Genomic DNA, 61,131 nt, shown 5'->3' with positions numbered 1-61,131 from the left:
GCGACCCTGGAAGACGACACCCGTGAGTTTGTGAACGCTTGTCCCGTCTGCAACCAGCACAAGTCTTCCCACCAAGCTCCTGCTGGTCTCCTGCTAACACTGCCGGTACCCCATCGGCTGTGGTCGCATATCTCCCTGGACTTTGTTACCAGTCTGCCACCGTCCAAGGGACACACCACCATCTTGACGGTGGTAGACCGGTTCAGCAAGATGGCCCACTTCATGCCCCTGCCCAAGCTCCCGTCGGCGAAGGAAACAGCTGAGCTCATGCTCCTTCACGTCTTCCGCCTTCATGGTCTCCCCACCAATGTGGTTTCCGACAGGGGACCCCAGTTTACCTCTGTGTTTTGGAGGGAGTTCTGCACGCTTATTGGGGCCACCATCAGCCTGTCATCCGGGTTCCACCCCCAGTCCAACGGCCAGACCGAGCGCAAAAACCAGGAGATGGAGACGGCTCTGCGCTGCAGGGTGTCCAAACACCCCTCGTCCTGGTCCCAGCAGCTACTGTGGGTGGAGTATGCCCATAACACCTTGACCAGTTCCACCACTGGACTTTCCCCCTTCCAGTGCGCCTATGGGTTCCAGAGTCCCCTGTTTCCGGCCCTGGAAAAGGAGGTGTCCTGCCCGTCGGTCCCGCTGCCGCAGGACCTGGATCCAAGCTCGGGCCACTCTTCTTCGCTCTGCTGACCGCTACGCCACTGCTGCCAACCGTCGCCGCACCCAGGCCCCCACCCACCATGTCGGCCAGAAGGTGTGGTTGTCCACCCATGATTTACCCTTGCAGGTAGAGTCGAAGAAGTTGGCACCCAGGTTTATCGGCCCCTTCCAGATTCAGAAAGTCATCGACCCTGCGGCGGTGAGACTCAAGCTGCCCTGGTCTATGTGGATCCACCCCACGTTCCACGTCTCCAAGGTCAAGCCGGTCCGAAATAGCCCCCTGGTCCCCGCAGACCCTCCTCTGCCCTGCGTTATTGCTGCCGCCATGGGAGGGGTCTCCAATACCTGGTCAACTGGGAGGGGTACGGCCCTGAGGAGAGGTCCTGGGTTCCGGCACAGCACATCCTGGACCCCTGGCTCATCAGGGAGTTCCACCGGCGTCACCTGGACCAGCCGGCCAAATCCACCACGCACTCTGGTCACATCGCCCTTGAACCACCTTCCTCCCTGTCGTCCAAGGCGTCAGATGACTCTGAGGTTCAGACACCCTCTGATGCTGAGGAGGAGGATCCCGCCATGGACGTCTCTGACGAATATTATATTATATAAATATATATTGTAGTTGGAGGAAAGTAGATGGCCTGGGAGAAGTTCACAGGGGCTGGAAACAGGGACCGATAGAGAGGGTGTGACTGCAGGAAGGGACTGAGAAGCAAGTTGTGACAGTACCTCCTGTTTGAGTCTGGTATCTTCTGAATCTGGTCATCATGAATCATGTGGTCTGTAACTGTCCGTCTTTCACCATCCATTGGAATACATATGCCTGTGTGAGGGGGGACAGTATGTATGTGTGACTAGGAGGGATAAGCGAAAAGACATATTTCAATTGTCTTGTGTACATTGACAATAAAGTATAACTTAACTTAATATAATTACCTACAGGTATGTATCTGTACGTACTGGTACACCCTCACTGTAAATTGGAAAGAATTAGGCTGTACTTTGTGGTCCGTGTAGCAGAAAAACCTTTGCGTGTATTGAATTGAGCAAGGTGTGCGAGGTAATATAGTGTATGAGTATAGTTGGAAACATTATCACATACGAATGTATCTGTTAAATGATAAACATAGATATATAAATACATACAGTAGTGTGTTTTGTGTATCCTTGTCTATTTTATTTGGCTTTTTAATTCACAGAGCTCACAGGGTTATGTGTCAATGCAAGCCGGGCACAACTTCACCATAGAAGATACAGCACCATGTGTCTGCTAATGTCTGTGGGTCACAAACTTCAGTATGAAACAGTATAAAACAGGGTACAATTCCCCTCACTGTTGTTCTAATGTAAATGTGACACTTTCAACTTACAGCTAGAATTTGGTACTTTAATAGTTTCTTTTCAAATCACCTGTGCTTGAGTACATAGACAGCACACAAAAAAATGTCACCTTTCAGATACTAGATGTGGTGCTTTCTCCGAAATGAATGAAAATGAACAAACAAAGGGTACCTTCCCTGTTACAATCAAAATTTAGCATACACAATGTAAAGACACATATATGATCTGCATTGTTCTAATTTCAGAAACCATGCAAAGACTCTCTACAGTATGTTGGCCTCACAGGAGTCAGGCTGCAGTATCTTACATGTAACAATGAGCTTAACTGATTTTCTAAACCAGGGGTAGAAAAAGGCATAAATCACAGGGTTTAGACAGGAGTTAAAATAAAACAGACATATTACAAAGGCAGCAGATGAAGCATTGAGCAAGTTATCTTGGCCTGTAAGAGCGACACAATAATATGGGCAGAGACATATTAGAAACAAAACTACAACAACACCAAGAGTCCTGGCTGCTTTCATTTCAGATTTCTTAGCAGTTACTTTTACTGATTGTTGGATTGTGACAGCTGCAATATGAGACCGCATGGCACGAGCCTGAGACACAGCCACCACAAATACTCTCATATACAGAACAACAATAAGAGTAATGGGAACAATGAAAGAAAAAATAAGATCTGCAATTCCAGAAATATAGTTAATGAAAAATATACACTCTCCAATGCAGGAGTTGTACCTGCCTGGTTGTTTCAAGATATCCTTCAGAATCAGACTTTGAAAGATTACAGAACATATCCAACACAGAGAAACACAGACTTGAGCTCTTTTTAGTGTGATTTGGGTGGAGTAATGCAGAGGATGACAAATAGCCACATAGCGGTCAACAGATATAATCACCATGGTTCCTACTGAGGCAGAGGTAATAATATATGCCAGATACTGATACAGAGTACACATGAGGTCACCGAGGAACCAGCAGCCATCGATAAGCACAATTTGAAAGAACATGAGGAGGCCCACGAGGAAATCTGAGACAGCCAGAGAGAGGAGGAGGAGGTTAGTGGGGGTCTGAAGCTGCCTGGGGAGGAAGACCAGCAATAAATGTATCAATATTTATAGTATTGATAGAGCAAAGATTTAAATACAATATTTAGAAAATTACTCTTTTCCTCACAGTTTAAGATCAGGTCATACGTAATATTACTATCTACCAGTTTCGTAAATTAATGAAGTATTTGGCTACTTGAAGTGGGAGATAGAGATGATGACCAGCAGGTTAAGGGCTGCAGTGAGCACAGAGATGGAGGACAGCAGAATGTAAATCAGCATGGCCTCAAAGTGAGGACGCTTTGGCTTCCTGCAGGAGGTGTTGAGGAATTGTGGAAAGCAGAGTTCAGTTCCCTCCAAGGTCTCCATCATCAGAGAGAGGAGAAGCTGCTGAGCTCTAGCAGCTGTTTGGCCAAAGCTCTCTCTGTTACAACTGATTTATCTCTTTCCTCCCTGCCCACCCCTCCTTCCTCCTCACCCCTGCTGCTGTTCTTCTCTCCGTAGAGACTTAAGCACTATGACTTCTGTGCTCATCTTCCTCTTTACAGCACATAACTTATCCATTCAAGTTTCAGTGAGTGGAAAAAAGTTTAGGTGCCATTTAGAGTTAGTTGTCCATTTAAATTGAGTCGAGTTGAGTTCTGCTCAGCTGACACACCAGCGGGAGACATTGCAAGGGTGTTGTAGAGTTCACCGATCTTCTTCGCTGCCTATATCCCTGTTTCAAGTATGCGATCTTCTGTAGCAATTTATGGCAGTCTGTGCACTTTATTGATGCAGATGAGCACAGAGACATAGTAGTTCAGACATAGAGGAAGGTTTCGGACAAATAGTCTCTTTTGCTTAGGAAGGTTCCTAACTGACTGAAATGACACGGAAGTATCCAAATGTCTGCAGTGATAAAAGAGCTGGACGAATATCCTTCAGCATAGGGTACAAAAGGAAAGGAGTTAATGCCGTCCCACAATTCCATGCTGCAGCAACATTTGAAATGACTTTCATCAAGATCAAGGAAAAGTGTTCAGGAAAAAATACAGGAAGTAATTTCTATTCAATGGAAGCCATAGTTGTTCAAGGCACTGCTGTCAGTGGTCCAGTAAGTTGAAATGGACCATTTTGGAGAAACGGTCCACCACAGTTAGGATGGTGGTGTTACCTTCAGAGGAGGGCAGACAAGAGACAAATTTCAGGGAGATGTCAGACCAATTCAATTTTTTTCAACAAAAAGCTAATGGTCAAGGAGCCAAGACAGTGCCTGGTGGACATGTTGGACATGGGTGGCTTTGTCAGGGGAGAAGATGAGGATATTGTCAAGGTAAGCGAAGACGACTTTGTCCAACGTGTTCCGGAGAACGTCGTTCACCAGAGCCTGAAACACAGCTGGAGCATTAGTCAATCCAAAAGGCATCACTAAATAGTCATAATGTCCAGTGGGTGTGTTAAATGCCGTTTTCCACTTGTCCGCCTCCCTAATTCTTACCAAGTGATAGGCATTGTGTAAATCCAATTTGGTGAACACCATGGCACCTTGGAGCAGTTCAAAGGTGAAAGAGATGTGAGGGAGGGGGTAACTGCTTTTTATAGTGATGTCATTGAGTCCACCATAGTGGATGCAGGGTCGTAATGACTTGTCCTTCTTGCCCACAAAGAAGAAACCCGCTCCTGCGAAAGAGGAAGATGGTCGAATAATGCCGGCAGCGAGAGATGACGTGATATAATTCTCCATAGCCTCCTTTTTAGGGAACGCCAGAGAGTAAAATGGCATCTGGGAGGTCTGTACCGGGGAGCAGCTTGATGGCCCAGTCGTAGGGGCTATGTGGAGGCAGGGAAGTTGCCCGGGCTTTGTTGAAAACCTCTTTAAGATCCAGGAAACAGGAGCGAACCCCAGAGAGGTCAGGAAAGTCAGAGTCTGGAGAGCCGCCTTCCCCCTCCTGAGAGCCCCGAACCGGCACCAGATGGATTCAACAGAGTAGGGGGACACTGGAGAACTACCTTGGAGGGAGAGACAGAGTAAAAACAAGTGAGTCAACATCCGTTTCCCCACCCCAAAATCTCACCTAAGGACCAGTTGATGTGTGCGTTATATTGGTTCAACCATGGCAGTCCCAGGAGGGGAGGATGATGAGGTGAATCGAAGAGGTGGAGCAAAAGGAGTTCACTATGTTCAAAAGCTATTGATATCCGGACAGTCTGACTTTGACAAAGCAAACAACCATCCAGGGCATTGGCCTCCAGGGGTTTAGGCAGAGAAAACAGTCTCAAGCCCAGCTTCCAGTCCATGAAGCTCTCATCAGCCCCAGAATCCACGAATACCTGGTGATTGAGAGTTCTGTGGGGTGTGAATTGTGGGCGTACTCAACCCACAGGTGCTGCCGGGACCAGGATGCAGTGTGCTGGGAGGCCTTGCAGTCTCCATCTCCTGGTTCATCCTCTCCCACTAACCGTTGGACTGGGGATGAAACCCAGATGACAGACTGACGGTGGCCCCTACAAGTGTGTAAAATTCTTTCCAGAAAATAGCGGTGAACTGAGGTCCCCGGTCGGAGACCACGTCAGAAGGGAGACCATGCAGGCGAAAGACGTGCAGCAACACCAGCTCAGTGTTCCAGTGGTCTCCCTCAGCTGACGAGGTCTTTCAGTCCCTCAAAGCCGAGTTCACGTCGGCCCCTATCCTCCAAATGCCTGACCCTGAGAGACAGGGTCAGGCATAAACAGGTAGAGAGTCTTTCTGGGCTTGAGAGGAGCCCGGGGGCTTAAGCTGGAGAAGCCGGACCAAGGAACAGGTGAGTGGAGCGAGGAGGGAGAGCTCACACTCACAGACAACAGTTCAGTCGGGGTGGCGGTACCGTGAGGGATAAGGCAGGAGACAAGGTCGGCAAGGCAGCGGGTGCGGAACCAGATGAACAGGCAGCAAGGCAGACAAAACAGGAGGGAGCGGGCAGAAAGCGAGTCGGAGGTAGAGTGGAGGGTGAGTGGAAAACTACTGAGAAGCAGGTAAGGGAAACAGCAGACTTTGGCAAAAGTGGAATTGAAAGAAGTGGTTCGGCTCACCAGTACCCTTCTCGATACTGGGGAGCCCTGCCTTTTACTGGACACGAAGATAGGAAGTGACTGATCTGAGAGCAGTAGATGCATCTGCCCTCTCGCTCCTCCGCCGTCAGCTTGGCCCTTCCAAGCTGCATGGGTCCCTCCAGACCAACTGAAGAGGGAGCGCGAGCAGGAGATCAGTGAGACGAGAAGGAGGCAGATGACCAGTGCCCCTCCTGGGTGGGAGGAGGAACTGCCGGTCTCACTCTCTCTTTCTCCCCTTCATGAAGGCGATTGTCAATGTTAATGGTCACGGCACTGAAGGAGTCAAGGTCTGAGGGGATCTTGAGAGGAGCCAACAGGTCCTTGATAGAGTCCTTTAACTCTCGACGGAATGCGTCGATCAGCGAAGGGGTGTTCCAACCACTTTTAGCCCCCAAGGTGCAAAACTCTATAGCATAATCTGCCACGCTGCGCTTACCCTGCTGCAGATCCAGGAGCGCTCTCAATGCCTCCCCGGCCGGCTTTTATCCAAGGGTTTGCTGAGAGCACTCGCTAAGTTCACTAGGGACTTGGAAATGGGCGACAACTTCAATTCAATTCAATTCAATTCAATTTTATTTATATAGCGCCAAATCACAACAAAAGTCATCTCATTACACTTTACAAAATAGAGCAGGTCTAGACAGACTCTTTATAATGTTATTACAGAGACCCAACGGTTCCCACCATGAGCAAGCACTTTGGCGACAGTGACAAGGAAAAATTTCCTTTTAAGAGGCAGAAAACTCGAGCAGAACCAGAGTCTAGGTGGGCGGTCATCTGCTTTGACTGGTTGGGTTACAACCTACTCCCCTCCGCTGTAGCCCATGCTTCAGCCCTCTCAGTCAGGTGGAAAATTATGTAAGCCACCTTGGCTCAGTCAGTGGGGAAGGCTACAGCTTGTAATTTGAAGTGGAGACTACACTGAACCAGGAACAGCCTACTGTTCCCAGAAACCCCAGAGAAGCGTTTCAGCCGGGAAAGGTGTAGAGCTGGAGTTGAAACCTGGACTGGAAGAGGAGCAAGACTAGGCGCTGGAGCCGCTTTAGGAACCAGAGTTATCAAAGGGTTCCGAGGCTGAATCAACAAAGTCTTGGTATGAGTGGTGAGTTATTGGACTTGCTCTGGGAGACGACTAACCTGGCCACCGATGAGAGTTTGGAAACCATTGTGACAATTGGCAAGCTCACAAACTCCGGTGCACATGGAAGAGAGTTGCTCCTCGTGGTGACGGATCCGTGTTCCATGCTGAGCACGGATAGCAGCAACCCAAGGATCAGAGTCAATTGAGTCCACTGTGGCCTGTTTGTGCTGTAACGACCAGGTTCACAAGGTGGAGGACTCAAATGCACAGCACAGACTCAGATAGGTTGAAAGCAAGCAGTCTTTACACAGGCAGAGTTCGGTACACAGGTAAGCAGTAAGACAAGGTAGATAAATCCAGTAGGGAGTAGGCAGAGGTGTAGTCAAACCAATCAAAATCCAATAATCAGAATCAGAATCAGAATCAGAAACTGTTTATTGCCAAGTAACATACATTACAAGGAATTTGCTGTGGTCTGAAGGTGCTATTGTTTTGATAACAAATAAGTAGAATATAAAAGCTAAAATAAGAATAAGAATAAAAATAAAAATAAAGAAAATAAAAAAATAAGATAAGATAAATAACAACAGTGCAGTGACCAGAATAAAGTAAAGTGTCCAGATAAAGTGTCCAGTGGGGGGGTGAGTGCGTTAATGTAACGCAGTGGGGACAGGGGTGATGTACGTTAATATAACGTATAGCTTGTGTTTGTGTTCTGGGGGGGGGTCAGTGAGAGTTTGTCAGGTTGACTGCAGAGGGGAAGAAACTGTTTTTGTGGCGGGAGGTTTTGGTCCTGATGGACCGCAGCCTCCTGCCAGAGGGGAGGGGGTCGAACAGATGGTGTCCGGGGTGGGAGGGGTCGGCAGCGATCTTCCCTGCTCTCCTCAGGGTCCTGGAGGAGTACAGGTCCTGAAGAGATGGAAGGTTGCAGCCGATCACCCTCTCTGCAGAGCGGATGATACGCTGCAGTCTGCGTCTGTCCTTGGTGGAGGCAGCAGCGTACCAGACGGTGATGGAGGAGGTGAGGATGGACTCTATGATGGCAGTGTAGAAGTGAACCAGCATTTTTTGTGGCAGGTTAAACTTCCTCAGCTGCCTCAGGAAGTACATCCTCTGTTGGGCTTTCTTGATGACGGAGCTGATGTTCAGCTCCCACCGGAGGTCCTGGCTGATGATGGAGCCCAGGAAACGGAAGGACTCCACAGTGTCCACTGCAGAGTCACACAGGGTGATGGGGGCGGGTGGGGCTGCGCTCTTCCTGAAGTCAACAACCATCTCCACTGTCTTTGAAGCGTTAAGCTCCAGGTTGTTGCTGTTACACCAGGTCACCAGATGGTCAATCTCCCACCTGTAGGCAGACTCATCCTCTCCAGAGATGAGTCCGATGAGGGTGGTGTCGTCCGCGAACTTCAGGAGCTTGACAGACTGGTGACTGGAGGTGCAGCTGTTGGTGTAGAGGGAGAAGAGTAGAGGAGAAAGAACGCAGCCTTGAGGGGAGCCGGTGCTGATCGTCCGCGAGTCAGAGACGTGTTTCCCCAGCTTCACGTGCTGCTTCCTGTCAGACAGGAAATCTGTGATCCACCTGCAGGTGGGGTCAGGCACGTTGAGCTGGGAGAGCTTGTCCTGAAGAAGAGCCGGGACGATCGTGTTGAAGGCAGAGCTCAAGTCCACAAACAGGATCCTGGCATAGGATCCTGCGGAGTCCAGGTGCTGGAGGATGTAGTGTAGAGCCAGGTTGACGGCGTCGTCTACAGACCTGTTGGCTCTGTAGGCGAACTGCAGGGGGTCCAGCAGAGAGTCTGTGATGGATTTGAGGTGGGACAAAACCAGGCGTTCAAATGATTTCATGACCACAGAGGTCAGGGCGACGGGTCTGTAGTCATTTAATCCAGTGGGCCCTGGTTTTTTGGGGACAGGGATGATGGTGGAGGCCTTGAAGCAGGCTGGCACGTGGCATGTCTCCAGTGAGGTGTTGAAGATGTCCGTGAACACCGGAGACAGCTGATCGGCGCAGCGCTTCAGGCAGGATGGGGAGATGGAGTCTGGTCCAGCAGCTTTACGCGGGTTTTGTCTCTTGAAGAGCCTGTTCACATCTCTTTCAAGGACAGACAGAGGTGTTGATGCTGGAGGAGTGGGGGGCGCTGTGGGGGGCAGCTGTGGTGGTAGGAGGTGTGAGAGTTCAGCCCCAGGTGTGATGAGGGGGTTGGGGCTGTTGGGCTGGAGCTGGTGGGTGATGGTGTGGGGGATGGTGTTAGGACTGTCCCATTGTCTTTCAAAGCGACAGTAGAAGTCGTTGAGGCTGTTGGCGAGGCGTCGGTCGTTAGCAGAGTTGGGGGCTCTTGGCTTGTAGTTGGTGATCTGCCTGAGCCCCCTCCACACAGAAGCAGAGTCGTTGGAGGAGAACTGGTTTTGTAGTCTCTCTGAGTACAGTCGTTTAGCTTCCCTCACCGCCTTGCTAAACTTGTACTTGGCTTCCTTAAACTCCGCTCTGTTGCCACTCTTAAACGCCTCTTCCTTTTCCAACCTCAGCTGTCGCAGTCTTGCTGTGAACCAGGGTTTGTCGTTGTTATAACTCACCCTGGTCCGAGTTGGTACGCAGCAGTCCTCACAGAAGCTGATATATGAAGTCACAGCCTCTGTGTACTCATCCAGACTGTTGGTAGCAGTCCTGAAAACATCCCAGTCAGTACAGTCCAAACACGCCTTCAGGTCCTCTGCAGCTTCACTAGTCCACTTCTTCGAAGTTCTCACAACAGGCTTAGAAAGTTTTAATTTCTGCCTGTATGCAGGAATCAGGTGGACCATGTCGTGGTCAGAGTGTCCCAGTGCAGCGCGGGTGACGGCGTGAAAAGCGTTACTGACTGTGGTGTAACAGTGATCCAGAGTGTTCCCCTCCCTGGTGGGGCATTTAATAAACTGTTTGTATTTTGGGAGTTCGTGTCTGAGATTACCTTTGTTAAAGTCACCGAGGACAATAACTAAGGAGTCCGGGTTGGTCCACTCCGTTTCCAGTATCTGATCGGCGAGTGCGCGCTGTGCGTCCTGCACGTTGGCCTCCGGTGGAATGTAAACACCGACCAGAATGAATGAAGCGAACTCACGGGGGGAGTAGTAAGGTTTACAGTTTATGAAAAAGGTTTCCAGGGAAGGAGAGCAATGCCGTCGGATCACTGTCACGTCGTTACACCAGCTGCTGTTGATGTAGAAACAAATACCTCCACCCTTTGTTTTGCCGGAGAGGTGCGCGTCGCGGTCCGCTCGGAGTAGCTGGAATCCGTCCAGCTGCAGCGCCGCGTCGGGAGTTCTTTCCCCCAGCCATGTCTCCGTGAAGCACAAAACAGCAGATGAATAAAAGTCCTTGTTTCTCCTCATCAGCAGCTGGAGTTCGTCCATCTTATTCCCCAGTGAGCGCACGTTAGAGAGAAATATTCCGGGCAGCGGTGTCCGTTGTCCTCGCCGGCGAAGACGCACGAGCGCACCGGCACGTTTCCCTCTACGTCGGCGTTGAGCTGCAAAGGTGAGAGCACCTTTGACCAGAATGTCCCATAAAGCAGTTAAAGGTGCCAGAAATTCGGGAAACAAATCCACTGGAGATGTTCCCCTGATGTTCATGAGCTCTTCTCTGGTGAAAGAGCTCCGTGAACCAAAACAAAAAACACTGTTTACAAACAAAACAAGGCAAAACAATGCGCTCCAACAGACCGAGGCAGCCATCCGCGGCGCCATCTTGTCAAACAATAAACCAAACACATGAGACACTAGAATAACGCTGGAACGCTTATCAAAAACAAACTGACACAGAAGGAGGGGAGAACACAGACGAAATACACCCAAGTGAGTAACTAATGAGGGACAGGTGAAACTGATCAGGGCTACACAATCAAAACACATCTTTATACAGAAAGTAATGGATTACAGATATCAGCTGACGATTAAACTTCGGGAAATAAGGAAATAGAGTGAAATGTTATTTCAAATGCACTTTCTAAAAACATTAAGGAAGTGAATTAAAGTGCATTTTTAACCTTTGTGCCCTCCTCGGGCATTTTTGTACATTTTTCTCAACTTTTTTTTTTATTTGGTGATCATGTTGGCTGTGTTATAGCTTTTGGCATGAATTTTTGCAAGAACTTTTCTTTTTAGTAAAATTTTTAAAATCCAATGTCTTCTACTCTTACATGTCTTCTATACTCTCTTGATGCATTTTGCACCCTCTGGACACCTTCGTGGCAAAAATGTACACGCACACAAAAACTGCTATTAAATCATCATACATCAATATTATTTTCTGCTTTTTTTTCATGAATCACTTGAACAACTTCAGACTTGCTTAAAACTACCAAACATTCAATAATTTTCAGGATTTTAACCCCTTTAAATGCCTGTTTAATTATTTGAATTATTTCATTATTTATTACAAAAAGACACAAAAAATTTATTATTTTACATATAATAAATAGTAGAGGGATGGGACATTGGTGGTGATTAGAGTCTTGGATATGTCAAAGATTAGCAACAAAATTGATCTGATTGCATTAGTATTCTGTATGTAGTGTCAGATACTCCCTCTGGACACCTTCGTGGCCAAAAGTGCCTCATTGACTTCCATTAAAACCACATTTTTTAATCTCACTGCCATTACAGTATAACACCATGCATTCTGTAATGTCAGCATTTCATTTTGAAGAAAAGTAGTGATATTTGACATTTTTACTGTATTCCACTATATTCAACCGTTTTCCCATTGCAGGCCGATGCATGAAATTCTTGTATTTTTGCCAGTTATATTATGGAGCCATGTGACTACCAGGGGGCCCCAAGAGTTTTTTTTTTTTTTGGTGTGTGTGTGTGCGTGCGTGCATGCGTGTTTGTGTGTGTGTATGTGTGAGAGAGAGTGTGTGTGTATGAATCTGTATGCACGCACTGATCATTTCAGGGGTGAAATAAGGGCATCTTTTGAGGGATGTGTTTAATGTGCCTTTGAAGAGGTGCTTAAGTAAAAACATGGCCTCTTGCCTTTGCTGTACTCCAAAACAAAAACAACTATTAGTGTGTTTATGCACCTGGCTGCTTTCACAGCCAAAGATAGACATGCAGCTTGGCTGAGGGGTCATTTCATTTGTGAGGAGAAAGACCTGGAGCAAAGAGAAGGAACAAAAATGAAGAGGCTTTTCAGTGCAGAAGAGGCTTCAGAAATGGTCATGCAGCCTTTATCTGCCAGCGAGCTGCAGAACTCATCTGAAGAAGACACAAGCTTCGATGGGGAGTCTGACACGGAATGCTCACTAGAGTCCTCCACTTCTGTGAGGGCCTCTGACGCTTGCTCTGAAAGTGGAGAGGACACTGAGGATCCTGCCCATCCTAACAGTGAGTGGACAGCGAAGAACGGGCAAGTCTGGTCTCCATCTCATGCCAAGACGCTGCGCTACATACAGGCACCCACCGGCATGATGCCAGGGCCCACGAGATATGCCATATCAAGAATCCCTGATGTGGCATCCTCTTTTGACCTTTTCTTCACTCCTGACATGATCCAGCTGATTTTGCAAATGACAAACCTACACGGGAGGAGTTCAGTGTCAGGATGGAGTGATGTGGATGCCCAAGAGATTCGAGCGTATATGGGACTTCTCATCCTGGCAGGTGTGTACCGGTCCAAAGGGGAATCTACCCGCAGCCTGTGGGATGGCCAGAGTGGGAGACCAGTCTTCAGGGCCACCATGTACCACAAACGATTTCAAATGATAAGCGCCAGCCTCCGATTCGATGACCGACTCACCCGTCCTTCTCGACACAAGGAGGATAAGCTTTCTGCTTTCCGGAATATGTGGGACAAGTGGACACAGCGCCTCCCACTCCTGTTCAATCCAGGGGATGACATCTGTGTTGATGAGCAGCTCGTACCCTTCAGAGGCCGCTGCAAATTCCGGCAGTACATGCCCAGCAAGCCAGCGAAGTACGGGCGGAAAATCTGGGTCACCGCAGATGTCGCCACATCACATGCCTGGAGGTGCCAGGTATATAGTGGAAAAGCCGCTGGTGGAGCTCCAGAAATAGCGAGTCATCCTGGACATGACTGAGGGGATCAAGAGTGTCACACTTACTTGTGACAATTCTTTCTCTTCCTATTCACTTGCCCAGGAGCTTCTGAGGAAGAAAGTGGCCCTGGTAGGGACCATCAGGGAAAACAAGCCTGAGCCTCCCCCTATACTGAAGCAGACAAAGGAGAGAGCCGTCTTCACATCTCTGTTTGCACCTACAGTTGTAGGAGGCGGACCCCTCGGTGGCCTCTTGTCCTCTTCTTCAATTGCATTGATGTCTCTGCCTTCAATGCTTTCGTGCTGTTCACTGCAGTGGATCCCTCCTGGAACCAGCAAAGAACATACAGACGGAGGTTGTTCTTAGAGGAGCTGGGGAAATCCATGGTGACCTCAGAGGTCGTGCGGAGAAAGCACCCCCCGCGTACAGCAGCTGCTGCTGCCATGGTGGTGGAGTTACAGACCACTGTTGCTGCCCTCACAGAAACCACCGACACCGCCATTGCCACTGCTGCCACCAGCTCGACCAGGAGGAGAGGTGTGTGCTGGTTGTGCACAGGCCTAAAAAAGAGGTCTTCTACCACCTGCACCAAGTGTAACAGGTGCATTTGTAGAGAGCGCCAGGTCACATGCTGCAGGACCTGCTGGTCTGCAGCTGGAAATGAACTAAACTAAAACACACACATCCTCTCTCAAGTCATTTATCTGTTGTTGCAGTTTGCACAATAAATGTTCACATTGATGAATCAGATGTTGATTTAAAAATTATTTCACTCACACACGCACACACACACACAAAAAAAGCTCGTGGGGCCCCCTGGTAGTCACACGGCTCCATAATATAACTGGCAAAAATACAAGAATTTCATGGATCGGCCTGCAATGGGAAAACGGTTGAATATGGTGGAATACAGTAAAAATGTCAAATATCACTACTTTTCTTCAAAATGAAATGCTGACATTACAGAATGCATGGTTTTATACTGTAATGGCAGTGAGATTAAGAAATGTGGTTTTAATGGAAGTCAATGAGGCACTTTTGGCCACGAAGGTGTCCAGAGGGAGTATCTGACACTACATAAAAAATACTAATGCATACTAATGCATACTAATGCATCAATTTTGTTGCTAATCTTTGACATATCCAAGACTCTAATCACCACCAATGTCCCATCCCTCTACTATTTATTATATGTAAAATAATAAATTTTTTGTGTTTTTTTGTAATAGATAATGAAATAATTCAAATAATTAAACTGGCATTTAAAGGGTTAAAATCCTGAAAATGATTGAATGTTTGGTAGTTTTGAGCAGGGTGGAAGTTGTTTAACAGATTTATGAAAAAAACAATCAGAAAAAAATTTGATGTATGATGATTTAATAGCAGTTTTTGTGTGCGTGTACATTTTTGCCACGAAGGTGTCCAGGGGGTAGTAAATTTGAGGAGGGAACAAGGGTTAACACGTTTTACATTCAGTTTTGTATCCATTACACTTGCATCAAAACTGATATCCTTAAGCACAGGAGTACGGTATGGAGATTACCAAGGAACAGGCTGGTGCTGTAGTTGTTGTTCATCTTTGGAATTTCAGCAAAACACTTTGCATGTGTCCTTAGGTGTTAGGTGACCAAGTACTAGTTACAATATTTCTGGGTGGTTGACAGTGGTTAAAAATGACAAAAAAAAGCTTCACTGTTGCAGTGAAAATGAAACCGTAATTCTTGGTGAATATTGTAACATACACAATGTAAAGACACATATATGATCTGATCATGACCAAGTACATTTTTCTGTTCATGCCGAGGGTCTAATTTCAGGCACCACGCAGAGACTCTCTACATTATGTTGGCCTCACAGGAGTCAGGCTGCAGTATCTTACATGTAACAATGAGCTTAATTGATTTTCTAAACCAGGGATAGAAAAGGGCATAGATCACAGGGTTTAGACAGGAGTTAAAATAGAAAAGACATATTACAAAGGCAGCAGATGAAGCATTGAGCAAGTTGTCTTTGTCCGTAAGAGCGACACAATAATATGGGCAGAGACATATTAGAAACACAACTACAACAACACCGAGAGTCCTGGCTGCTTTCATTTCAGATTTCTTAGCAGTTATTTTCACTGATTGCTGGATTGTGACAGCTACAACATGAGACCTCATGGCACGAGCCTGAGACACAGCCACCATAAATACTCTCATATACAGAACAACAACAATAGTAATGGGAACAATGAAGGAAAATATAACATCTACAAGTCCAGTAACAAAGTCCATGACAATGATACACTCTCCAATGCAGGAATTGTACCTGCCTGGTTGTTTCAGGATATCCTGTAGAATCAGACTAAAGATTACAGAACATATCCAACTCAGAGAAACAGAGACTTGAGCCCTTTTTAGTGTGATTTGGGTGAAGTAATGCAGAGGATAACAAATAGCCACATAGCGGTCAACAGATATAATCACCATGGTTCCTACTGAGGTAGAGGTAATAATATATGCTAGATACTGATACAGAGTACACATGAGGTCACCGAGGAACCAGCAGCCGTCTATGAGCACAATTTGAAAGAACATGAGGAGGCCCGCGAGGAAATCTGAGACAGCCAGAGAGAGGAGGAGGAGGTTGGTGGGGGTCTGAAGCTGCCTGGGGAGGAAGACCAGCAATAAATGTATCAATATTCATCGTATCAATTATCATTCAAATAAAAGCAGACAGAGCAAAGACTGAAATACAAAAATATTACTGAGAAAACATTTATAAATTATACTACTTGAAGTGGGAGATAGAGATGATGACCAGCAGGTTAAGGGCTGCAGTGAGCACAGAGATGGAGGACAGCAGAATGTAAATCAGCATGGCCTCAAAGTGAGGACGCTTTGGCTTCCTGCAGGAGGTGTTGAGGAATTGTGGAAAGCAGAGTTCAGTTCCCTCCAAGGTCTCCATCATCAGAGAGAGGAGAAGCTGCTGAGCTCTAGCAGCTTTTTGGCCAAAGCTCTCTCTGTTACAACTGATTTATCTCTTTCCCCCCTGCCCACCCCTCCTTCCTCCTCACCTCTGTTGCTGTTCTTCTCTCCGTAGAGACTTAAGCACTATGACTTCTGTGCTCATCTTCCCCTTTACAGCACATAACTTATCCATTCAAGTTTCAGTGAGTGGAAAAAAGTTTAGGTGCCATTTAGAGTTAGCTGTCCATTTAAATTGAGTCGAGTTGAGTTCTGCTCAGCTGACACACCAGCGGGAGACATTGCAAGGGTGTTGTAGAGTTCACCGATCTTCTTCGCTGCCTATATCCCTGTTTCAAGTATGCGATCTTCTGTAGCAATTTATGGCAGTCTGTGCACTTTATTGATGCAGATGAGCACAGAGACATAGTAGTTCAGACATAGACGAAGGTTTCGGACAAATAGTCTCTTTTGCTTAGGAAGGTTCCTAACTGACTGAAATGACACGAAGTATCCAAGTGTCTGCAGTGATAAAAGAGCTGGACGAATCTCCTTCAGCATAGGGTACAAAAGGAAAGGAGTTAATGCCGTCCCACAATTCCATGCTGCAGCAACATTTGAAATGACTTTCATCAAGATCAAGGAAAAGTGTTCAGGAAAAAATACAGGAAGTAATTTCTTTTCAACGGAAGCCATAGTTGTTCAAGGCAATGCTGTCAGTGGTCCAGTAAGTTGAAATGGACCATTTTGGAGAAATGGTTCACCACAGTTAGGATGGTGGTGTTACCTTCAGAGGAGGTCAGACAAGAGAGAAGAAGGTAAATGAAGACGACTTTGTCCAACATGTTCCGGAGAACGTCGTTCACCAGAGCCTGAAACACAGCTGGAGCATAAGTCAATCTAAAAGGCATCACTAAATAGTCATAATGTCCAGTGGGTGTGTTAAATGCCGTTTTCCACTTGTCCGCCTCCATAATTCTTACCAAGTGATAGGCATTGTGTAAATCCAATTTGGTGAACACCTTGGCACCTTGGAGCAGTTCAAAGGTGAAAGAGATGAGAGGGAGGGGGTACCTGCTTTTTATAGTGATGTCATTGAGTCCACCATAGTGGATGCAGGGTCGTAATGACTTGTCCTTCTTGCCCACAAAGAAGAATCCCGCTCCTGCGAAAGAGGAAGATGGTCGAAAAATGCCGGCAGCGAGAGATGACGTGATATAATTCTCCATAGCCTCCTTTTTAGGGAACGCCAGAGAGTAAAATGGCATCTGGGAGGTCTGTACCGGGGAGCAGCTTGATGGCCCAGTCGTAGGGGCTATGTGGAGGCAGGGAAGTTGCCCGGGCTTTTTGAAAACCTCTTTAAGATCCAGGAAACAGGAGCGAACTCCAGAGAGGTCAGGAAAGTCAGAGTCTGGAGAGCCGCCTTCCCCCTCCTGAGAGCCCCGAACCGGCACCAGATGGATTCAACGGAGTAGGGGGACACTGGAGAACTACCTTGGAGGGAGAGACAGAGTAAAAACACGTGAGTCAACATCCATTTCCCCGCCCCAAAATCTCACCTAAGGACCAGTTGATGTGTGCGTTATATTGGTTCAACCATGGCAGTCCCAGGAGGAAAGGATGATGAGGTGAATCGAAGAGGTGGAGCAAAAGGAGTTCACTATGTTCAAAAGCTATTGATATCCGGACAGGCTGACTTTGACAAAGCAAACAACCATCCAGGGCATTGGCCTCCAGAGGTTTAGGCAGAGAAAACAGTCTCAAGCCCAGCTTCCAGTCCATGAAGCTCTCATCAGCCCCAGAATCCACGAATACCTGGTGATTGAGAGTTCTGTGGGGCATGATTTGTGGGCGTACTCAACCCACAGGAGCTGCCGGGACCAGGATGCGGTGTGCTGGGAGGCCTTGCAGTCTCCATCACCTGGTTCATCCTCTCCCACTAACCGTTGGACTGGGGATGAAACCCAGATGACAGACTGACGGTGGCCCCTACAAGTGTGTAAAATTCTTTCCAGAAAATAGCGGTGAACTGAGGTCCCCGGTCGTAGACCACGTCAGAAGGGAGACCATGCAGGCGAAGGACGTGCAGCAACACCAGCTCAGCTGTCTCCTTTGCCGAGGGAATCTTGGGCAGTGGCACAAAATGTGCCCGGACAGGCATTTCCAAACTCCCGAGTATCCAGGGTCGCCTACCAAAATCTCTGCTGCACCACTTCTCTGCTCCGCTGGATCCCAGGGTGACAGGAGAGTCGGGAGTTGTGGGCCCACTGGAGGACGTCGGAACGTAGGGAAGGAGGGACGAACAGGCCATTAGGAGGACAAGAGCTGGGCCTAGGCTGATCCTCCAACGCATCCTTAATCCTCTCCTCAACCTCCTAGGAGAGGGAAAAGTTGAATTTAGTGAGGAAGAGGGACCATCTGGACTGTCAGGCGTTTAGTCTTTTGGCCGACCAAATGTATTCCAAGTTCTTGTGGTCGGTCCAAACCAAAAATGGCAACTTGGTTCCCTCAAGCCAGTGGCGCCATTCCTCAAGGGCCAGTTTGACCGCCTGAAGCTCCTGATTGCCGATGTCATAGTTCCTCTCGGCCTGGGCCTGCATGAGAAACTGCAGAGTTGGAGCTTCTGGTCTCTGGTCAACCATTGGGAGAGCACCGCTCCCACCCCCACTTCGAAGGTGTCCACCTCCACCACAAACTGTCTCTCAGGGTCAGGCATTTGGAGGATAGGGGCCGACGTGAACTCGGCTTTGAGGGACTGAAAGACCTCGTCAGCTGAGGGAGACCACTGAAACAGCATCCTGGAGGAGGTTAGTGCCGTGAGTGGGGCAGCCACCGCGCTGTAGTCCCGCATGAACCTTCGATAGAAGTTGGCGAAGCCCAGGAAACATTGTAGCTGCTTGCGGGAGTCAGGAGTGGGCCAGGCCGAGACGGCAGACACCTTGGCGGGATCCATCTGGATACTTCCTGGACTCACGACGTAACCCAAGAAGGAGACAGAGGGAGAGTGAAACTCACACTTCTCTGCCTTGACGTGGAGTGAGTTCTCCAGGAGCCGCTGCAGGACCGCCTGGACGTGTTGAATGTGTTCCTCCTCAGTTTGTGAGAAGATCGAAATGTCATCCAGGTAAACAAACACGTGCTTGTTAATCATGTCCTGGAGCACGTCATTCATTAGAGCCTGGAAAATAGCAGGACCGTTGGTGAGGCCAAAGGGCATGACCAGATACTCGTACTGACCAGTGGGGGTATTGAAGGACGTCTTACACTTATCTCCCTCCCGGATGCGGACCAAGTGGTAGGCCTTACCGCTTGGTCCAATTTGGTGAAGATGGTGACTCCCTCCTGGAGCTTGAAGTTGGAGGAGATGAGAAGAAGGGGGTAACGGTTCTTCACAGTAATGTCATTTCGACCCCGATAGTCTATGAGGTCGCCTTGGATTTGCTGATGACCACCCTGTACTCATGGTACTCGACTGACACCCCCGAAAAGTCAGGTGGAGGACTGGAGCAAGCGGGCAGCTGGGGAGCAGCAGCCTATTGAAGGCAAACTTGGTGGCAGGATGACCCAGCAGGCCCCCTGTAGTGTCAGGGCCCATGGAGACCAGGCTTGGAAGGAGGAGCAGGCAGGTGTCCGGCACTCCCGCTCAGCAGTCCCCCACAGGCGAGCTCACCCAGTAAAGCGGTTAATGGTGAACACCACTCTGGCCTCCTCGGAGGCAAAGGTATGGGGCTGCAGGGTGAAGAGAATAGAACAGTTTGTAATAAAGGGGTTGCAGACTTTCAGATCTCTGTCGGAGGAGAAGCAGGGGCTGCCGGTTGGGCGAAGGCTGCTGCCAGTTGCTGGACTTGAGCGGCTAGCGCTGCTAGTCCCTGTGATTGGTTTGCTGTAGCTTGTTGGATTTCAGCTGCTGTCGGCTGCGGCAAAGAGGAGTGCGCTGGGTCCATCTTTAGCAAGAATGTACTGTAACAGGTGTAGTGAGAACCCAAATGCAGCACACTGAACCAGTGTGAACCAGTGTCACTTTTGTTACTCTCGAGAGCAGACAGAGCGGAGAGCAGGGAAGTAGCTGCACAGTTCAGAGCTACCGTCAGGTAGAGAGTCTTTCTGGGCTTGAGAGGAGCCCGGGGGCTTAAGCTGGAGAAGCCGGACCAAGGAACAGGTGAGTGGAGCGAGGAGGGAGAGCTCACACTCACAGACAACAGTTCAGTCGGGGTGGCGGTACCGTGAGGGATAAGGCAGGAGACAAGGTCGGCAAGGCGGCGGGTCCGGAACCACATGAACAGGCAGCAAGGCAGACAAACCAGGAGGGAGCAGGCAGAAAGCGAGTCGGAGGTAGAGTGGAGGGTGAGTGGAAAACTACTGAGAAGCAGGTAAGGGAAACAGCAGACTTTGGCAAAAGTGGAATTGAAAGAAGTGGTTCGGCTCACCAGTACCCTTCTCGTTACTGGGGAGCCCTGCCTTTTACTGGACACGAAGATAGGAAGTGACCGATCTGAGAGCAGTAGATGCATCTGCCCTCTCGCTCCTCCGCCGTCAGCTTGGCCCTTCCAAGCTGCATGGGTCCCTCCAGACCAACTGAAGAGGGAGCGCGAGCAGGAGATCAGTGAGACGAGAAGGAGGCAGATGACCAGTGCCCCTCCTGGGTGGGAGGAGGAACTGCCAGTCTCACTCTCTCTTTCTCCCCTTCATGAAGGCGATTGTCAATGTTAATGGTCACGGCACTGAAGGAGTCAAGGTCTGAGGGGATCTTGAGAGGAGCCAACAGGTCCTTGATAGAGTCCTTTAACTCTCGATGGAATGCGTCGATCAGCGAAGGGGTGTTCCAACCACTTTCAGCCCCCAAGGTGCAAAACTCTATAGCATAATCTGCCACGCTGCGCTTACCCTGCTGCAGATCCAGGAGCGCTCTCAATGCCTCCCCGGCCGGCTTTTATCCAAGGGGTTGCCGAGAGCACTCATTAAGTTCACTAGGGACTTGGAAATGGGCGACAACTTCAATTCAATTCAATTCAATTCAATTTTATTTATATAGCGCCAAATCACAACAAAAGTCATCTCATTACACTTTACAAAATAGAGCAGGTCTGGACAGACTCTTTATAATGTTATTACAGAGACCCAACGGTTCCCACCATGAGCAAGCACTTTGGCGACAGTGACAAGGAAAAACTTCCTTTTAAGAGGCAGAAAACTCGAGCAGAACCAGAGTCTAGGTGGGCGGTCATCTGCTTTGACCGGTTGGGTTACAACCTACTCCCCTCCGCTGTAGCCCATGCTTCAGCCCTCTCAGTCAGGTGGAAAATTATGTAAGCCACCTTGGCTCAGTCAGTGGGGAAGGCTACAGCTTGTAATTTGAAGTGGAGACTACACTGAACCAGGAACAGCCTACTGTTCCCAGAAACCCCAGAGAAGCGTTTCAGCCGGGAAAGGTGTAGAGCTGGAGTTGAAACCTGGACTGGAAGAGGAGCAAGACTAGGCGCTGGAGCCGCTTTAGGAACCAGAGTTATCAAAGGGTTCCGAGGCTGAACCAACAAAGTCTTGGTATGAGTGGTGAGTTGTTGGACTTGCTCTGGGAGATGACTGACCTGACCACCGATGAGAGTTTGGAAACCATTGTGACAATTGGCAAGCTCACAAACTCCGGTGCACATGGAAGAGAGTTGCTCCTCGTGGTGACGGATCCGTGTTCCATGCTGAGCACGGATAGCAGCAACCCAAGGATCAGAGTCAATTGAGTCCACTGTGGCCTGTTTGTGCTGTAGCGACCAGGTTCACAAGGTGGAGGACTCAAATGCACAACACAGACTCAGATAGGTTGAAAGCAAGCAGTCTTTACACAGGCAGAGTTCGGTACACAGGTAAGCAGTAAGACAAGGCAGATAAATCCAGTAGGGAGTAGGCAGAGGTGTAGTCAAACCAATCAAAATCCAATAAACCAAACACATGAGACACTAGAATAACGCTGGAACGCTTATCAAAAACAAACTGACACAGAAGGAGGGGAGAACACAGACGAAATACACCCAAGTGAGTAACTAATGAGGGACAGGTGAAACTAATCAGGGCTACACAATCAAAACACATCTTTATACAGAAAGTAATGGATTACAGATATCAGCTGATGATTAAACTTCGGGAAATAAGGAAATAGAGTGAAATGTTATTTCAAATGCACTTTCTAAAAACATTAAGGAAGTGAATTAAAGTGCGTTTTTAACCCTTGTGCCCTCCTCGGGCATTTTTGTACATTTTTCTCAACTTTTTTTTTTATTTGGTGATCATGTTGGCTGTGTTACAGCTTTTGGCATGAATTTTTGCAAGAACTTTTCTTTTTAGTAAAATTTTTAAAATCCAATGTCTTCTACTCTTACATGTCTTTTATACTTTCTTGATGCATTTTGCACCCTCTGGACACCTTCGTGGCAAAAATGTACACGCACACAAAAACTGCTATTAAATCATCATACATCAATAGTTTTTTTCTGGGTTTTTTTCATAAATCACTTGAACAACTTCAAACTTGCTTAAAACTACCAAACATTCAATAATTTTCAGGATTTTAACCCTTTAAATGCCTGTTTAATTATTTGAATTATTTCATTATTTATTACAAAAAAACACAAAAAATTAATTATTTTCCATATGATAAATAATAGAGGGATGGGACATTGGTGGTGATTAGAGTCTTGGATATGTCAAAGATTAGCAACAAAATTGATTTGATTGCATTAGAATTTTTTATGTAGTGTCAGATACTCCCTCTGGACACCTTCGTGGCCAAATCTCACTGCCATTACAGTATAAAACCATGCATTCTGTAATGTCAGCATTTCATTTTGAAGAAAAGTAGTGATATTTAACATTTTTACTGTATTTCACTATATTCAACCGTTTTCCCATTGCAGGCCGATGCATGAAATTCTTGTATTTTTGCCAGTTATTTTATGGAGCCATGTGACTACCAGGGGGCCCCAAGAGTTTTTTTTTTTTTTGGTGTGTGTGTGTGCGTGCGTGCATGCGTGTGTGTGTGTGTGTATGTGTGAGAGAGTGTGTGTGTATGAATCTGTAAGCACGCACTGATCATTTCAGGGGTGAAATAAGGGCATCTTTTGAGGGATGTGTTTAATGTGTCTTTGAAGAGGTGCTTGAGTAAAAACATGGCCTCTTGCCTTTGCTGTACTCCAAAACAAAAACAACTATTAGTGTGTTTATGCACCTGGCTACTTTCACAACCAAAGATAAACATGCAGCTTGGCTGAGGGGTCATTTCATTTGTGAGGAGAAAGACCTGGAGCAAAGAGAAGGAACAAAAATGAAGAGGCTTTTCAGTGCAGAAGAGGCTTCAGAAATGGTCATGCAGCCTTTATCTGCCAGCGAGCTGCAGGACTCATCTGAAGAAGACACAAGCTTCGATGGGGAGTCTGACACGGAATGCTCACTAGAGTCCTCCACTTCTGTGAGGGCCTCTGACGCTTGCTCTGAAAGTGGAGAGGACACTGAGGATCCTGCCCATCCTAACAGTGAGTGGACAGCGAAGAAAGGGGAAGTCTGGTCTCCATCTCATGCCAAGACGCTGCGCTACATTCAGGCACCCACCGGCATGATGCCAGGGCCCACGAGATATGCCATATCAAGAATCCATGATGTGGCATCCTCTTTTGACCTTTTCTTCACTCCTGAAATGATCCAGCTGATTTTGCAAATGACAAACCTACACGGGAGGCGTTCAGTGTCAGGATGGAGTGATGTGGATGCCCAAGAGATTCGAGCGTATATGGGACTTCTCATCCTGGCAGGTGTGTACCGGTCCAAAGGGGAATCTACCCGCAGCCTGTGGGATGGCCAGAGTGGGAGACCAGTCTTCAGGGCCACCATGTCCAACAAACGATTTCAAATGATAAGCGCCAGCCTCCGATTCGATGACCGACTCACCCGTCCTTCTCGACACAAGGAGGATAAGCTTTCTGCTTTCCGGAATATGTGGGACAAGTGGACACAGCGCCTCCCACTCCTGTTCAATCCAGGGGATGACATCTGTGTTGATGAGCAGCTCGTACCCTTCAGAGGCCGCTGCAAATTCTGGCAGTACATGCACAGCAAGCCAGCGAAGTACCATTGCCACTGCTGCCACCAGCTCGACCAGGAGGAGAGGTGTGTGCTGGTTGTGCACAGGCCTAAAAAAGAGGTCTTCTGCCACCTGCACCAAGTGTAACAGGTGCATTTGTAGAGAGCGCCAGGTCACATGCTGCAGGACCTGCTGGTCTGCAGCTGGAAATGAACTAAACATAAAGACACACACCTCTCTCAAGTCATTTATCTGTTGTTGCAGTTTGCAAAATAAATGTTCACATTGATGAATCAGATGTTGATTTAAAAATTATTTCACTCACACACACACACACACACACACAAAAAGCTCTTGGGGCCCCCTGGTAGTCACAGGGCTCCGTAATATAACTGGCAAAAATACAAGAATTTCATGGATCGGCCTGCAATGGGAAAACGGTTGAATATGGTGGAATACAGTAAAAATGTCAAATATCACTACTTTTCTTCAAAATGAAATGCTGACATTACAGAATGCATGGTTTAATACTGTAATGGCAGTGAGATTAAAAAATGTGGTTTTAATGGAAGTCAATGAGGTACTTTTGGCCACGAAGGTGTCCAGAGGGAGTATCTGACACTACATAAAAAATTCTAATGCAATCAAATCAATTTTGTTGCAAATCGTTGACATATCCAAGACTCTAATCACCACCAATGTCCCATCCCTCTACTATTTATTATATGGAAAATAATTAATTTTTTGTGTTTTTTAAAGATAAATAATTAATAATTCAAATAATTAAACAGGCATTTAAAGAGTTAAAATCCTGAATATTATTAAATATTTGATCATTTTGACCAGGGCTGAAGATGATTAAGGGATTCAAGCAAAAAAAACATAAAAAAAAATATGGAAGAAAATATGTAAAATAATTAATTTTTTGGGTTTTTTTGTAATAAATAATGAAATAATTCAAATAATTAAACTGGCATTTAAAGGGTTAAAATCCTGAAAATGATTGAATGTTTGGTAGTTTTGAGCAGGGTGGAAGTTGTTTAACAGATTTATGAAAAAAATAATCAGAAAAAATTTTGATGTATGATGATTTAATAGCAGTTTTTGTGTGCGTGTACATTTTTGCCACGAAGGTGTCTAGAGGGTAGTAAATTTGAGGAGGGCACAAGGGTTAACACGTTTTACATTCAGTTTTGTATCCATTACACTTGCATCAAAACTGATATCCTTAAGCACAGGAGTACGGTATGGAGATTACCAACGAACAGGCTGGTACTGTAGTTGTTGTTCATCTTTGAAATTTCAGCAAAACACTTTGCATGTGTCCTTAGGTGTTAGGTGACCAAGTACTAGTTACAATATTTCTGGGTGGTTGACAGTGGTTAAAAATGACAAAAAAAAGCTTCACTGTTGCAGTGAAAATGAAACCGTAATTCTTGGTGAATATTGTAACATACACAATGTAAAGACACATATATGATCTGATCATGACCAAGTACATACTTCTGTTCATGCCGAGGGTCTAATTTCAGGCACCACGCAGAGACTCTCTACATTATGTTGGCCTCACAGGAGTCAGGCTGCAGTATCTTACATGTAACAATGAGCTTAATTGATTTTCTAAACCAGGGATAAAAAAGGGCATAGATCACAGGGTTTAGACAGGAGTTAAAATAGAAAAGACATATTACAAAGGCAGCAGATGAAGCATTGAGCAAGTTGTCTTGGCCCGAAAGAGCGACACAATAATATGGGCAGAGACATATTAGAAACACAACTACAACAACACCGAGAGTCCTGGCTGCTTTCATTTCAGATTTCTTAGCAGTTACTTTCACTGATTGCTGGATTGTGACAGCTGCAATATGAGACCGCATGGCACGAGCCTGAGACACAGCCACCATAAATACTCTCATATACAGAACAACAATAAGAGTAATGGGAACAATGAAGGAAAATATAACATCTACAAGTCCAGCAACAAAGTCAATGACAATGATACACTCTCCAATGCAGGAGTTGTACCTGCCTGGCTGTTTCAGGATATCCTGTAGAATCAGACTTTGAAAGATTACAGAACATATCCAACACAGAGAAACAGAGACTTGAGCCCTTTTTAGTGTGATTTGGGTGGAGTAATGCAGAGGATGACAAATAGCCACATAGCGGTCAACAGATATAATCACCATGGTTCCTACTGAGGCAGAGGTAATAATATATGCTAGATACTGATACAGAGTACACATGAGGTCACCGAGGAACCAGCAGCCATCAATAAGCACAATTTGAAAGAACATGAGGAGGCCCACGAGGAAATCCGAGACAGCCAGAGAGAGGAGGAGGAGGTTAGTGGGGGTCTGAAGTTGCCTGGGGAGGAAGACCAGCAATAAATGTATCAATATTTATAGTGTTGATAGAGCAAAGATTTAAATACAATATTTAGAAAATTACTCTTTTCCTCACAGTTTAAGATCAGGTCATACTTAATATTACTATCTACCAGTTTCGTAAATTAATGAAGTATTTGGCTACTTGAAGTGGGAGATAGAGATGATGACCAGCAGGTTAAGGGCTGCAGTGAGCACAGAGATGGAGGACAGCAGAATGTAAATCAGCATGGCCTCAAAGTGAGGACGCTTTGGCTTCCTGCAGGAGGTGTTGAGGAATTGTGGAAAGCAGAGTTCAGTTCCCTCCAAGGTCTCCATCATCAGAGAGAGGAGAAGCTGCTGAGCTCTAGCAGCTGTTTGGCCAAAGCTCTCTCTGTTACAACTGATTTATCTCTTTCCTCCCTGCCCACCCCTCCTTCCTCCCCACCTCTGCTGCTGTTCTTCTCTCCGTAGAGACTTAAGCACTATGACTTCTGTGCTCATCTTCCTCTTTACAGCACATAACTTATCCATTCAAGTTTCAGTGAGTGGAAAAAAGTTTAGGTGCCATTTAGAGTTAGCTGTCCATTTAAATTGAGTCGAGTTGAGTTGTGCTCAGCTGACACACCAGCGGGAGACATTGCAAGGGTGTTGTAGAGTTCACCGATCTTCTTCGCTGCCAATATCCCTGTTTCAAGTATGCGATCTTCTGTAGCAATTTATGGCAGTCTGTGCACTTTATTGATGCAGATGAGCACAGAGACATAGTAGTTCAGACATAGACGAAGGTTTCAGACAAATAGTCTCTTTTGCTTAGGAAGGTTCCTAACTGACTGAAATGACACGGAAGTATCCAAATGTCTGCAGTGATAAAAGAGCTGGACGAATATCCTTCAGCATAGGGTACAAAAGGAAAGGAGTTAATGCCGTCCCACAATTCCATGCTGCAGCAACATTTGAAATGACTTTCATCAAGATCAAGGAAAAGTGTTTAGGAAAAAATACAGGAAGTAATTTCTATTCAATGGAAGCCATAGTTGTTCAAGTCACTGCTGTCAGTGGTCCAGTAAGTTGAAATGAACCATTTTGGAGAAACGGTCCACCACAGTTAGGATGGTGGTGTTACCTTCAGAGGAGGGCAGACAAGAGACAAATTTCAGGGAGATGTCAGACCAATTCAATTTTTTTCAACAAAAAGCTAATGGTCAAGGAGCCAAGACAGTGCCTGGTGGACATGTTGGACATGGGTGGCTTTGTCAGGGGAGAAGATGAGGATATCGTCAAGGTAAACGAAGACGACTTTGTCCAACGTGTTCCGGAGAACGTCGTTCACCAGAGCCTGAAACACAGCTGGAGCATTAGTCAATCCAAAAGGCATCACTAAATAGTCATAATGTCCAGTGGGAGTGTTAAATGCCGTTTTCCACTTGTCCGCCTCCCTAATTCTTACCAAGTGATAGGCATTGTGTAAATCCAATTTGGTGAACACCATGGCACCTTGGAGCAGTTCAAAGGTGAAAGAGATGTGAGGGAGGGGGTAACTGCTTTTTATAGTGATGTCATTGAGTCCACCATAGTGGATGCAGGGTCGTAATGACTTGTCCTTCTTGCCCACAAAGAAGAAACCCGCTCCTGCGAAAGAGGAAGATGGTCGAATAATGCCGGCAGCGAGAGATGACGTGATATAATTCTCCATAGCCTCCTTTTTAGGGAACGCCAGAGAGTAAAATGGCTTCTGGGAGGTCTGTACCGGGGAGCAGCTTGGTGGCCCAGTCGTAGGGGCTATGTGGAGGCAGGGAAGTTGCCCGGGCTTTGTTGAAAACCTCTTTAAGATCCAGGAAACAGGAGCGAACCCCAGAGAGGTCAGGAAAGTCAGAGTCTGGAGAGCCGCCTTCCCCCTCCTGAGAGCCCCAAACCGGAACCAGATGAATTCAACAGAGTAGGGGGACACTGGAGAACTACCTTGGAGGGAGAGACAGAGTAAAAACAAGTGAGTCAACATCCGTTTCCCCACCCCAAAATCTCACCTAAGGACCAGTTGATGTGTGCGTTATATTGGTTCAACCATGGCAGTCCCAGGAGGGGAGGATGATGAGGTGAATCGAAGAGGTGGAGCAAAAGGAGTTCACTATGTTCAAAAGCTATTGATATCCGGACAGTCTGACTTTGACAAAGCAAACAACCATCCAGGGCATTGGCCTCCAGGGGTTTAGGCAGAGAAAACAGTCTCAAGCCCAGCTTCCAGTCCATGAAGCTCTCATCAGCCCCAGAATCCACGAATACCTGGTGATTGAGAGTTCTGTGGGGTGTGAATTGTGGGCGTACTCAACCCACAGGTGCTGCCGGGACCAGGATGCAGTGTGCTGGGAGGCCTTGCAGTCTCCATCTCCTGGTTCATCCTCTCCCACTAACCGTTGGACTGGGGATGAAACCCAGATGACAGACTGACGGTGGCCCCTACAAGTGTGTAAAATTCTTTCCAGAAAATAGCGGTGAACTGAGGTCCCCGGTCGGAGACCACGTCAGAAGGGAGACCATGCAGGCGAAAGACGTGCAGCAACAACAGCTCAGTGTTCCAGTGGTCTCCCTCAGCTGACGAGGTCTTTCAGTCCCTCAAAGCCGAGTTCACGTCGGCCCCTATCCTCCAAATGCCTGACCCTGAGAGACAGGGTCAGGCATAAACAGGTAGAGAGTCTTTCTGGGCTTGAGAGGAGCCCAGGGGCTTAAGCTGGAGAAGCCGGACCAAGGAACAGGTGAGTGGAGCGAGGAGGGAGAGCTCACACTCACAGACAACAGTTCAGTCGGGGTGGCGGTACCGTGAGGGATAAGGCAGGAGACAAGGTCGGCAAGGCGGCGGGTCCGGAACCACATGAACAGGCAGCAAGGCAGACGAACCAGGAGGGAGCAGGCAGAAAGCGAGTCGGAGGTAGAGTGGAGGGTGAGTGGAAAACTACTGAGAAGCAGGTAAGGGAAACAGCAGACTTTGGCAAAAGTGGAATTGAAAGAAGTGGTTCGGCTCACCAGTACCCTTCTCGTTACTGGGGAGCCCTGCCTTTTACTGGACACGAAGATAGGAAGTGACCGATCTGAGAGCAGTAGATGCATCTGCCCTCTCGCTCCTCCGCCGTCAGCTTGGCCCTTCCAAGCTGCATGTGTCCCTCCAGACCAACTGAAGAGGGAGCGCGAGCAGGAGATCAGTGAGACGAGAAGGAGGCAGATGACCAGTGCCCCTCCTGGGTGGGAGGAGGAACTGCCAGTCTCACTCTCTCTTTCTCCCCTTCATGAAGGCGATTGTCAATGTTAATGGTCACGGCACTGAAGGAGTCAAGGTCTGAGGGGATCTTGAGAGGAGCCAACAGGTCCTTGATAGAGTCCTTTAACTCTCGATGGAATGCGTTGATCAGCGAAGGGGTGTTCCAACCACTTTCAGCCCCCAAGGTGCAAAACTCTATAGCATAATCTGCCACGCTGCGCTTACCCTGCTGCAGATCCAGGAGCGCTCTCAATGCCTCCCGGCCGGCTTTTATCCAAGGGTTTGCCGAGAGCACTCATTAAGTTCACTAGGGACTTGGAAATGGGCGACAACTTCAATTCAATTCAATTCAATTCAATTTTATTTATATAGCGCCAAATCACAACAAAAGTCATCTCATTACACTTTACAAAATAGAGCAGGTCTGGACAGACTCTTTCTAATGTTATTACAGAGACCCAACGGTTCCCACCATGAGCAAGCACTTTGGCGACAGTGACAAGGAAAAACTTCCTTTTAAGAGGCAGAAAACTCGAGCAGAACCAGAGTCTAGGTGGGCGGTCATCTGCTTTGACCAGTTGGGTTACAACCTACTCCCCTCCGCTGTAGCCCATGCTTCAGCCCTCTCAGTCAGGTGGAAAATTATGTAAGCCACCTTGGCTCAGTCAGTGGGGAAGGCTACAGCTTGTAATTTGAAGTGGAGACTACACTGAACCAGGAACAGCCTACTGTTCCCAGAAACCCCAGAGAAGCGTTTCAGCCGGGAAAGGTGTAGAGCTGGAGTTGAAACCTGGACTGGAAGAGGAGCAAGACTAGGCGCTGGAGCCGCTTTAGGAACCAGAGTTATCAAAGGGTTCCGAGGCTGAACCAACAAAGTCTTGGTATGAGTGGTGAGTTGTTGGACTTGCTCTGGGAGACGACTGACCTGGCCACCGATGAGAGTTTGGAAACCATTGTGACAATTGGCAAGCTCACAAACTCCGGTGCACATGGAAGAGAGTTGCTCCTCGTGGTGACGGATCCGTGTTCCATGCTGAGCACGGATAGCAGCAACCCAAGGATCAGAGTCAATTGAGTCCACTGTGGCCTGTTTGTGCTGTAACGACCAGGTTCACAAGGTGGAGGACTCAAATGCACAACACAGACTCAGATAGGTTGAAAGCAAGCAGTCTTTACACAGGCAGAGTTCGGTACACAGGTAAGCAGTAAGACAAGGTAGATAAATCCAGTAGGGAGTAGGCAGAGGTGTAGTCAAACCAATCAAAATCCAATAAACCAAACACATGAGACACTAGAATAACGCTGGAACGCTTATCAAAAACAAACTGACACAGAAGGAGGGGAGAACACAGACGAAATACACCCAAGTGAGTAACTAATGAGGGACAGGTGAAACTGATCAGGGCTACACAATCAAAACACATCTTTTTACAGAAAGTAATGGATTACAGATATCAGCTGACGATTAAACTTCGGGAAATAAGGAAATAGAGTGAAATGTTATTTCAAATGCACTTTCTAAAAACATTAAGGAAGTGAATTAAAGTGCGTTTTTAACCCTTGTGCCCTCCTCTGGCATTTTTGTACATTTTTCTCAACTTTTTTTTTTATTTGGTGATCATGTTGGCTGTGTTACAGCTTTTGGCATGAATTTTTGCAAGAACTTTTCTTTTTAGTAAAATTTTTAAAATCCAATGTCTTCTACTCTTACATGTCTTTTATACTTTCTTGATGCATTTTGCACCCTCTGGACACCTTCGTGGCAAAAATGTACACGCACACAAAAACTGCTATTAAATCATCATACATCAATAGTTTTTTTCTGTTTTTTTTTCATAAATCACTTGAACAACTTCAGACTTGCTTAAAACTACCAAACATTCAATAATTTTCAGGATTTTAACCCTTTAAATGCCTGTTTAATTATTTGAATTATTTCATTATTTATTACAAAAAAACACAAAAAATTAATTATTTTCCATATAATAAATAATAGAGGGATGGGACATTGGTGGTGATTAGAGTCTTGGATATGTCAAAGATTAGCAACAAAATTGATTTGATTGCATTAGAATTTTTTATGTAGTGTCAGATACTCCCTCTGGACACCTTCGTGGCCAAATCTCACTGCCATTACAGTATAACACCATGCATTCTGTAATGTCAGCATTTCATTTTGAAGAAAAGTAGTGATATTTGACATTTTTACTGTATTTCACTATATTCAACCGTTTTCCCATTGCAGGCCGATGCATGAAATTCTTGTATTTTTGCCAGTTATTTTATGGAGCCATGTGACTACCAGGGGGCCCCAAGAGTTTTTTTTTTTTTTTGGTGTGTGTGTGTGCGTGCGTGCATGCGTGTTTGTGTGTGTGTATGTGTGAGAGAGAGTGTGTGTGTATGAATCTGTATGCACGCACTGATCATTTCAGGGGTGAAATAAGGGCATCTTTTGAGGGATGTGTTTAATGTGTCTTTGAAGAGGTGCTTGAGTAAAAACATGGCCTCTTGCCTTTGCTGTACTCCAAAACAAAAACAACTATTAGTGTGTTTATGCACCTGGCTGCTTTCACAGCCAAAGATAAACATGCAGCTTGGCTGAGGGGTCATTTCATTTGTGAGGAGAAAGACCTGGAGCAAAGAGAAGGAACAAAAATGAAGAGGCTTTTCAGTGCAGAAGAGGCTTCAGAAATGGTCATGCAGCCTTTATCTGCCAGCGAGCTGCAGGACTCATCTGAAGAAGACACAAGCTTCGATGGGGAGTCTGACACGGAATGCTCACTAGAGTCCTCCACTTCTGTGAGGGCCTCTGACGCTTGCTCTGAAAGTGGAGAGGACACTGAGGATCCTGCCCATCCTAACAGTGAGTGGACAGCGAAGAACGGGCAAGTCTGGTCTCCATCTCATGCCAAGACGCTGCGCTACATTCAGGCCCCCACCGGCATGATGCCAGGGCCCACGAGATATGCCATATCAAGAATCCATGATGTGGCATCCTCTTTTGACCTTTTCTTCACTCCTGACATGATCCAGCTGATTTTGCAAATGACAAACCTACACGGGAGGTGTTCAGTGTCTGGATGGAGTGATGTGGATGCCCAAGAGATTCGAGCGTATATGGGACTTCTCATCCTGGCAGGTGTGTACCGGTCCAAAGGGGAATCTACCCGCAGCCTGTGGGATGGCCAGAGTGGGAGACCAGTCTTCAGGGCCACCATGTCCCACAAACGATTTCAAATGATAAGCGCCAGCCTCCGATTCGATGACCGACTCACCCGTCCTTCTCGACACAAGGAGGATAAGCTTTCTGCTTTCCGGAATATGTGGGACAAGTGGACACAGCGCCTCCCACTCCTGTTCAGTCCAGGGGACGACATCTGTGTTGATGAGCAGCTCGTACCCTTCAGAGGCCGCTGCAAATTCCGGCAGTACATGCCCAGCAAGCCAGCGAAGTATGGGCTGAAAATCTGGGTCACCGCAGATGTCGCCACATCACATGCCTGGAGGTGCCAGGTATATACTGGAAAAGCCGCTGGTGGAGCTCCAGAAATGGGCCAGGGAAAGCGAGTCATCCTGGACATGACTGAGGGGCTCAAGGGTGTCACACTTACTTGTGACAATTTTTTCACTTCCTACTCACTTGCCCAGGAGCTTCTGAGGAAGAAAGTGGCCCTGGTAGGGACCATCAGGGCAAACAAGCCTGAGCTTCCCCCCACACTAAAGCAGACAAAGGAGAGAGCCGTCTTCTCATCTCTGTTTGCATTCACAACCACCACCACAGCGGTGAGCTACATCCCGCGACGGGGAAGAAATGTCCTCCTTCTGAGCAGCAAACACCGGGAACCAGCTATACACTATACATCAGGATGAAAAGCAGAAACCACAAATCATCATTGACTACAATCGCTGCAAGGGTGGCGTGGACAACCTTGACAAGGTATGTTGTATGCTTTTATTACTATATGAATTGATTCCAGACTTAGTCTATTTATTCTCACTGATTTCATGTGTTTGTTTGAGATAAATATGTATTTATTATGATTGCTTATCATTCATTAGACCTATTTCTTGCATTTATATAAAGAATGAATTATATAAAATACTTGTGAATGTGAATATTTATTTAGATTCTTTTTCTTTCTTGGTCGTTTGTAGGTGGTCAGCACCTACAGTTGGAGGTAGGACCCCTCGGTGGCCTCTTGTCCTCTTCTTCAATTGCATTGATGTCTCTGCCTTCAATGCTTTCGTGCTGTTCACTGCAGTGGATCCCTCCTGGAACCAGCAAAGAACATACAGACGGAGGTTGTTCTTAGAGGAGCTGGGGAAATCCATGGTGACCTCAGAGGTCGTGCGGAGAAAGCACCCCCCGCGTACAGCAGCTGCTGCTGCCATGGTGGTGGAGTTACAGACCACTGTTGCTGCCCTCACAGAAACCACCGACACCGCCATTGCCACTGCTGCCACCAGCTCGACCAGGAGGAGAGGTGTGTGCTGGTTGTGCACAGGCCTAAAAAAGAGGTCTTCTACCACCTGCACCAAGTGTAACAGGTGCATTTGTAGAGAGCGCCAGGTCACATGCTGCAGGACCTGCTGGTCTGCAGCTGGAAATGAACTAAACTAAAACACACACATCCTCTCTCAAGTCATTTATCTGTTGTTGCAGTTTGCACAATAAATGTTCACATTGATGAATCAGATGTTGATTTAAAAATTATTTCACTCACACACGCACACACACAGACAAAAAAAGCTCGTGGGGCCCCCTGGTAACCACACGGCTCCGTAATATAACTGGCAAAAATACAAGAATTTCATGGATCGGCCTGCAATGGGAAAACGGTTGAATATGGTGGAATACAGTAAAAATGTCAAATATCACTACTTTTCTTCAAAATGAAATGCTGACATTACAGAATGCATGGTTTTATACTGTAATGGCAGTGAGATTAAAAAATGTGGTTTTAATGGAAGTCAATGAGGCACTTTTGGCCACGAAGGTGTCCAGAGGGAGTATCTGACACTACATAAAAAATACTAATGCATACTAATGCATCAATTTTGTTGCTAATCTTTGACATATCCAAGACTCTAATCACCACCAATGTCCCATCCCTCTACTATTTATTATATGTAAAATAATAAATTTTTTGTGTTTTTTTGTAATAGATAATGAAATAATTCAAATAATTAAACTGGCATTTAAAGGGTTAAAATCCTGAAAATGATTGAATGTTTGGTAGTTTTGAGCAGGGTGGAAGTTGTTTAACAGATTTATGAAAAAAACAATCAGAAAAAAATTTGATGTATGATGATTTAATAGCAGTTTTTGTGTGCGTGTACATTTTTGCCACGAAGGTGTCCAGGGGGTAGTAAATTTGAGGAGGGCACAAGGGTTAACACGTTTTACATTCAGTTTTGTATCCATTACACTTGCATCAAAACTGATATCCTTAAGCACAGGCCTACGGTATGGAGATTACCAACGAACAGGCTGGTGCTGTAGTAGTTGTTCATCTTTGGAATTTCAGCAAAACACTTTGCATGTGTCCTTAGGTGTTAGGTGACCAAGTACTAGTTACAATATTTCTGGGTGGTTGACAGTGGTTAAAAATGACAAAAAAAAAGCTTCACTGTTGCAGTGAAAATGAAACGGTAATTCTTGGTGAATATTGTTACACACACAATGTAAAGACACATATATGATCTGATCGTGACCAAGTACATTTTTCTGTTCATGCCGAGGGTCTAATTTCAGGCACCACGCAGAGACTCTCTACATTATGTTGGCCTCACAGGAGTCAGGCTGCAGTATCTTACATGTAACAATGAGCTTAATTGATTTTCTAAACCAGGGATAGAAAAGGGCATAGATCACAGGGTTTAGACAGGAGTTAAAATAGAAAAGACATATTACAAAGGCAGCAGATGAAGCATTGAGCAAGTTGTCTTGGCCTGTAAGAGCGACACAAAAATATGGGCAGAGACATATTAGAAACACAACTACAACAACACCGAGAGTCCTGGCTGCTTTCATTTCAGATTTCTTAGCAGTTACTTTCACTGATTGCTGGATTGTGACAGCTGCAATATGAGACCGCATGGCACGAGCCTGAGACACAGCCACCATAAATACTCTCATATACAGAACAACAATAATAGTAATGGGAACAATGAAGGAAAATATAACATCTACAAGTCCAGTAACAAAGTCCATGACAATGATACACTCTCCAATGCAGGAATTGTACCTGCCTGGCTGTTTCAGGATATCCTGTAGAATCAGACTTTGAAAGATTACAGAACATATCCAACACAGAGAAACACAGACTTGAGCTCTTTTTAGTGTGATTTGGGTGGAGTAATGCAGAGGATGACAAATAGCCACATAGCGGTCAACAGATATAATCACCATGGTTCCTACTGAGGCAGAGGTAATAATATATGATGAATACACGTACAGAACGCACATGAGGTCACCGAGGAACCAGCAGCCATCGATAAGCACAATTTGAAAGAACATGAGGAGGCCCACGAGGAAATCTGAGACAGCCAGAGAGAGGAGGAGGAGGTTGGGGGGGGTCTGAAGCTGCCTGGGGAGGAAGACCAGCAATAAATGCATCAATATTTATAGTATTGATAGAGCAAAGATTTAAATTTAAATTTAGAAAATTACTCTTTTCCTCACAGTTTAAGATCAGGTCATACTTAATATTACTATCTACCAGTTTCGTAAATTAATGAAGTATTTGGCTACTTGAAGTGGGAGATAGAGATGATGACCAGCAGGTTAAGGGCTGCAGTGAGCACAGAGATGGAGGACAGCAGAATGTAAATCAGCATGGCCTCAAAGTGAGGACGCTTTGGCTTCCTGCAGGAGGTGTTGAGGAATTGTGGAAAGCAGAGTTCAGTTCCCTCCAAGGTCTCCATCATCAGAGAGAGGAGAAGCTGCTGAGCTCTAGCAGCTGTTTGGCCAAAGCTCTCTCTGTTACAACTGATTTATCTCTTTCCTCCCTGCCCACCCCTCCTTCCTCCTCACCTCTGCTGCTGTTCTTCTATGCACTATGACTTCTGTGCTGATCTTCCTCAAACTCAATCTTCATCCTTTCATTCTCTCCATGCTTTCCATCAACAGTTCCTACATTGACATTTTCTCTTCCTCTTTTTTCCTTTCAATCTTCTCTGCACTTTAGAATTGTTTATTATGTTATCAACCTCATCTTTAGTAAAAGAAAAACAGTTGTCAATTACCATCAGAATTAGCTTATATATGTACACAAACTGGAATTTGAGTCTGGTTTTAAGACTGATCAAACTAAACATAGAACTATGATGTACATACAAGTAGGTACAAAAATAGGTTTGCATATATATATATATATATATATATATATATATATATATGCATAAAATCAACAATGACCATCATACAATGTATATACACGTCTGTACAAATGTTCTGTAGATTGGAAACAAATACAAATACAATGGGTAAAGTACTACATTACTGGTTATATACAGTATATGCATGTATACATATCTATATTCAGTATATTGCTACAGGGTGCAGGATTTATAGACGGATGACACGTAGATGTTAGAGCACAGTGTGTATTTTAAACTGTAAATCACTTGTACGTTCGTGGCTGTTTTAGTGTTACAGGGTTATTGACACTATATCACTGTATTAACTGTTCATCATAGTGATGGCCTGTGTAGAGAAACTGTTCTTGCGTCTTTACCTGAGGATCAACAGTGACACTAAAAAGATTTTGGGATTGGGTTCAACATTTGACACAGTGGATTGCTGGATTTTGGTGGATGAGCTTCGACCTGGATTGGTCCTTCAGACATGACCTGGAAGAGGGTTACAGAAGGACCCTCTCCCAGGTCATGTCTGAAGGACATGAGTGCACAATAGCACAAGGCCAAGTAACCTACACATGGTATCTATTATGCTACAATTAAAGTTGATTATTTTGGTATATGACACTTGAAGTCCCCATCAAGTCAGAATCAATATTTAATTGTTTTCATATGATAGGTCTTGCTCTATATGTCGCCTTTCCACCAGTATCTGACCCAACAATGACAAAAAAAGTAGTTTTGTAGGTTTTCTTCCTGGAAAGGGTAAAAAGAAATGTTGATGACTCATCCTGCACTCGGGGTTGTAAACTAATTTTGCATCCAAAGAAACGCATTCTCGAACTTTTCACTATCACTACCGGATCAAAGAGGATCATATTTTATGGAGAAAATATTTTCTGGTTTTCCCTCTGATGTCCTCCAGCAGCTTCCTGATGGACAGAAGGTTTTATTTGTTGCTAAAGTAACCACTAATTGTGGCTGCCGTTAGCTAGTTAACCTCACTCGGTTAGTTGTGCAGCTAGCAGTCCTATTAGCTGACTCTGCCCAGACTGGGAGTTCAGACTGTTGGTGTTGTTTACACCACTAGCATAGGGGGTTTTGTTCCACCGGGAGGAGGTTTTGAGTCCCAGGGCAGGGGAGGACCCTGTGGGGAGCAGCCCCAGAATGGGCACCACAACCTGAACCAGGCGAGCGGGCAACAGAACCTGGCTCCGCAGTCTCCCAGTGAACATGGCTGGACCGGGACCAAACACAGCCTCCGATACCAACGGAGGCCAGGTGGATGACACTGAGTACAGTACCAAAGTGATTTATGGCGTTTACTGATGGACAGAGAGCTTTACTTGTTGCTAAACTAACCTCTAACTGCTGCTAACTGTAGCTGCTGTTAGCTAGTTAGCCCGGTTAGTTGTGCAGCTAGTGGTCCTACTCAGCCCTGGGGTGCCAGGAGCCAAACCTGGCAAGAAAACCACCTCGCTACTGTATTCCCTCACATTAAACTGGCCTCCGTTGGTCTCGGAGGCCGTGTCTGGTCCCAGTCCGACCGTGTTCACTGGGAACTCTCAGTCTGGGCAGAGTCAGCTAAGGACTGCTAGCTGCATAGGGTAGGGGGCGCAGGAAGGGGGAAAAGAGCCCAGGCTGTGTTCAGCAGGGGTGGATAACTGCTGACCCTGACTGGGCATATTGTTGAGCAGTGGAAAAAGCAGGAACTCAGCAGGAAGATGTGCCACCACATGCGACTCGGGGGAAGTTTGGGTGGACTGGACATGGAATCCCTAACTATTTCCACAAGGAGCTCACATATAAACTTAGACTTAGACTTAGACTTTATTCATCCCACAGCGGGGAAATTTACAAGTCACAGCAGCAAAGACAGAAAGGTGCAGAAGCACCTACAACAGAAGTATTTTTAAAAAATCAATATACATACATATAATAAATACAGATATAAAAAATATGGGGAACAAAAATAGATATATACACAGGGAATATAAATATGTACAGATGTGAAGATTTATGTACAGAATTATGTAGTGCTGTTAAACAGTCTTATAGCAGTCGGAATGAACGACCTGCGGTAGCGCTCCTTCTTACACCGTGGGTGTAACAGTCTGCTGCTGAAGGAGCTGTTCAGGGCCCCCACAGTCTCGTGCAGGGGGTGAGAGGTGTTGTCCATGATGGATGTCAGCTTGGCTAACATCCTCCTCTCCCCCGCCTCCTCAATGGAGTCCAGCAGACAGTCCAGAAAAGAGCCGGCTCGCCCCAGCAAACCACAGCATAGAAGATAGCCGAAGCTACCACAGTGTCATAAAAAGTCTGGAGCAGTTTCCTGCACACACCGAAGGACCTCAGCCTCCTCAGCAGGTGGAGGCGGCTTTGGCCCTTCTTGTACAGGGCCTGAGTGTGGTTAGACCAGTCCAGTTTATTGTTCAGGAGAACACCCAGGAATTTGTAGTTCTCCACCACCTCAATGTCCAAACCCTGGATGTTCACCGGTGTGATGCTGGATGACTTCCTCCTGAAATCGATCATCATCTCCTTCATCTTGCTGGTGTTGATGTGAAGCTGGTTGCGCTCACACCAGCTGACAAAGTCGCTGATGACCTCCCTGTATCCCAGGTCGTTCCCCTCAGACACACATCCAACGATGGCAGTGTCGTCAGAGAACTTCTGGATGTGACAATTGACAGTGTTGTGTCTGAAGTCGGATGTGTAGAGGGTGAAGAGGAATGGAGAGAGAACCGTACCCTGGGGGGGCCCCCATGCTGCAGACCACCACATCAGACACACAGTCCCGGAGCCTCACATACTGTGGTCTGTTGGTGAGGTAGTCGATTGTCCATGAAGCCAGGTGACGGTCCACTCCCGCTCCCTCCAACTTCCAGAGTTTTATTGTGCCTGGTGTGGCATATCACATATTGGGTGAAGGTGGGGAGAGTAGCAGACAGGGAAGCGTGATTGAAGTCACCGGAGATGAGGAGGAGGGCTTGGGGGTGTCGAGTCTGTAGCTGAGAGACGACAGTGTGGATGAGCTCGCAGGCGGCAGCAGCATTGACCGATGGAGGGATGTACACAGTTACAGCAATAACATGTGAGAACTTCCTCGGGAGGTAGTATGGCCGAATACCAATAGCTAGCAGCTCAATGTCTCTGGTGCAGCGCTGCTTCTTCTTACCGCTCTCCGCAGCTTTCCTGTCGGCCTGAATGCGATGAAAGTCATCCAGGGTTGCGTTTGAGTACGGGGAAAGTACATTCAGCCACGTCTCGGTGAAGCACATGAGACTACACTCACGATACTCCCTCTGTTGCCGGGTTAGCGCCGTTAGCTCGTCCATCTTGTTGGGGAGCGATCTTACGTTCCCCATGATGATATACATGGTTTATAACAATGGATCCGTGAATGAATTAGTTTCCCGAGGCAGAGTCCAAAAGTCCGAAAAACAGCAAGAGGCAAACTACTAATGTCACCAGATGACCGTCCATAGTTGCGTACTTGCTGTCATCCTCAAGGCCCTTTTCTTTCAGTAAACTTGGTGGCTTCCCACAGTTTAGTCAGTGACACGTGTTTTCCCACAATATGGATGAAAACTAATTTATCCACTGTTTATAAAACCATGTGCCACGTGAAGTGTTTGTTTCTTTTTCTGAGCCCCTTGAAGTCGCACTCTCTCTTCCAACTTGCCAGTGGCTCGATATGGATCCGAGTTAACCATTTAATATAATTTGATGTACTGTGGATCAAAGATAATATTGTGTTACCTTACATTGTCTCGTGTCACAAGATAAGAAATATAGATATTTATATATAGAAAGTCTCTGACTATTTATGTCATGCTTAATGACTGTACTGCATTATAGTCTGCTTTATGTTTACACTGCACCAAAATGGTGAAGTAAATTGGTGAACTTTCCCAGGCAACTGTTTCGCCACACAGAGTACATAGAACGCACAAAATAAAACAATACATAGCCAAGGATTCATGGCTGCAGTATCAGCCAGTCTTGGGATCATTTGACCTGTCCTGATTCAACTTTGGGGACTGCTAAGGCACAGAGGGGTCTTTTATTTTGAAAAAAAAAGGAAGGAAATGTTGGTTTCATGGAGAGAGCACCGACCAGACCATGCTGTTGCCATACAAAGAGATTGAGGTAGAAAATGTCATTATACTGTAAATGTGTTATGCTAACAAAATAGCAACCTGTGATATGCTGTTCTCTCCATCTCTCTCCCTCTCTCTCACACACACACACACACACACACACACACACACACACACACACTTTCTACCTGACTGACCCAAGCCCATGAGACTGGATTCGCTTAACGAAACAAACATCCACATATAGTTGAAGCTCTCTTATGAATCGCTCTCGTCAAGGATTCACACCTTCTCGTAATAATGTCAGATGATTGCAAACTCTAATCTCAGAGGGATCATTCCAATCAGAGGTGTTAAGAAAAACACCCATCTTTCAAAGTAAACATATGACGTAAAACCCACACACCAGCACATGATGCAACCTCGGATGCAACCAACAACTAAACACATTACTTAGTGAACTTAATGTTTTTCTTGTAGTTCATGTAAGTCTAAACTCTCCATAATGGCATTCTTCATTCTGATAGATGCCTTAATCGTGCACAATATATAGTAATGTATTTATTAATATTGTAAAATCCTTCAACAAGCCCAAACTCTTATCACCTGCATTCTTTCTACTGTTTACAGGATACCGTCTCCTTTAGCAGCCCTTTGCCATTATCTATCTGATATCTGAGGGATAAACACAAAATTGTCGTGAAATGACTGAATGAACATTTATTGGATGTGCAAAGTAATGAGAGACAAAAAAAACGCAGCAGCAAAACCATAAAAACAAACTCATTTAATATGATGCGGCGTTGCAAAGGTACATTACCAGTGTTTGTTTCAAACAATCACTTCAGATCTTTTTAAGTCCATATGTAATATACTCACATGCCTTATGTACATTAAAAGAGATAATGGTTGCTGCACTCGTTCCTATTGTACATTCTGGCCCTGACAAGAGTACTTAAATGAGTGACTATGCTGCAAAAGATGGGGGACAAAATCCACAGTCCACCTTCTGTGTGAAAATGCGTTCCAAAGCTAACATGAGACTTCAGAAGGCCAATTTAGCCAAATCAAGTGGGTATCTTCCAAACTCGCAGTCTTTTTAGTACTAATTCCTGCTTCGTATTGGAGGGGGGGGGGGGCAGCTGTGCTTAGGGGGTAAAGCGGGTCGTCCATCAATTAGAAAGTTGGCAGTGTGGTCCCTGGCTCCTTCTGTCCACATGTCAAAGTGTCCTTGAGCGAGACACTGAACCCCAAGTTTCTCCCAACGGGCAGGCCAGTGTCTTGCAAGGTCACTTTGCCGGCCATCAGTGTGTGAGTGTGTGTGTGAATGGGTGCATGAGAGGCCACATCAAATTAATAAAGCGTTAGAGGTAGTATAACAGGTATGACAGAGCACTTGTGCTGAAACTTGGGATCCCTTCTTGTGTTACTTGGGAAGTGATCAACCTTCACAGTTTTTTTGTTAGTCCTGATACATTCACAGAGTGCCTCATTTTTAGTGTCTAGGGTTTGAGGTTTATTTTTCTTGTTGTTTTTGTTTTGCTAGTTTTTCTGTATTTTTCATTTTCTTCATTTGTTTCAGTTTATCTGCCTGTTTTAATGGCTACGCTTGAGCAAACCAGACGTCCAATATTTGTTGACACAAATAAAATTAAAATATTGGAGAAAATAAAAAATATCATTCGAGGTCTGGACCTCTGTATTTCTGCTGGGGTGTATATAATAAAAATCATGATATTGAGAAAACCGACTTTCTCATCTGATCGCCGTCTTTGCTTGTGTGTGTGTGTGTGGATGGGTGTTGAAGTGGACGATGGAATGTTTCCACCCAAACAAAAGACACGAGATGCTCTTGTTTTTCGCTTCAAACAGCTCCACACCCTCACCAACATGCCTCACGGGCCTTCAGACAGACGATCACAGGATGCTTTTGTTGTTCATCCTCTGTGTGAGAGAGTTATCTGTGTTTGTCTATACTGGGAATAATTCCTGCTGCTGAGAGTGTATGATTGTGAGTACAGACCAGGAGCTTATATTACCCTGAAAGTCTCATTTTTTACTACAAATAAGAGTATGTGTTGTAGTATTGGGAGTATTGTGCTTTATTTCCTTTTTCTTAATTCGTTTTTGTGTGTTTTAATATCCTTACCTCGCAGGTTAGGAAACCTTGGACTTTTTAATTTTCAGAATATATGACCTGAATGCTCTCTTCTACCTCCTGTCTAAATCCTATGACATATCCTTTAAAACTTCCTGTTATTCTTTAAACACTGCCACTGTACCTGAATCCTGTGAGGCTGACACAGAGCTGGAAAGAGGTGAGAAGAGGTGACTTAAATCAGGGTTGGTCAACAACATGTTGTCATATGTGTTCAAATAGATGTTGACTGAAAAGTTCAAAATCCTCAAATCAAATCAAGTGGCCGCTGATGTTGTCCTGTATCTTCACAATATGTGACGTTCTTGTATGTCTCCCTCTGTTGTTCATTATCAGTATTACATCCACAGTGCAACCTGCTGCTGCCGTTGTACCATATGGGAGACAGTAGATGATGCTCTTATCCAAACCATGGACAAGGACACGAGGACTGGAAATGTGTGCATTTGCTGTTGTGGGCCTCAAATCTGTGTCATTTCAGCTACACGACTGTCATGTCTACATGTTTCACATTTTTTAGCTTTAAGTTAGGAAGGATAGTTTTGGACAGGTTCCTCCTTTGTCTTTTTATTGATAAGATGAAATGTGACAAAATAAAAGGAGACATAAAAGAGACCTTAAATAGACGTGAAGACAAAACAGACAGAATAGCTGATACATGTGATGGTGAATACAATCACCACTAACAGCAGCAGAGAGGGAGGTGGCTGGAGAGTCCACGTATTAACTTATTATCCTCCTTTCTCTCACTGTTTTATTCAGTGATATTCAAGGGAAGAACCACTTTTGGACAAATCCAGAGTTGGGTGGTCCAGTCGCAGCTCTCCTCCCTCTTTCACCACCTTTAAACACCTCCAATTCAGGAGGAGGCCTGTCCACCAAGGCACAAGTAATAGGCGTGGATCAAGCCCTCTCCCGCCGTGCCCTTTGCCAGTAAAAGTGTATGATAATAAAGAAAAACATTAATAATAGTAATAACATTGTAATGTGCGAGTGCATGAACACTGTGGTTAACCAAACAAAAAGCAGTGCAAATCATACAGTATCAACTAAAGTACATTAAATACACTTGATATGGACTTGAGTTCCTTTTGTTGGCAGAGGGCAGTTAGTTAGCAGAAGAGTTTTCCATTCAGGTGATTTCTCTTCCCTTCCCTGTCTGGTTATCCTCGTGTTCTCTCTTTCCCTGCTGTTAGTTTTTTATTACTGTATGTGTTTGTTTGATATTCGCTTGCCCACGCAAGATAGGTGGTGGCCAGAGGCTTGGTGACAGTGACTACTTGCAGGGCTAATAGTGAATTGCTGTATCTGTCAAGCTAACCATTAGCTCGGTCACAATAGCTGCCAGAGCTTCTCTCTATTGTCTCTCTGCTGTTCTGGACACATTTTGTTCACCTGTGTTCAGTGAAGAGTCTTTGAAAAGCTCTCTGAGATACTCTGAGAAATCAAACGTAATTATTTGAGAAGCAGTCAGGGATGCAAACCAGATCGAAACCCTCGAATCAAAATGAATGTTTTTTTTAAAGATATACACGGAATCACTCGGTGCAAGCATTATATAGCTTCCATTAAGTTGGATGTTTTGAACGCATTGATTGAAAAAGGTCAAGATTGATAATTAATTGTACATATATATCCTATATAATGGATAATGTCATTGAGTACAAGTGTGAAGACAAACCGATGTTCAGCAGCAGACAGTCTTTGTCTCACCCTGCTGTTTATCTGCAGTAGTAGGCCTACAGCGGTTTTCGCCTCATGTAGAAAAAGAGGGATGTCCGTGTTTCCCCTGTCATCACAGTCGGCGTGAGGCCACGGGTGAGGAAAGATGAATCGGCTACCCACAATAAACGTCGAAACGTTGATTCCTGGGCAGAGGAACCTTCCTCATCTCTACATAGGTGGAGTTCTCGGGATCTCCGTTGCAGCACTGAAACACAGAAACAGAAAAGTATCATTTCATTTTCTTTTTCTTTTCTTAATCATGTGAGTGAAAACAAGCCTTTATTCCCAACAGGCAATGATACAGACGGATGCTGCTCCTGTACCTCTGATGTGGGGTCACGGCAAAGTTCTAAATAAATCACTTTATTAACCCTTTCTTTCAGCCTGAAATTAGAAAACTGCCGCTGTCACAATGGCCACTTGTGTGTGTGTGTGTGTGTGTGTGTGTGTGTGTGTGTGTGTGTGTGTGTGTGTGTGTGTGCAGGGACATCTGTGGGGAGCAGTTGCTTTATGGTGAACTGCAGGAGGGGTCAGGCCCTTTTGCCTTGATGATTCAGTTTGAAAAGACCATGAAGTGACCCCGGTAGTCTCCAGACTAGACCAGAGGCGATTGAGTGCAGGATTCAGTTAGTTAATATTTTGTGCTGCACAACACCGCAGCCATCCTCATTTCCTGACATGTAAGTCTTGAATTCATCTGGTGCTTTTCATTCAGTTGTTTTATAGTTGTTGTTTATTAATGTAATGAAAACGCTTCAGGGCGAGACAGTTATACAGAGACCACCGCACAAACAGATACCAGGATCACACGAGAAGTGAGGGAGACGGTCGGACAGACAACAAGTCAGACGGACAGATAGTCACCCTCAGCCTGATGTAGAAGGAGGTGATGACGCAGCTGTACAGGAACGTCACAGCCAGCAGGCCAATCAGACTCCACCTGAGGTGATGAGACCGAGGAGGTGGAGGAGGAGGAGGAGGAGGAGGAGGAGGTGGTGCACAGGCTGCTTCCTTTTGACCTAATGAAACATATTTCCTGTTTGTACTCTACTCTACTGGGTTGCACACAAATACAGTGTCGATGTGTTTGACCGATAGAGCGTTTACGCTCAGTATAAACACAAACTTTATAGTGAGTGAGTTGATGTTCAAAATAAAACACAAATGCTTATTTAAGCCCCAGAAAACTAGGTTTCAGTTTAAATATCTATCTTTTTACTGGGCTTTTCATTCAATTAAGACACAGAAACTGTATATAGAACATTAAAGGAGATACATATAACCACGTGTATCGTATTTCACTATATTTCTTCACTTGTATTTAAAGAGCCACTACAAATCTTCCAAAGGGTTAAACATACCTGGCAGGAGTGTGGTTGGTGTCCCTTTCTCGGTGTAATCCAGGACACCTTTTTTCACTGTGAACTCACACTGGTATCTACTGTCCATGTCCTTCGGTCCAATGTTGAGCAAGATGAAAAGCCACTTGTTGGGATTCTTCTGATGCATGATGATGTTCCTACAGTTTTTCATCCCCTTCTGGCAGAGCATTCTAGGTTTGTCTGTCCTGAGAGTAGACAAAGATATATTCTATCTATCTACTTGGACTCTTATTAGGACTGTGAAAGCATTTCATGCTGCAGCTGAGGACATTAACAGTTACTATTTCTGTTATATGTTTACCAGGGAACGGACAATGAAATGAGGATCACAGACACTGATAACGGAGAAAATGGACGCAGAGAAGTTGAAATTGAGGACAAATACAATAAGAGGCAGCCTGCAACTCCCTTAATTTGTGTATTTCACAACTCAGCATCTTACCGTCACACAAATACCACTCATGTAATGACAGCGGGACACGTACTCTGATATGCTGTTGAGTCGAACATCTTCGACAGAGCTGGCGTTTGCGGTGTGTTCACAGCTGATCGAGGCTATCCCGTCTGGGTTTACAGTCCGATTGTGCGGCTGAATCACCTCGAAACCTGATGAATTGAAAGGAAACTACTCGTGTAAAAACGCTTAAACATTAACACCCAACTGCATTTTCTTTTGTTTGTTCATTTTCATCAGAGAATCATCTCAGATTTAATTTGCGAAGTGAAACCGGCCGGTTTAAGTAATCGAGGAGAGGTGAATGTTTTCCTTTGTGGAGTGAAGAATGGTTCTTTATTCAGTTTGTTAATATGCTGACTGAGGCTGCTGGGTGTCAGAAATACAAATGACCGCAAATTCTTTTAACAACAAGAAATGTGGAAACGTCGGTTGATCAGCCGTGGATCATTAGGTGAATTATTAGTATTGGTCATATCGTTGTTATTATAATACAACAAATGAGAATTCAAAGTTTGAAATGAAAAACAACAACTATATAAATCCCTATAGACAGTAGATGGAGAAATGGAGAGTCCTACCATGGCTTGGGTGGAAGATGAGGCTCAGATAAACTGTGAAGATGACGAAGAGGTTGAAGCTGCACGCTGTCATCTCAGCTCCTTCTCGCGCTGAGGCGAAAACTAGATGAACCCGTCACAGTACGAAGACACCAACGTTAGCCAACATCACCGTCACAAACACCTCATTCTGATGCTGAGCGCTCTATTACTAATTTACTAATTGAGGAACGAGGACATTTTGAGGTTGGCCCTGACGCTGGTCTAATCAGATTGTGTGTGTTACTTCAATGCAGTCATGCCTCCACCCTCTCTCCAGTTATAAACTTTGACTCAGACGGATGTTTCTGTAGTTTCTGTGGGTGGCACATTTTCCTGCAGCAAACACTCGTCATGCGATAAATCATGACCACTTCCTGCACATTTGATAGGTCCACGTTCTAAAATGTAAGAAACAACTGTAGTTCAAGTGATTTGAAGATGCTACTTTGTGCTCCAGAAAGTCTGAAGGACCTTTTTCACTGTTTTCGGTCACCCACTTCTCCAGGCCCCTGCATTATCTGTTAAGCTTTAATGCCATTCTCCACCTGTCCACCAGATGCCCTCTTGGACTGGATGGACCTTCCCCATCAATCCCGGTCACCTGACTCCCGCATCTTCCTGCTCACTTCCCCAAGTACCCCTTTTCAGTATTGATACCAGTCCATCTCCACCTGCTCCTCACCAGATTGTCAATAAAGCGTCATGCCCTTCCAGCCTCTGAAACCTGCACCCTGCACCTGAACCTTTATCTGTACCTGTCTGCTCAGTTGCGTCGGTTCTGACTTGCTACCATTTTATTCGATAAATCACTGAACTGTTCTTGTCTGCAGGGATTATCTGCATTTTGGGTCATTTTTGGGGGTGCTGCCTGCCTTTCATGTTTTATTCTACAAGATTACAACTTTTACACAGTGGATGTAATTAGACCAAAATCACAGTATTCACCTGTTAGACTTCTGCCTCTAAAACCAATACAATGGGGGTGAATGGACCTGGGTTTCTAGGGGTCAAAAGCACTGAAAGCTCCTTCAAGAAACAATGTCCTGGTGGGTAAAGATCAGTGGTGGAAGAAGTATTCGGATCCTTTACTCCAGTAGAAGTAGCGATACCACAATTTAAAACTACTCTCCTACAAATAAAAGTCCTGCAGTCAAAACCTTACTGATGTAAAAGTATCACCAACAAAAGTAAAAGTGCTCACTAAACAGGCAGATTGGCTCCTGTCAGCATTATTTTGAACAATCTAAGAATATGTATATATATATATATATAATATTACTGGATTACTGTTATTATTAGCTCATTTTAAAGTCCCCCTCCACGCAAAGATGTGTTTCTATTGTTACCCCTCTTTTTGTTAAATCTGAGTTCTGGAAGAGCACATGTGTGATAGTAAAAGTATGATTTTGTGTGATGGGAAACTTGAATCCTCCAGTGGACAAACATTAAGAACTGGACTTTTCAGCGAAGTAGGAGACATCTTTTGTCCTGCAGTTAAAGTTTTGAAATAACAAATATTTGCACATACATACATTCTGGACTTTGCAATGATAGAGGAGTAGATATTACAGCAAACCATTTTAAATAGGTAATTACACTTTTTTGAAGACAACCACATCTGACACAAATTATTATTCAAAGCAGCTAATATTTCCTTTAGAAGAGGCTGATTTTCAGGGAGCTTTTAGAAAAGAGAAGCTTGTTTTCTGTGGTATAGCTCTATGCGTCTGTTCATTATCTTTATCAGCGCAAGGTTTCTTTGAATGAAAACAAACCCTTTGATTTGATCTGTCGTATCTTGAGAGTCAGCACTGTTAGTCCACATCCTGTTTTTCACTGTTTGTGCTTCTGTGAAGTCTTTGTGCATGAGTATGTGACACGAAGAGAAACCACAGACACAAGCAGCATTAACAGCCTGGCTTCTGTTCTCTGATTGGTCCATCTGAGGTCTCCTCTGCCTTTGAGAGAAGATAAGCACTGTCCTTCTGTCAAAAAACACTTTTTTTTTTACGTGTAGGAGAGCAGTTTTCTTTCTATAACCAGGCAAGTCAAGTAAAACGCGTTCAGCGACGGCCTCTGATCCTGCTTTGTTGCGTTTGTTTTACGCCACACCAACCTTCAGCAGCGCGGGGGTCAGTCGGTCCGCCGCTTTGGTCCAGACGGAAACATCTCAACAGCTACTGGATGGATTGCCATGACATTTTGTACGTGACATTTATTGTCCCCCTGAGGATGAAGCCTACGACTTTTCCTCTAGCCCCACCGTAACGTGGTTTTGAGTGAAATGTCTCAACAACCATTGGATGTATTGCCACAAAATTTGGTACAGATATTTATGTCCCCCACAGTATGAATTGTAGTAACTTTGGTGGCACTGAATCTTCATCTGGTGCCATCATCGGGTCAGGTGACAATCACAGGGTTGTCGATTCTGCCCACATGTCCAAGTGTCGTTGAGCAACACATTGCTCCTGATGGTTAAACCAGCACCTCGCACGGCAGCTCGCTGTCATTGGTGTGTGAGTGTGTATGTGAACACCAGGCAGCGCTTTGGATGATATCTTTATCTTGTGACATTGTGCATTTGTTCTACGTGCCCTTGGCTGATTGGTTCTTGGAGGAAATATGACAAAAAATGGATCTGTGTGGTTCATTCATGATGTCGCATATGTTTTTAAGAACAATAGTGAATTACACACAACTGTAATTTAAAGGTGAGAAACTTTATTTTATGGGAATATCCAACATGAATATACAATACTCTCACAGGCAAACAACTTCTATAGCCATAATGATTCAAAGCATTTGCATTGCGTTTAGCCAACTTAAACCTCACTCAGTTTTTCAAACAAGGAGCTACCCAGCTGCCTCAACAACTCAACCAATCCAAGCTGCAGCTTTTTAATAGAATTTGTGTTTACAACAACGTAAACAATATATTTATACTTAATAAGTAAAATGCACAGACACCCAAATGTCCTTTTGGTGTTGTAAAAAGAGAACCTCAATCACAACAAGAGTGGTATTTAATAAACAGCAAATACTGATCCCACATTCCTCGAACCCCCCTTTCAGAAACAATGGTATTCTAATGCTTCTAGGCAGATACAATGACGGCCCCAAGGTGACTATTCAGAGGTGCGGGAGACACATTTCTGTGTTTTTCAGACAGTGTTTTGATATGAAAAAGCAGCAGGATCCTCCTTGTGAAGCACAGCAGGTACCGTCCTGATAAACTCCCTCCTCCCTCGTTCACACTGGAGAGCCTGCAAGTGGAAAACGCACAGATTTCAATGCAGTAAACAATGACAGATATTAACATAATGTTACTGCTGCTGCAGCTGTTGCTGCCGGATTAACCTGTTATAGGCACATTACATAGCCCCGGGTTTTCTGTGTGGTAATCTGATTAAACACCACATCAAGATTGTCTTAAACGTAGATTTACGTACACACAGGACCCCCTCCTTAAGTCCTGAATCGAGCAGCAGCCATATTAAGACCCTCATCGTATTCCCATATCCTCAGACAAAGTTACAGTGAACATGGGGCTTTTGGGCCTTTGCCTGGTTGGTAATCTTGCCCTGATAGATACAGTAGACTACTGCAACTGTTACTACTAATACCACCGAAGCTACTACTGCTACTGTTATTACTGCTGTTACTATTTCAGCTGCTACCACTACAGGTATTACAGCTGAGCACTACTACAATCTCTTCTAGTGTACAACAGTGTATTGTATGAGTGCACTAATATTTCTTTCCACTGTGCACAGGTCTCCGCAACACGTACATTGAACTACATTGAACACACTTTATTGATACAGCCATATTCTTCTTCTGCAGTGTGAGAGAGACCTGCACAGTGCTGTTGTGCTGTCAAGTATGATCATGACCGTGTACAATATAGTATTCAGGTTAAAGTATTTTTAACTTGGTGGTTGTGTGTATGTCCTGTGTGTCTAGTAGCTGAGTGTTTGCAGGGAGGTGGCAGGTGACAGGTGACGTTTTCAGGGCTATTTCAAATTCTAACTAGGGCATCAAACAAGCTGCATGCACCAGTGATGACTTCAACTGCCGCTCGTACTAAATAAATGAAAGAATAGCAATGAAGCGTATAACAACAATACAAAACCTTTGCTGATTTATTCTGCTACTACCAATTATTAATCACATAATCGTCACAATCATAACATGAATAAAAGTGAAATAATAAGGCTCGGACCTGGAGGTAGATAATGATGAGGAGGACAAATATGACCAGTATCACCAGTACAACCACAGGAACACTGACTGGTGCCATCCTCTCATCACCCTCTTCTTCTTCATCGCCCTGGTCTGCAATCTGTCTCTCAGCAGCCTGCACAGGACAGTCGGAGCCTCCTGTGGACAAAAGACGTGGATGAGGAGACAGTAAGAGCGAAAGAAAGATGAAGTGTGGGCTGAGTAGGTAAACATGTCTGCATGCTCATGTGTGGGCGTCTCACCCAACACGTGAATGAGTGTGCCGTTGCCGGTGAGCCGCAGGTACGGCGGTGGGTAGAAGACCTCTATCCCACAGCGATACACATCGGTATCTGTGGCTTTCAGTCCGGACACCGTCACCTCCACAGCGCCCTCCCTCATCTGAGCAGAGCACTGCACCTAAAAACACACATTAAACCTGAGTTTTGGATTTCCAGTCATGACATGAATATACTATTTTCAAGAACAAGTAGGAGACCACAGATGGGTTATTTATTACTTTGTGTATTTAAGTATAAGTATTTGGTATATTCATGACCAAAGAAGCAACAATCAAAATTAAAGTTCAGGGGAAAACATCATTATGTGTTATTTATTAAAAGGTTAACACTCAAATGCTAATGTGCTTCATCAGAACTGTGTGTGTGTGTGTGTGTGTGTGTGTGTGTGTGTGTGTGTGTGGTTTGATCAGTTTTGATTGACAAGAAAAGCAAACAACTTTCATTAGATTCTGATTAAAATGTTGGGAAATCCTAATTGTTGCCAGAGGTATGTGACCATCACCATTTTTCCAACTTTAAAAACACAAAGAAAATCTCTCTAATGGAGAATTGCTCTAACTCTGTTTTATTTATCTCTTATGGTAAGAAGAAAATATTTTCAAGGCCTTGAACGTTACATTATTTCTTATGTTGACGTTGAAATTTGTTAACATCCATCCATCCATCCATCCATCCATCCACAGACTCACCTCTCCCTCTCTCTCCACATCTGTCTCTGTCTGCTCTGCGAAGTTGAGGATGGACGAGCAGAGTTGCTGGACGCCGTGGAGGCCTCTCAGCACAGTCACACGGAGGTCCTCGGGGTCAGGGTAGGGGTACGGCAGGCTTTGGTCCTGGGAGGGTTGGATCTGGTTGTAGGAGGGTCGAGGATGGATGAAGCACTGGATCTGAGCCGTGCCGTTGGTGCTCACCACTCTATAGGGCTGGATTACTTCCACAGCTGGCAGAAAGAAAGTGGAGATAGTTAAGGAATGGACGTTGCATTTTTTTCTTCCAAGAGTTTTGACCTCATGGTTATGCTCTGAATCTAGAAGGCAAAGGACAGACAAGACCTCTGCAGATGAGCTACAGGTAGCAACTGACGGGAGAACAAACAGCTGCAGCTGCGAAGGAGCACGCTACAGATTTTTACCAGCCGCCTTCGAAGTTTACAAGCAGAAGTGGAAAATGGAAAATGTTCACTGACTGATGTGTTTTTGACAGCTACTTGGAAAATGAATCAACTAATTCTTACATAATTAAAAATGTCATTTCATTCATTTACCAATATCTCATCAGTAGAAGTAATTAATTTCATTCACTTGTTGCATTACTTTTTATAATTCAGCTCTGTCATAGGTCACATTCAGAAACTGTCCACCTCCACACATGGGGACATAACATTTTTTTAAAAACTTTGTGGTTTGACAGCGCACAAACAGTTCTGCAGACGTCTTGTCTTCCCAGTGAAGCTGCAGGTTTAACACACAACGCTACACAAAACCAGGTGAGTCCTTAATGTGGGTTAACCTGCGGCTGGCTAGCGAAGAAGCCAACCAACACTTTCCATCTAGTCTTTCCACTGAACACAGGGAAAAAAACTCATATCAACCCTCCCATTCAAGACCGCAAACAAGCCAACACCTCAAAATCTAGACATTTTTAACCATTATTTCAAAATGTAATTTCTTTAACTACTTGTTTCTGAAAGTTATCACAGCATTAAACACTGGTCTGTGACACACACAGCCATTGAACTGCAGTTCTTTCAGGTTCCAGTGCTACAGGCTGACAGTTTTACCACGGCCACCACAGGACCGTCAGTAAGGAAAAATGATCATCTTAAACTGAGTCAACAGCGCTGCTGCCTTTTGTATTTTGCTGAAAAGCACTTTCATAAGGTGGAAAAGTTTCATAAGAACTTTTTACCATAATTTCCACCCTTCAGATGAAGAGGCTTAAAGGAATAATTCAACATTTTGGAAAAAAATGCTTATTTGCTTTCTTTGTGCTAAGCTAACTGGCTCCAGCTACATATTCACTGCACATATTGGTATCAATCTTCTCATCTAATCATGTTGTACTGTCCTTGTAGCAAAACTACAGTATTAGTGTACTGTTCATCATTTGTAACGCTTAGCACTCTGCATGGTATTTTATTCAGTTCCTTATTAAAGCAACATCAGTAAAATCAGTTAACTGGTCCATCAGCACAGAACACATCAGTATGACAGTAGTGTTTGTACAGTGCTGTCACAGAATGTGTTTTTCTAACGATGTCAAACAACGAGTCCAGTCATTACGTCTTATTTGTGAAATCTTGCTATAAATGAGGAACGGTTGCTAAAGTGCAAACTCGTGGTTTTGGTTGCGAGAGCCTACAGAGGTCCAGCAAAATGGTCAAAAATGCATCTTTTGGAATCTGATAGTTGAGTATTAACACTGGACAGGTCAAAAAGTGTCACCAATCCATGTACTGAACATCATCATCATCATCATCACATTAGAAACAGTATACTCACCACTCCACACAGGCAGGATGAGGCTCAGGACTGTCAACACCATCCATGGCATCATGCAGTGAGTCGGGAACATCCTACAATATCTCACACAGTTACACAGAGAGCCTCAGACACTTGAAATTCACAAAACGCTGGTGAGCACAAAGCCTCTGAACTGAGCAAATTTCATTAAAACACAGAAAAAAACAGTGAAACTCTTTAAACCTTTATAGTGCAGATTTCCCTATGCTGTCATGGAAACTGCGTGGCACAGGAAATGATGATGTGTTTTGCCAGTAAAGAGAGACCGACTGTGGTTCTGCAAGTTTAACCGGCTGAGAAGAACTGATTTCAGGGATTTTAATGAACAAGTTGAGTCTCAGCCTCTTTTTCTAAAACAAAATAAGAGAAAGAAGCAGCAGAAAAGTTGCAAAAAGTATTACAGTTACAACAATGCTCACTGAGAAGATTTGCTGTGGAATGAGATTCGTTAGTTGATTCATGAACGTTCTTAAAACAGGTTGATATTCCTCAGAAACATAAGAAATAAATGTACTGAGACTCAAATGACTTCATGTTCTCGTGGAAACTTTTTCAGGCTTAATATTTAGCTTAAATTCATGTGGCTCGCCCTTCTGAATCTCTATGACTCATCCATGCAAGATTTGGATGACAGCGCCATCCAAATCTGGAAAATATGAATGTATAATGAGATTATGTTTTATTCAAAGGGATTTTGACTGAACAACTACATCAGTTTAAATGTTTGTGTGTTAAACTTAGTACTTCCCTCGAAGGATGCAAAGCTGGAAAGCTGAATGAAGCAGAATGGGATGTTCTCTCCGGAGCAGAGTGATTACACAATGCGTTGAGTGGGATGTTCAGTAGAAACTGCTGCTGCACTTCAATCACTTATTCTGGCTGAAAAAATGTGAATTCAGTGACAGTAAGGTGCCTTAAACCTGCATTCTGTCTAATGGCCAACAGGGGGCGACAACAATGATTGCAAAAAGAAGTCCGATTGTATAGAAGTCTATGAGAAAATGACTCTCCCGTCTCACTTGATTTAAACACAAGTCGCTACCATGGCGACCTGTCAATCAGGATAGAGGCAGTCAGTTGTACAAAACGACACTCTAGGAGTCGGCTGTTTTTTTCCAGTAAGTACATTTACAAGCTAACTTTGTTAGCAGCTGCTTCACACAGCGTAGCCAGGAGCCAGCTGCACCCAGGTGTCCTCGACTTCTCTACCCTCTCGTCCAAATATGGTCACTTCTGGCTCCAAAAAACAAGATGATGCGACCAAAATGCCAAACTGGAGGCTTCTAAACGGTTGTGCACAAACCAACAGGTGACGTCATGGTGGCTACGTCCACTCCTTTTACACAGTCTAATCACAGGAGGAGGACGGAGAGATCATATCAGCCACAACAGAGAAGAAAGAGGTGTGGGGCGTACTGGTTTACATTTTGAATGTTATGTATGATAATTGCTGATGCTGTCTTTGTCTTCTACCATTACTGACCATTGAGGAGGTGCAGAAATATACGTAGAACTAGCTGTCTTTAAAGGAGCTGTACAAGGTACATGTGCAGAGGCCAAGTGAGAAATGCCACTATTAAAGACAAAACCAGAAATACATACATCATATGAGTAATAGAAACATTCATTTATGACAGATTATGAAACAGAATATCAAAGCATTATGTCACTTTTAAATACCGAAATTGAAGAAGACCTTGTGGCAGCTCTTCCATCTTAGAGATCAGCCGCTGGTCTTCTTCAGAGTCCTTCATTTATCTGTCAGAGCGGAAAGAAGACACAGTAATGTCACATGACATACCTGGGATGACCCTGAAACTACTGTAGGCACCGGACACAGGCCATGAGAAGTTAGTCACAAAACAATTAACAAAAAGCAATGATTGTGTTGGTGAGATTAAAAAAAAAAGGGGGGGGGGGGGGGTCATCTTATGAGGCATCTCACAAAAAAAAGGAATAAAACAACAAAAATTAGATTCAATCAATGAAGAAACAAAAAGAATCCTCATGGTTATATGAACTCTGGTTAGTCAGGGACCAGGTTCAGAATCAGGGGTCATCATAGAGGACTGTCTCGAAGGGAACCTTTAAAAGTTCTGTTTTTTGTTAAGAAACGTGTAATATGGTTATTGTAAATTTGAACATGATTTATACTAAATAAATGCACGTCTGTCCGCCATATTAATATCAATATTGATATACATTAATATTGTGGAAAGCTTTTCATATCCACATCAGCTTCTTCTTCATCATGTCAACACAGACATTTACTACTTTAAACCCTCAGACTTTTGTTTATTTGTTGATCATTGCCTGTAAAAGCCTTAAAACACCTTTAAGAAACAAACCGTGTCATTTATAATGTATATGTTACGTGTGTGTGATGCAATAAAAGCTCGTTTCACATGTTTGAATCTGATTGCACATCACAAGGGACTTTTTACCTATATCATTTCATAATAGTTTATCCCTCTCTGGAATTGTTTGTCATATCATTTTTGCTGTTTCTTCTTGCACGAATTTCTTTCATGCACACTTACTACGCGATGATAAGCTGCACACAGCGGAAAGTAGCTAATTCTAGTCACTGTGTTTTCAGATAGATGGCACTGAAAGTGCTGATGTTATGAGATTCTGTGTCCTCCTGACGTCACATCTGTGTTTTGCCTGGAAACACTCTGTGGGGTTAAGCCCCATTCTTGTGAGGCTGACTTTCATAAGTTATAGTCAGCACTACAGTCTTCAGTCACCCGGAAAACAGTGGTTTATTTTTGCTGCTGTCATTGTTTGAGTATGCTTTAGTAAGAAGTGCAAAAGTTTAACCAGAAGCTGTCAGCCAAGATACAGTAGTTGCCGCTAATGTGGAACGTTCTGTTGAATCCTCTCTGATGTCAGTGTCAAACGAATATTTCTACGCCGTCACAGCTCGTCTCTGCACGCTGGAGTCTGTTTACATTTCTTCGGTAGCTACATGGCGCGTTTCGTAGCTCTGATCGGTTCTTGGCCTATTCAGTTGTGTCCAGAGGCATTTTGGTCAGCGCCCGTTGAAAACAGCCCTTGGAAATCAAAACTGAACGGAGAGAGCGATGACAGACGACCAATATCCAATAAAAACCCAGAATCTAAAGGCTAAAGCATGTGCTTGTATGATGTTAAAGGTTCCGTATTAACACTGAGTCAACATGGATTCACGTGGAGGGAAATAAAGAGAATCAATAACTCTGTCTGAACTCTGAAGTTTCTTTCCTGCTGCTGCAGTTGATGTCACCTGGATTTAATGTATGTACCCAAAGACAATTACAGACAAATGAAGTTGCATAAGCCCTAATTGTAACTTATGAATGAGAGCAAAAGCATTTGGAACTAACTGGCAACCCTTCACAAACGTTACTGTTCCTTAATGTAGTAATACATAAATATCCAATACTCAAATCGACAACTTCATGGCTCTCTCATGGTCAGGGTCATGAGAATTTCCGAAACTGAAAATGGATCCAGAAAAGGTTGTGAAACCCTGTTTTGGTCTCTGAGTAGTCTCACCTAGCCAACGTATTTGGCCACCGAAGAATTATGAAAGAAGAACTCCTTCAACCAAAGATTCTCATGAACATTTGAAAATGTTTGGCAATTATTTTAACACGGTAAAAACCCACCAGCTTTCTCACTCATCCTCTCATGTGAATACAATTTAAGGCAAAAACACTATTTGGCTTTCTGTCTGAACATGTTAAAGTCTCTTTTCTCTGGAGAATCAAACTGCAGTGTCAAGAGGACAATTACAGGAGTTGTTTTTTTCCCTGTTTTTCTGCATACTTTACAATCACCTCTCTCAGTCTTTACAGTAATGGCACTACAGCATGCATGGAGGTGCATCCATCACTAAAGTACGTAGCAACAAAATAAGGCAACAGATGCAGTTGCTGCTTCATTGGGCAGATCGGCCGGTCATGAACTTTTCCACGTCGGTTCAGCCAAACCAGGTGCAGCATCCAATTTTCCTACAAAATCACATTAAAATGCTCTACATGTAGTGATCACCACGTTCACTGGCTGTAGTAGCAGCTGGCAAGAAAGGTCAGCGACGTTCGTTCTGCCGTCATTATCTTTGCTGAGCATCAGCAGCCTGTTCACTTCCTGCATGAGAACAGTTATTTAGAATAGAGGTTTTCATTATCAACAAAATATCTTTTCTATCATTCTAGCATTTCTAAGTAAGTTTCGTCTCGCCTGAGACATTTCTGTACTACTCAAGATGTCATTTGACTAAACAGGATGAAAAATGACTCACGTCTCGCTGCAACGAGATAGTGAACCAACCCATAACTACTCAAAATGATGAATCCTCAGACGTATATGTTTTTATTTTTCAATATCAAACGTCAAATATAAAATATTTATAATGTCATTTACAATGTAATATTTCTGTAGCTTTACACAATGTTAAATAGCATCTTCAATTCAATATCCTGATGGTTGAAATACCAAACAGCAGTAAAAACACACAGTCCAACTCCCTGAAAGCACGAGTCCAACTATAAGTGAAAAATTCAGACATCGGTAAAAAAAACAAAAACATCTTATCAATCAGATTTATTTATTTTTTGCGTGTTTCGTGTCTGAGTCTCTATATAGTGCAACACACTGCTCTCTGCTGCAGACACCCCCTTTCTAATGCATTACCTTTCATTTAGTTTAACATTTTTCCACTTTACCATCATCATCGTCGCCAGCCCCCTCGCTAACTTAACTACAGAAGCCCATTTCCGCCAATGTGATGGGGAAAAAAAGAAGATCCTGTCATTGCAATGAAACAATTGAAATAAACTTAATATATGGAAAGAATGAGTTACTTACTTATTAAGTTATTATTTCGAGAAAGTTTCTCATTATAATAACTTACAGGATCTTTATTTTTCATCACATTGGCGGAAATGGGCTTCCATAAACTCCTCTCCGACTACCAAACTCTTTTCTGTTTTCCGTACATAGACTGTCGTCTTGGGATTTGCACTGAAAGGTCTCACGAAACATCCAACTCTTTAATAGCTGTGATAATTCTTTGCCATAAGGTTGTTGTTAAACCTTGTAAGGTTTCCTGGGCGCTCCAGATCTGGTGTTGGCGTACACGTTTGTATCGTCCTCATCTCTCCTCTGCTTCCTCTGAGGAAGACAACGAGAGACAGAATTTTACCTACATTGACAAATAGTTTTCAAAATGTGGACAGTATAGGAGACTGAGTGAAGTCAATCCACGTTTTCATTCTTACCCCTGTAACAATGATAATGCAGGTGATTGACAGGCTGTAGACCAATAAAACACCACACGCCACCCACATCAGCACCTCTGGGATGAATGGAGAGCTGCCTGGACAGCCCTGACTGTGTACTGGGACAGTGTCGTTGACTGCTGGCACAGACTGCTTTTCTATGAATTGATCAGAGCAGAATTAATATATTATATTTTAATATATTACGTACTGTACAGCACATATAATATAAGAGTGTATATGTGAGTTTTTGGTCACGTATTTTACCTGCCACTATGACTTCGGTGGTGTGACAGTCCTCTCTGAAGGGTGGAGGATAAATCACCTCCCTCTTGCAGATGTACTTTCCACTGTTGTTGGCTGTGACTTCAAACTGACCGGAGAATAAACCCTCTGCAGAAGCAGACTGCTACGTAAAGGGAGAGAGAGAGAGAGAGAGAGAGAGAGAGAGAGAGAGAGAGAGAAGATATGGTCATTGATGTTGAGGGGGAAGAACAAACTATTAGGAGCTAACTAAAACAGTGATCACAGATTTGTTACAGAACTGAGTCTCGGCTGCTGCTGAACTGCTGCCCTCTTAATTAAAGGAGAACTCCATCAGTTCGATTTCATCATCACTTCATCACTTCATCACTGCACACGGCCGAATAAACTTCAAGGTAAAAAGTATGTGTGGAAGAGTTGGTTCAGAAGCGAAAACTGCTTTTCTGAAAATGCCTTTGACATCCTGTGCACAGTGTGTGACGCTGTGTATCTGCTGCGACCCGCAGAGTAACTGCATTCTGGCTTGAAATCCAGTTTGGTGCTGCCATCTAGTGGTGGGTCGCTGCATGCATTGCATTGCACTGCACTGCATTGCATTGTGAGTTTGTCCTGTAAAGAAACCCCCCACTTGCATGAAATGTTCAGTGCAGTGCCATCGTGGAGCAGAGGTGAGATATTGTGGCTTCCTAATGTTGCAGAGCTCAACGCTTCTTGTAGCTCAGTCTCTTTGGGTAACAGACATTAATCAGATCAATCTTTCAAAAACGTATCTGTAAGCAGTGGTGTGATGACTGCGGTTGTGCACAGAGGCTGAGAGACTTACCAACTCTGTGACTATGACATACAAAGCAGAGGACTTTCCAAAAAGGAACTTGAATCATATGTAAATAATATA

The 61,131-nt window shown here is 44.7% G+C and overlaps 5 protein-coding genes, 1 long non-coding RNA gene and 2 pseudogenes across 6 annotated transcripts; 2 read left to right on the top strand and 6 right to left on the bottom strand.

The window, feature by feature from the left end:
• Nucleotides 1-2,261: 2,261 nt before the first annotated feature.
• Nucleotides 2,262-3,500, bottom strand: LOC139292049 (trace amine-associated receptor 13c-like). Its single transcript, XM_070914182.1, has 2 exons — nt 3,244-3,500; nt 2,262-3,078 (listed from the first exon to the last, which is right to left on the bottom strand). Exons 1-2 carry the CDS (start codon nt 3,417-3,419, stop codon nt 2,262-2,264), a joined length of 993 nt encoding a protein of 330 aa, XP_070770283.1. The 5' UTR covers nt 3,420-3,500.
• An 8,895-nt stretch (nt 3,501-12,395) lies between these two features.
• Nucleotides 12,396-13,913, top strand: LOC139292604 (piggyBac transposable element-derived protein 4-like; annotated as a pseudogene).
• A 1,161-nt stretch (nt 13,914-15,074) lies between these two features.
• LOC139292009 (trace amine-associated receptor 13c-like) lies at nt 15,075-16,272 on the bottom strand. Its single transcript, XM_070914118.1, has 2 exons — nt 16,016-16,272; nt 15,075-15,888 (listed from the first exon to the last, which is right to left on the bottom strand). Exons 1-2 carry the CDS (start codon nt 16,189-16,191, stop codon nt 15,075-15,077), a joined length of 990 nt encoding a protein of 329 aa, XP_070770219.1. The 5' UTR covers nt 16,192-16,272.
• A 9,530-nt stretch (nt 16,273-25,802) lies between these two features.
• Nucleotides 25,803-27,041, bottom strand: LOC139292008 (trace amine-associated receptor 13c-like). The gene is made up of 2 exons (XM_070914117.1): nt 26,785-27,041; nt 25,803-26,619 (listed from the first exon to the last, which is right to left on the bottom strand). Exons 1-2 carry the CDS (start codon nt 26,958-26,960, stop codon nt 25,803-25,805), a joined length of 993 nt encoding a protein of 330 aa, XP_070770218.1. The 5' UTR covers nt 26,961-27,041.
• Nucleotides 27,042-32,562: 5,521 nt separating this feature from the next.
• On the top strand, nt 32,563-34,492 carry LOC139292602 (piggyBac transposable element-derived protein 4-like; annotated as a pseudogene).
• Nucleotides 34,493-35,644: 1,152 nt separating this feature from the next.
• Nucleotides 35,645-36,882, bottom strand: LOC139292373 (trace amine-associated receptor 13c-like). Its single transcript, XM_070914699.1, has 2 exons — nt 36,626-36,882; nt 35,645-36,461 (listed from the first exon to the last, which is right to left on the bottom strand). The coding sequence occupies exons 1-2, from the start codon at nt 36,799-36,801 to the stop codon at nt 35,645-35,647; spliced, it is 993 nt and encodes a 330-aa protein (XP_070770800.1). The 5' UTR covers nt 36,802-36,882.
• A 13,939-nt stretch (nt 36,883-50,821) lies between these two features.
• On the bottom strand, nt 50,822-54,757 carry cd28 (CD28 molecule). The gene is made up of 5 exons (XM_070914962.1): nt 54,685-54,757; nt 52,873-53,123; nt 52,145-52,301; nt 51,883-52,040; nt 50,822-50,923 (listed from the first exon to the last, which is right to left on the bottom strand). Exons 1-5 carry the CDS (start codon nt 54,755-54,757, stop codon nt 50,822-50,824), a joined length of 741 nt encoding a protein of 246 aa, XP_070771063.1.
• Nucleotides 54,758-59,280: 4,523 nt separating this feature from the next.
• LOC139292932 (uncharacterized) lies at nt 59,281-60,101 on the bottom strand. The gene is made up of 2 exons (XR_011597626.1): nt 59,973-60,101; nt 59,281-59,865 (listed from the first exon to the last, which is right to left on the bottom strand). It is a non-coding gene; the product is annotated as an uncharacterized lncRNA (long non-coding RNA).
• Nucleotides 60,102-61,131: the final 1,030 nt, after the last annotated feature.

The sequence above is a fragment of the Enoplosus armatus genome, chromosome 11, assembly GCF_043641665.1.
Source record: "Enoplosus armatus isolate fEnoArm2 chromosome 11, fEnoArm2.hap1, whole genome shotgun sequence".
NCBI lineage: Eukaryota > Metazoa > Chordata > Actinopteri > Centrarchiformes > Enoplosidae > Enoplosus > Enoplosus armatus.
The sequence above is the reverse complement of the archived record's forward strand: the minus strand, read 5'-3'. Positions and strand labels throughout refer to the sequence as shown.

Coding starts and splice junctions, on each gene's coding strand:
- LOC139292049 (XM_070914182.1), bottom strand. CDS start 3,419: ATGATGGAGACCTTGGAGGGAACTGAACTCTGCTTTCCACAATTCCTC. Junction 3,079..3,243: donor ATCTCTATCTCCCACTTCAA/GTAGCCAAATAC, acceptor CTTCCTCCCCAG/GCAGCTTCAGACCCCCACTA.
- LOC139292008 (XM_070914117.1), bottom strand. CDS start 26,960: ATGATGGAGACCTTGGAGGGAACTGAACTCTGCTTTCCACAATTCCTC. Junction 26,620..26,784: donor ATCTCTATCTCCCACTTCAA/GTAGCCAAATAC, acceptor CTTCCTCCCCAG/GCAACTTCAGACCCCCACTA.
- LOC139292373 (XM_070914699.1), bottom strand. CDS start 36,801: ATGATGGAGACCTTGGAGGGAACTGAACTCTGCTTTCCACAATTCCTC. Junction 36,462..36,625: donor ATCTCTATCTCCCACTTCAA/GTAGCCAAATAC, acceptor CTTCCTCCCCAG/GCAGCTTCAGACCCCCCCCA.
- LOC139292009 (XM_070914118.1), bottom strand. CDS start 16,191: ATGATGGAGACCTTGGAGGGAACTGAACTCTGCTTTCCACAATTCCTC. Junction 15,889..16,015: donor ATCTCTATCTCCCACTTCAA/GTAGTATAATTT, acceptor CTTCCTCCCCAG/GCAGCTTCAGACCCCCACCA.
- cd28 (XM_070914962.1), bottom strand. CDS start 54,757: ATGTTCCCGACTCACTGCATGATGCCATGGATGGTGTTGACAGTCCTG. Junction 53,124..54,684: donor CATCCTGCCTGTGTGGAGTG/GTGAGTATACTG, acceptor TCTTTCTGCCAG/CTGTGGAAGTAATCCAGCCC. Junction 52,041..52,144: donor CACACTCATTCACGTGTTGG/GTGAGACGCCCA, acceptor TTTTGTCCACAG/GAGGCTCCGACTGTCCTGTG.